Source organism: Megascapheus bottae, chromosome 10 (genome assembly GCF_031878675.1).
Source record: "Megascapheus bottae isolate mThoBot1 chromosome 10, mThoBot2.hap1, whole genome shotgun sequence".
NCBI classification, from domain to species: domain Eukaryota; kingdom Metazoa; phylum Chordata; class Mammalia; order Rodentia; family Geomyidae; genus Megascapheus; species Megascapheus bottae.
The window spans coordinates 22,225,547-22,297,635 of NC_143518.1; the positions used below are offsets into that span (position 1 = coordinate 22,225,547).

Here is a 72,089-nt window from a genome sequence, read left to right on the forward strand (position 1 = left end):
TAAAACGTATCTGTATCTTCACATACTTATTGCACCAATGGGATATATTCAGTTGGTATATCCAATGTAGAGTTGACCAAAATCCCTTCAATGCTTTGATTACACTATCCCAAGCTTCTAATAAATTAACAAACCAAAAGAGGCATGTCACATTAAAAGAGACCTACTTTTTTCAAAGCAAACATAGTGTTTATGAATCTTAAGGCTGCTAGCTTTTATGGTTGGTTTTCTTCAAGGTTCACCCAGGTACACTTTTGTGGCTCAATCCAGTCCTAACTAGAACACAAATAAAACTCTAAATGTCATGTCACAAAGTTCTTAGCTAATATCTTTTTTTTGGGGGGGGGGAGGGGAAGGTAGTCCTGGAGCTTGAACTCAAGAGCCTGAGCACTGTTATTGGGCTTTCTCTCAAAGCTACCGCTCTACTACTTGAGCCATAGCACCACTTCCAGTCTTTTCTGTTTATGTAGTACCAAGGAATCTAGTGCTTTCTAGGCAAACACTCTACCACTAGGCCATACTCCCACCCCCCCTGAATACCTTTTTATATCCTGGGGAAACAGAAAAGAATAAAATGACACTTTTTTTCAATTTCTTTGAAGGACAATTTTTTTTTTTTCAAAGTAGCTTTCCTTCCTGTGTTTCTCCTCAGCAGAATCTCCTGCTTCCATATTAGGAAAGAAGTTCCCAGTTTGAGAATGGTTCTTCTTTATTTGTGTGGCATACTAAAGGCAACCTGTCTGAAAAGACACTAAACCATAATTTAGTTCAATCAGAAGTTACTTAGGAGAGCAGAGCTGACTAATGTTCTATGTAAGTGGTAGAGTGCTAGCCTTGAGTAAGAAGAGTTCAGGGATAGCACCCAGGTCCAAGATGTTTTCCAAGGCATCTTTCCATCCTATGTTTCTCCTCAGCACAATCTCCTGCTTCCATAGGAAATTCTGTGTAGTCTCCCACCAGTGGCTCCTACAGCTCTGGGGTGAACATTATGCACAGTATTCTCAAGATAAGAATTACTCTGGATGCACAGAGTAGGCAGGTAGCCTTAAAACTGGAGTCAATGCCTCCTTTGGTTAACATTGTTTTGTGCTAAAATTTGTTGTCTTAAATTTAATACCCCCTTAAAAAAAATAAGCTCGTTCTTATATGCGAAACCTGGGACATAGATGCAAATGATGTTTTTGAAAGTGTAGCTGCCTAAAACTGCTAAGCCATGGCTAGCAGTAATGGTTCAACCACACTGCTAAAATAGAAGTTTCTGCCAGACAGAAGTACAGTACAGAATCAGAACCATATCTGGACTAACTTGGAGGAAAACAGCTCTGAGAACACGAGTGAGCAACTCAGGCCTGTCAACCCGTGACCCTGTAATTTATTACAGCTGCTTACATGTCAAAATCACCTTTCCAGAACTCAAAGCTACACTTGTGGTTTAGCAACCTAAACTTGAGTACTGTGAAGAGACAGAAGAATATTACTATATCATGAGCTCAGAATGCCAAATGAGACTAAATGATAAACGTAGACTTGGGGGGTACATCAAAATCTAAATGTTAATTTCAAGACTCAAAGGGCCTGAAATGTTTAAATGGCCTAAATCACAGGCTAAGCTTCCACCCAGCAGGATGTGTATGATCTGCTGCAGCACAGTTGCCTTTCGCACATGGCAAGAATAAGATTGCATATCCGCTGGACATAGCCACTTTCATGACCAACTGTCTAAATGCAGTGGTGGAAATTTACTTCAGAGGAGAAATGAGACTGGCACACACTATCAGAATTCCTGGCTCTTACTCCAGGTAGTATCAAAAGTTGCCTTTGTTAATTTGGAATTTCCCTACTTTAGGTAAACAATCAGGGAAGTGAGGCAAAACGAGGCAAAACAAAACAAAACCTCACCATAAAGGGAATATGCTTGAGTTATAACAGTATTTTCTATAGAAAATGTTTTGATTTATTTGGACATGACTGTAGCTCTGTAGCTTTTACTTACCCACAAAGTCATATTAGTTTTGTGTATAGCTAAGAACTGAAATAGGGGGAACTTGTTTTTCACTAATTCAGCCACTGATTGATTCTACTAGATGAGCCTCTCTCTCCTTTCCTTCCCTGAGTTAGTCAAACTACACTACCCAGTTGTTTAAAAGCCTGAACATCTTCCTTTTTGTCTGTTCCTCCAGTTCTATCTCCTCAACAGGGTGTACTATTTGGCTCAACAGAATGAAGATTTAGTTAACTGCCATTCTGAGGAAGGCTTTCCAATTTGACTAGGCCTGGGACAAAAAAAGACAAGAGTCTGTGAAAGTTTCCACAAAATCTACAGGTGTGGAGAAAGACTGAAAAGTTTACCTCAAAACACACACTAAAGCCAGTGCCAGCATTCACCTACCTAAATGCCACACCTCTGTTTGTCCTTTGGCATGGAATTGAAAAAGACTGACCATTGTTAGAAAGGGTGAGGAAGTCAGCTGATTCTGCAGAAACAGCTCATGCTCTAATGGTCATGGTCTTTGCTTTAAGCCTTACTTACTACAGAAACCCCCAGAAACCCCCAAAGCTACCCTGTCCTTTACCAACAGAACTTGCCTCTGGCCACCTCCAAGCCATCTCATGCCATTTGAAAATGATTGTGCTGTTTTTCTATCTTTGTAAAAATAAGTTTTGCTTATTTTGTGTTGAAAATCACAAGTGTGAGAGAGGCATCCTATCTTCCACCAGCACAGTGTCCATCCCAAACTGGTCAGTGCACTGCTTTATGGTGGCCAGGACATTCAGAAGCCGCTGGTCCACAGCATCCAGGTGTAAATCGGACAGCACAGGGGAGATGGGGTCATGGGCCAGGGCAGATTTTAAGGCAGACTTTAGCACTCCATTCTTAAGGTAGTTCAGTCTGTTCCAGGTAGAAACCCGAATGCTGAAAGAAAAAGGTTTAAGACAAGTTACATAAAAACAATCAAACTGATTTTAAAGTCTACGTGGCAGACAAAAGTTTAAAAAAATTATATAAAATATTTTAACTGGAAAAGCCATTTGCTTCAGAATTACCTCCACATGAGAAAGCCACATTATCATGTTTTGATTTTTATGGGTGATTATGCATACACACATCATACATTCATACATACACATAGATGTTCAATAAAGGAAAAACATGAACTAAGGAGTGACATTAAGATGCCTGTTACTCATAAACTGGTATGTTGCACTGAAACCCTCTGTGTAACAGCACAAGTAAAAAAAATAAAAAAACAAACGGTACACTAATCTGAATGTCCAACAATTGGAATAGTTAAACAAATCATGGCTTACTCATCTACTCATGAAAACCCTGCAGCCATTAAAAAGTTTTGAAAATTGAGTGTGACATGGAAAAGTTAGAGGAAATAAATCTTTTTAAATTTGTGGGATAACAAAATATGTCTGTGAAATCAGAATGAAGCACACTAAAGTGATAATAGGCATTATACTTGGATGTAAATGGGGAGTTTAATTTCCTCCTTCATGTTCCTAAATATATATTTCTACCATAAAAAAGAAGTATGTATGTATGTATGTATGTATGTATGTATGTATGTATGTATGTATGTATGCATGTATGTATGAATGTATTGTTCCAGTCTTGGGACTTGAATTCAGGGCCTGGATTCTGTCCCTGGAGATAAGCATCTTCCACTTTCTTACTTGGGCTAGCTTTGAACGTAATCCTCAGATCTCAGCCTCCTGAGTAGCTAGGATTACAGGTGTGAGCCACCAGTACTTGGATTTATGTAGTTTTTCATTATCTTCAAAGGAGATGCCATTTAAAAAGTATTTTGAGTATAATGCATTATGATCAATGTTGCCCCACCCTTTCTACATTCTCACCTACTACTCACCTATCCCTTTCCACTCATCCTCCTTTCCTTGCTCTTCTTAATTTTGGAGGATATACACTGAATTTTTCCCCACTTTGGTCGGTTGTGGGGCTTGAACTCTGGGCCTGAGTGCCGCTCCTGAGCTCTTCAGCTCAAAGTTACCACCCTACTCCTTGAGCCAAAGCCCCACTTCCTGTTTTCTAGTGGTTAATTGGAGATAAGAGTCTCTTGGTCTTTAGTGCCGGACTGGCTTAAATCCATGATCCTCAGATCTCAGCCTCCTTAATCCTTCTTAGAATTACAGGCATGAGCCACCACGTCCCACTTACATTCAATTCTTAACTATATCTCTCCCACTTCTCCTACAAGAAAAGTTCTTAATTTCCATATAGATAAAGCAAGAAATTACTAAGCAGGCACAAATTTCTGATTGCAAGTGGAAATCTATTCTTCAACTATTTAGAAAGGAAAAATGATGCTTGCATAAAACATAAAAAGGATGACCACGCATATTTCTTATTCTAAATTCTATAAATGGCCAAAGCATCAGAGTTTCCCTCATGTGGACTTAATCAACTTTACTGTCTCTCAGATCCAAATTCCCCAAAGATAATCTGGACGCCCTATTTCTTGTCTTTTTTATACATTTTCCCTTCCTTGAGTGTTTTACTTCATCCCCACTTTTTTTTTTTTTTTCCTGCCAGTGCTGGGCTTGAGCTCAGGGCCTGAGCACTGTCCTTGGACTTTCTCAAGGTTAGAGCTCTACCACTTGAGCCTCAGCACCACTTCCGGCTTTTTTCTATGTTCGTGGTACTGAGGAATCGAACCCGGGTCTTCAGGCATGCTAGGCAAGCACTCTACCATTAGGCCAAACTCCCCTCCCCCCACTTTTCTTTTATGCTCACTGTTGCATTAAAATTTAGTAATTTGGGGGTTGGGATTGTGGCATGTGCACACGTGCACGTGCATGCACATGTACACACCCATACCCACACCAAATTAGTAAATTTTGGCTGGCAGTGTGACCTAATTCTTAAAGTGCTGGCCTAGCATGCACAAAGACCCAGGTTCAATTCCTCAGTACCATATATGTAGAAAAAGCCAGAAATGGTGCTGTGGCTGTAGTGTTAGAGCTTTAGCCTTGAGAAAGCTCAAAGACAGTGCTCAGGCCCTGAGTTCTAGCCCCAGAACTGGCCAAAAATTCTTTTTTTTTTGGTGGTACTAATGATTGAACTCAGAACTTCTAATTTATTAGACAAGTGCTCTACCTCTTCAGCCATGTGTGGGTGGCTTATAAATGTTACTTTTGGCATAATTTTGTTCCTATTTAAAAAAAAAAAGGTTTGGTTTAGCTCAGTGGGAGAGTACTTGTCTAGCATATACAAGATCTTGCTTGAGTTTGATCCCTAGCCCTGCAAAATAGAAAAGAAAGGAAGTGAGGAAGGGATTAAAAAAGAAAGGAAAAGCAAAGCAAAGTAGACCAGTTCCTAAGAAAAGCAGGCAGTCTCACTTGCCATGGGAGTGCTTCTAGACTTGCTTTTCTATGTGGTCAAGCAGGTGAATCTCAATGATCCTTGATGTACATACTTTTTTGTTATACATACTTTTTTGTTTTCTACAGAACTTGCTAACTCTTATTTTTACAATCTACTATTTTTGTGTACACCTTCTGTATGTCATTTATGTCATCTTTGCCTACAATTAGAGAAACTGGTAGGCATAGCTTTTTCTAGTTCAAAGACAAATTACAAGTAACTGGTAGATCTAGGATTCCAACAGTTGCCTTTGCAATGACTGTTTCTGCAAAGGGGCAAGGCCCTTATATTTGTTCAGGAAGAGTTGCCATTTTCTGGCTAAGGTTGAATACTTATTAGAAGTCACATCTACTCTTCTACATACTTTTCTCCATCTTAGATTCAGGAATGCAAGACTCTCACTCAGTTCTAGATCTGTCTATGGACAGAAACAGAATATGTTCTGTCCAGTTTGAATGGATGTGTGCATCTACTATGTCATCCATAATGCATACTTTAAAATGGGATGAAAATCAATGACCTCAGTCAGGAGCTCCTGAGAGCCCAGTTTTTAATCTAATCTTCTTGATTTACTACTCAATTTCTTTGTTCTCAAGAGACATAAAACAATTTTAAATTCTTATTTAAAAAAATGGCTTGTCCATATAATGAATGATTGTTGTTCTTAAGGTACTATGTTATGTCTCATCACTTTTGCTGTCGTTGGTTATCTCATATTGTTACACTATCTCATTTTGTTACCTGATATATCGGATATATTTGTATTTAGTTATTTGAAATTGGATAGGGAATGGGGGAAAACAAGATGAGGGGTGGGGGTGGGGGGGAGGGAAATGGGGACCAAGACATGTGAAAGGGTATCAACGTATGGGAATTAATGTACCATCTATCTGGCAAATATCATGTAACCTTTCTATTAATTACAATAAAAATACATGAAAAAAATGGCTTGTAGTTTACACAATTTCAAACTGAGATATGTATTGGGAGCTGGTGGTTCATGCCTCTAATCTTATCTGTTCTGCAGATTGAGATCTGAAAAGGTCCTAAGTCAGTCAGAGCAGAAAAGTCCATGAGACTCATCTCTAGCCAGCAAAAAGCCAGAAGTGAAGCTGTGGCTCAGAGAGTAGAGTGCTTTCCTTGAGAAGAAAGGGACAATACCCAGGTTGAGTTCAAGTGCCAGTACTAGCACAATAAACAAAACAAATAAGGATATGCAAACCTAGGAGGTACATGATAGATGTGAGAGGACTTAAAATTTCAAAGAAACCAGACTGTAGCAACTAAGTATATAGGTTTTACTTAGATTTTGTGGGCAGTGGAGTAGGAAGAGTGAGGAAGTTAATTACATTCTGATATTAAACTGAACACAACTATGTATTATTAATCAGATTATGAACTTCATTCATACAAAATTAAAAATGAGTTCCAAGCTCTGAATTATTCTCCCTTTCCCTGACTCAGAGAGATTTCAGGATATCCAAGGGTTCTAGATTGGAAAAGTATGCAAAAGCACTGCTTAGGTGACAGGAGGAAGAAATATGATCAAGAAAACTTATGTACTGTCCCACAAGCCTGAAAAGGCAGTGTAGGCAGGTGTGTTTGCTGTGTACAACTTACATGCAACATTGATAGAGAGGGGCAAGAATGCTTCTTTCATCCAGAGAGGGGTTCCCAAAGCTGAAAATTAAATTAAAAATTAGTGAATGCGGTGGAAGTATCAGTTCTCATCTCATTATCAAAGAACAGCAAATTCTGTATGAAATTCAAATGTAATCCTAGATAATTTCATGCTCCAGCAGCTAAAATCATTTACATTAAAGACAAGCAGGGTATGACCAATTAGACATAGCATCACTAACGGCCTGTACTGAAGTATCTACAAAGAACTCATCTCCAAAGACTCTTTGGTTCCATTACATGCTTCAAGCCTCCTCACAAGCCCAGACGCATTGAAACCACTGACTGAAATCTCTGTGAGGCAAAAGAAACATTTCATCCTTACAGTGGTTTATCTCAGGTATTTGTCACAGTGACTGAAAGCTGACTAACACAATGCTCTAGAAAATATCCTTTTGTGTGTAGACACTGACAAAAGACAGGCCAGCTGGTCTTACCTTTTGGCATTATCAAGAAGGATTAGCATACTAGCGCCTTCATCATCTTGAAAGCTCTCATAGTGATGGCGGTCAGCATTGCCAATCAGGTAATCAAAGACTGCAGTATCAATAATGTCTAAGAGGCGTGGGCCTGAATCATACGGGGATGTTTTCTTCACAGCATCACAGTAGCTCTCATCATACTCCCACCTGGAGACAAGTAGCATCATAAGGGTTATTACTGAGTACCAATACTACACCTAGCTATTTAATTTCAATCTTAAAAGTCACCCCCAAACCTTGTGCTGAAGGACTAGTTGCTAGCCTGTGGTGCTACTGAAGGATAAGGGCTAGTGGAAGGAAGCTGAATCACAGAGGGATGACCAGGAGGGGACTTATAGGAACCCAAGCTCCACCTTTTCTATCTTTTTGCTTCCCAACCACAGAAAGTGAGCAGCTTTATACTAACAAAAGATTCCCTATCGGCCGGGAGTTTGGCCTAGTGGTTAAAGTGCTTGCCTAGCATGCATGAAGACCCGGGTTCGATTCCTCGGTACCACATACATAGAAAAAAGCTGGAAGTGGTGCTGAGGCTCAAGTGGTACAGCTCTAGCCTTGAGAAAGTCCAAGGACAGTGCTCAGGCCCTGGGCTCAAGCCCAGGACTGGCAGAAAAAAAAAAAAAGATTCCCTACCATAATGTTCTGCCCTTTCTACAGTTCCAAAAGCAGTGGAGCCAACCTAGCATGGGCTAAAAGATCTGAAATGTGAGCTAATAAAAGATTTCTTTTCAATTTACTTATCTTAGGTATTCGGTGGTTTAGAGGCCTTGAGTTGGGAACAGTTTAGGGAAGCAGGCTAAAGAAAGGCTGGAATGTGAGAAGCAGAAGTTAATGGATGATTCTTGGATAGCAAAGGCTATGCTGATTGAAATTTCAGATGAAAAGGAGTGCCTACTGGGGATTGGATTAGAGGCTAATCATAGTACATTCGACAAAGAACTTTTCTACTTTTTTTCCTATGCCCTGAGATTTGGCAGGAGAGCAAAATTTAAAAGTGCAAAATGGTTTATATGTTGGAGGAAATGCCAAGGTGGCAGAATGCTTGCTTTTTAACCAAATTTACTATGAGAAACAGGAGTACACAGAGCAGAAAGAGTTGCAGAGAAGAAACTCATGGTTTGACCAGAAAGTAAGGCCATATAAAGTTCAAGGTAACATGTTTATTAGCACCATCAAAAAGGAGTCAAGAACTTTGCACTGTATAACAGGAGAGATGTCAGGCTGAACATAGCCTAGGGAATTATTCAGCCATAGAGAAAGATACTCAGAAGCTGCAGCAGTCCAAGCAGCCTAGCTACTGCTTAAGATGGTGTCAGAAAGCTGCAAGCATCCATGTGATGATAGTTTTTTCAGGCATGTGGAATGTCAGAATTATGGTGTTATAGAGGTTTCCACTGAGATTTCAAAGGAAGGCCTGGGAGTTTCTGCAAAACTAAGAGTGAAGCCAAAGCTGCAATAGAGACTACAGGAAGTCAAGAGACGCCAGAATAATAGAGAGCCTACCTGCCAGGGAAGTTCTAAGTAGTAAGCTGAGCTAGCCCCAGAGGGTGGCCATATGTGCTGTCTAGCCATAGCAGCAAGGCCCCAGGGGTGAGCTGACCAAGGGCTCTGAGGCTCACATACCACTGTGTGCTCTGGATAGTGTCCAAGGAGCTTAAAGGATGTAACAATTGCCTCTCTAGAGTTCAGGCTTGCTTTGGTTCAATCCTTTCACTTTCCTGTTCCTCCCTTTTTGAAATGGGAATGTTTACCCTTGTACTACTTTTATTTTGGAAGTATGTAACATTTTTTTCTTATTTTTGGAGGGGCTTAAAGCTAAGAGTCTGCTTTGAGTCTGGGAGGAGACACTAAAACCCTGACTTTTCAGCAATATTGGCACAGTTAAAGACTTTGAGGACTCATGGAGATGGGCTGAATACACTTTACATTGTGAGACAGACAGTGCCTTTGGGAGCCAAGTAGAATGTTATAGTTTGGACTTTAAATGTCTCCTAAAGACAATGTGCTAGAGGCTTGATTGTCAGCTTGTGACATTATCGGAAGGTGATGGAACATTTATAAGAAGCTTATGTCATTGGTAGCATATCTGAAGTGGATAGCAGAACCTCAGCTCTTCCCTCCTTTCTCTCTGCTTCCCAGTCACCATGAAGCAAGCAGCCTCCTCTATTTTGTGCTTCTGCTAAGATGCACTGTACCATTACAGGCTCTAACCAATATGTCCAAGAGAGTATGAACTAAAATCTCTGGAATTATGAGCCATGACAGTAAGCTAACACAGGGGCACTAGTAAAAACAGAGAAGAAAATCCTTGCTTAATAGGGTTGCTTAAAAGGATTACCCCTGATTCTAGAATTTTATTTATTTATTTATTTATTTTTGTCATTCGTGGGACTTGAACCCTGGGCCTGCGTACTGTCCCTGAGCTCTTTAGCTCAAGGCTATCACCCTACCCCTTGAGCCACAGCGCCACTTCTGGTTTTCTAGTGATCATTAGAGATAAAGAGTCTCAAGGATTTTTTTAGTGCCTAGGCTGGCTTTGAACCATGATCCTCAGATCTCAGCCTCCTGAGTAGCTAGGATTGCAGGTGTGAGCTACTGTGCCCAGCTCAGAGTTGTTTTTATTTTTGGATAGAATATCTGGCTTCTATTTAGGATTGGCATCTGGCCTGGCCCTGGGAGAATTAAGTAGTGGCTCACAGGAAGGTTTACCTGGCCAATTTGCCTTCTCTGTAAGTCCTCCCCCAGGGGTGTCGATGTTTCTGCAGAGGCCACACATCTGGGAGCCAAAGTGTTACAGATCCCTCCATTGTGTCTCCATCGGCACATGCTGGCTCTGTTTCTCGGCAGTAATAGCACTTCCCATAGAAACAAGTATTGTTTCCTAAAGGATGGAAAGGACCCAAATACACTTAAAGAAAAAAAAAGAAGAAGAAAATGCCCAAATCTCCCCCAAACAGTGAAACAAAAGCAGCAATGTAAGCAGGCATTAAGAAAATGAAAATCCTGGGGCTGGGAGTTTGGCATAGTGGTAGAGTGCTTGCCTAGCATGCATGAAGACCCGGGTTCAATGCCTCAGTACCACATCCATAGAAAAACAGGAAGTGATGCTGTGGCTCAAGTGATAGCTCACTAGCCTTGAGGAAAATGCCCAAGGACAGTGCTCAGGCCCTAAGTTCAAGCCCCAGGACTGCCAAAAGAAAAGAAAATGAAAATCCTGAACTTTCTGTATTTCACACATTTATTTTTCTGTATAGGTAATAAAAGTAGATGGTGTAAAAAGAAATCCAAGAAGTACAAACAGGCACATATTAGGAAGTAAATCTCCCTGCTCATCTTTCTGTTAGAAATCAACTACCATCATAGTACCTTAGTAAACTCATCTTATTAAAGAAAAGTGGTATTGTCTTGTTTTTCAGCAGAAGTGAGGTTCTAGTTAAAGTGCCAAAGGGAAGAAGAAAAGGGACATGTGCTCACTTCAGTTATATATGCTGAGGAGAAGGGGAAGCAAATTAGTAAACAGACTGGGGATAATTGAAACCAACTTTCTTATAGATGGAGAAGCTGAACATACAGACAGAAAGGAAGATGGCCAGACTAAAACTTACCAAAAACTAGAATTGGAGATATGAGTTTTAATTGAATTTCTTAATGCACCCAGAGATACAGAAAAAGATACTTATGTGTATATATGCAGACATACAAATGCAAATATGTGAATATACACACATAAATACACACACATTTCCTATGTGTGTGATATTCAGTTATAGGCATACACACATTCAGTTTCTAAAGACCATATTAATACCTTTTTTTTTTTGGTAGGTCGTGGGGCCCAGACTGTGGGCCTAGGCACTGTCCCTAAACTCTTCAACCCAAGGCTACTGCCCTACCCCTTGAGCCACAGCTCCACTTCCTGCTTTTTAGTGACTAATTGGAGATAAGAGTCTGGTGTTCTTTAGTGCCCGGGCTGGCTTTGAAATGAGATCCTCAGATCTCAGCCTCCTAAGTAGCTAGGATTACAGGTGTAAGCCACCTTTTAAAGGACCTGAACTCTCTGAAGAAACAGCTAAGTCTAGGACCAGGGCAAGGAAGGTACTGATGTAACTGGACCACACTGACAGGCTAGCTGTAAGGGAATATACTAGACTAGAATAATAGGGTGTGGTTGGTGGAACTGGTTAAATACACATTTTGAGGCTGGTGAAACAAAAAGAATGAAGATGTTCTACAGTATAGAAAGACATCTAAGACATTAAATAAAAATAAGATGCAGATGTACATGTACCATATGTTGTATAACATATAAATATATACTCATATTTAATTTGAAAAAAGCCAAATTATTAACAGTTTATCACTAGGAAGAATGGATGCAAGAGATGCATGAAGAACTTGCCATTGCAGTCCTTTTAATACCTTAATTTTTTTTTTTTTTAGAAACTAAAGGCATGGCTCAGTGGTGACAGAGAGCCTGCCTTGAGTGAAAAAGATAAGAAATAGGGGCTGGGAGTTTGGCCTAGTGGTTAAAGTGCTTGCCTAGCATGCACGAAGACCCGGGTTCGATTCCTTGGTACCACATACATAGACAAAAGCCGGAAATGGTGCTGAGGTTCAAGTGGTGGAGTGCTAGCCTTGAGAAAGTCCAAGGACAGGGCTCAGGCCCTGAGCTCAAGCCCAGGACTGGCAAAAAAAAAAAAAAAAAAAAAAGATAAGAAATAATATAAGCCCCAATACTAGCACCAAATTTTTAAAAATTATTTTAATGAATTACTAGTTTAAAAATGAAAACAGACACAAATAAGCAGAGAAAACACAGCTTATATGAAACCTGTTATCTATGCCAAGCACCAGTGGCTCATGCTTATAATATTAAGTCTCAACTCAGAAGTTTGAGACTTGAGGATCTCAGTTCAAAGCCCACCTGAGTGAGAAAGTCCATGAGACTCTCCAATTAACGACCAAGAAAAAAAAAAAAGCTGAAAGTAGAATTGTGGCTTAAGTGTTAGAATACCAGTCTTGAGTTTGATAGCAGATCTTCCAGGACAAATGCAACTCTACAAGGGAGGGTTTAATTATCTTATAGAGTTGCCCAAAACTTGTTCAGGTCTAAGAAGACAGTTTTCAAACACACACACACACACACACACACACACACACACGTGTGTAAGAAAATAACTGAGCCAATGAATTGAAGATTAGGCAAAATCCTGAATCAACACTTAACAGTAAGACTAAACAGAAGAAAATAAAGTTATCATTTATTTTCACTACCAGTAAGTTCACACTTTCTACTTTAAAAGTACTGCAAGACAGTACACCGAGAAAAGCTTCCAATTTTCTGCTATCTACTTTTACATCCAATTCCCCCACTAACCTGAGATCAGGTTGCCTATTTGCTTTTACATTCCCTTGGTTCTTCAAGTCCTAAAAGACACAAACCAGCTTGCTCAATGACGCCTTATTTAACTTATTATCTCTTCCCTATCAAAAATCATCTACAATCTTCTTACCTACAGTTAGGAATGTGCTCAGCAGCTGCTCCGTGGCAACAGGCTTGATCTCTGTCCGAAGATTAACAAATCTGCCAACCACCAAGGGGGCACGGCGGAAGCCTAGAATCCTGGTTTGAAAGGTTGAAGAAGAAAAGTAAAAAATCTTTGGGGATGGGGATAAGCTTTATATAGTCTCAAAAATTATGGTGAATCATATTAGATGTGTAAAGGCATCTTGTTTTTAGTTTGATGCTCTACTGACTGAGCTATCCGGGCTCTTGCATCTTGTTTTTAGGAATAAACAAGTTTATGAGTCTCATGTAAAGATGTTTACAATTTGTTTTATAGGTCTAAAAGGCAAATCGTACTAAATATTGAATCTAGGGAATGGGGATATGGGATCATTATATTATCCTTTCTACCTCTATTAGGTAGAGGAAATCTTCCTAATAAAAATTTAAAATTTAAACAAAGCATTAGAAAAACTTGGGCTTAAATTTATGTTAAAACTAGATAAAACAGCACACTGACAAAACTATGTAAACTTGCTGGGCGCAGTGGGTCACACCTGTAATCCTACACAGGAGGCTGAGATCTGAGGATCAAGGTTCAAAGCCCAGCTCAGGCACAAAAGAACCTGAGACTCTCATCTCCAGTTAACCTCTAGAAAAGGGGAAGTGGGGCTTGGCTCAAGGGTAGGGAGGTAGCCTTGAGTTGAAGAGCTCAGTGACAGTGCCCAGGCTGAGTTCAAGCCCCATGACCCACAAAAAAACAAAAAACAAAAACAAAAACAAAAAACCTCATAGGGCAACTCACATATAAAGGTCTCTCTGATGGCTAAATAGTATTGTGCAGTTGAAAATAATCTTTTTTTTTCTTTGAGGTACTTACGACCTCAAACTTGCTAGGCCCTTGTAATGTTCTATCATTTAAGACGTACTCCAGTCCAAATTTTGGCTGGTGATTTTGGAAATGGAATCTCTACCTAAGCTGGCCTTGAACCACAATCTTCTAGATCTCAGAATCCTGAGTAGTTACGGTTCATGTATGAGCCATAGTACCAGTTGAAAACAACTTAAAAAAATTGCTTGGCTAAAAAATCTACTCCCTAAAGATGAAAAATGCAGAAATTGAAGCCCACAGAAAAGTCAATAGTGAAGAAAATAAAAATCACACACAAGGGCTGGGAATTTGGCCAAATGGTAAGAGTGCTTGCCTAGCATGCATGAAGACATATATAGAAAAAAGCTGGAAGTGGCTCAAGTGGTAAGTTTTAGCCTTGAGAAAGCCCAAGGACAGTGCTCAGGCCCTGAATTCAGTCCCCATGACTAGAAAACACACACACACACACACACACACACACACACACACACACACACACACACACACACTTCAGCAACCGAGAAATAGTTACTTACATTTTGTCATATGAATATGTTTTCCTCACATGCATATAATAAACATTCACTTCAATGTATTCATACACATACAACTGAGCTTATATAGTATGCAGTTTTGTATCCTGCTTTTTACTGATTATTGTATCATGAGCCTTTTGCAATGCCATTTAAAAGCCTTAAGACAACAAATAAGGGGCTGGAAGTTTGGTCTAGTGGTAAAGTACTTGCTTAGCATGCATGGGGACCCAGGTTCAATTCCTCAATAGCACATACACAGAAAAGGCCAGAAGTGGTTGTGGCTCAGGTGGTAGAGCTCTAGCCTTGAGAAAGTCCAAAGACAGTGCTTAGGCCCCAAATTCAAGCCCCAGGACTGGCAAGAAAAAAACCCAAAAATAAACCAAATAATCTGTTCAGGCCTGGTTCTATTCTAAACCTAATCTTAAAAAAGCCACAAAAGCAAGCAGATGAAAGGAATTATAAAAATAACATAAAAACAGAGAAATCTGAGGCAAAAGAAGGCAGCTAGGTCTGAGTGCAGTAGAGAAATACAAGTCAAAGCAGGAAAATGTCCAGAGTCATAGATGGACAAAAAAAGGTGGGAAATATTCTTTCTATACACTGTCAACTGCCAGACCAAAAAACAGCAGTCAGGTTAGTGATGAGAGGGCAGTTTCACAGTGGCATGGGAAGCTGGCTGGGTGGCAGTTAGCAAAGGAGGCCATAGTTATCTGGATTTGAGATAGGTCTTTTAAAATAAAAGACTCTCAAAGTACAAGTCATTATATTTAATTCCATTATATTCAGTTTGCCTTAAAAATGATTTAAAAAAATTTGGGGGGGGTTGGGGGGGTCATGGGGCTTGAACTCTGGTCTGGGCACTGCCCCTGAGCTCTTCAGCCCCAAGTCCTGGACTTGAACTCAGCCTGAGCACTATCCTTGGACTTTCTCAAGGATAGAGCTCTACCACTTGAATTTCAGCACCACTTCTAGCTGTTTTCTGTGTATGTGGTACTGAGGAATCCAACCCTGGTCTTCATGCATGCTAGGCAAGCACTCTACCACTAGGCCAAACTGGCCCCCAATAGAAGACTAATTTTTAAACAAACATTTTTTCTTTTAAAGCCTGTCAACATATTAATCAGGAGCTACTGGCACACACTGGTAAATCTAGTTAGTTGGGAACCTGAAGTTCGGAAGACTGTGGCTCAAGGAAAACTCAACAAACAGCTGGACACAGAGGCATGTATCTGTCATCCCAGCTATATGAAAGGCTAAAATCAGGAGGATCACTATTCAAGGCCAGCCTGGGCAGAAGAGTCTGCAAGAGTCCATCTTAATGGAAGAAATTGAGTATGCTGGTGGTACCCAGGAATCCAACCCAGGGCTTCGTGTATGCTAGGAAAGCATGCTCATTAGGCCACACTCCCAGCCCATCGAGAAATTATGGAGAGATTAAAGGAAACAAAGTGAACATAATTCGTTGGGATTACACATACCTGTCTAAATGAAAAGCTGCAACTTCTGCATTGTGTCTATCATAACCAGCATATGGCTCTCCTTCTACTATGTAGTCACGGCTATATCTGCAAAAAGAATGGGAAGCACAGGTACAGATATTAATTGCATCTATATGAAAGGTAGAAAATACACCTTATCAAGTCGGGATCTACTCTATATATACTTTCCTTTGTTAATCTCTAAACAATGTATAACACACACATTGCTCAAAGATGACATGAAGATAAGGCAGACAGAAAGTAGAATTCTTTATCAGCCTCTGCAATTACTCAATGGATAAAACATGCAAGAAGTTGTGGCTTCTTTGTTGTTGGTCATGGGTCTTGAACTCAGGGCCTATGCACTGTGTCTGTGCCTTTTGTCGCTCAAGGCTGGTGTTCTACCACTTTGAGCCACAGGGCCACTTCCAGTTCTCTGGGGTTACTGAAGATAAGAGTCTCACCGACTTTCCTGTGGCTATGAACCATGATCCCTAGATCTCTACCTCCCGAGTAGCTAGGATTATAGGCATGACCCACTGGTGCCCAGCACAAGAAGTTATTTTTACCCCCTAAAGGGTTTTCACGTACAACTATAAGCAAATTTTCTGAGAGGCAAGAATCATTTTCATATAGTTAACATAGTGCTAGTTCTTAATGTTTATTAGATAGAGTGTGGCCTAGTGAGGGCCTAGAGTGCTTGCCTAGTATGCACAAAGCCCTGGGTTCAATTACTTGATAACACATACACAGAAAAAAAGCCACAATGGTAGAGTGCTAGTCTTGAGAAAGCTCAAGGACAGTGCCTAGGCCCTGCGTTTAAGCCTCAGGACTGGCAAAAAAAAAAAAAAAAAAGAAAGAATATGTTTGCTTACTAGAATAGCTGTGTAAGGTTTACAATAGAAGTTAAAGTTTCTTAGGTACTGGCTCATACCCATCCTAGCTACTCAAGAGACTTGAGATCCAGAGGATCAGGATTTAAAGCCAGCTCAGTTTTTGTTAACGAGAGGGCAGAGGTACTTCCGAAAAAAGCTGCTGGAACAGTCAATCTTCTCTTTTTTCAAATTTACAATGATATGGTGGAAGGTGCCCTGGACTGCCAGTGATAATTGGGAAAGCTTTGAGCAAAACTATTCTCTTCTCTGGGTATCAGATTTTCAATGTGCAAAACTAGAGGCTGAACTAGGAGCTACATTCTAAGGTCCCTTTTACCTTAAATGCATTCTGATAATTTTACACCATATGCATAACCAAAGGATAAAAAAGCTGGCATATTTTCCTTCTACTATCATCTTTAAAGATGCTATGTCACGTTTATAACCCTGGTCTTCAGGAGGCTGACAAAGAAGTATTGAAGTTTAAAGTCAGACTGGACTACATAGAGAGTTCTAAGCCAATATGGGCTTTTTAGCAAAGGGGAGAGGAGGAAGAAATAAGAGGGGGGAAAGGAAATAATTTAAGCCTTTCTATTGTGAGGAAATTATTCACCTTTAAACTTGAGTATTCATTTCTGTAGTATTTATTCCTGCATCAAAAAGAAACCTACTAGGCTTTACAAGGGAACTATGAACTGTGAAGCAGAAATTAATTGAGATAGAGTGAAAACCAGAAGTTTCATCAAGAACGGTAGAAAATCCAAAGTTGAAACAGCTATGGAGAGATGGGCACCGGTAGCTAACGCCTGTAATCCTAGCTATTCAGGAGGCTGAGATCTAAGAATCACAGTATCACAGTACAAAGCCAGTTTGGGTAGAGAAATCCAAGGGACTCTTATCTTCAATTAACCAGCAAAAAGCCAGATGTGGAGGTGTGGCTCAAGCAACAGAATGTCAGCCTTGAGCAGAAAAAGCTAAGCAAATGCAGGAGTTACTGAATTCAAGCCCCAGTACACATTCTTTCTCCCTTTCCCCCTTCTTACCCCCCCATAAAAAAGGTAACCTTCAATTTAAGTTACCTTAAAATAAGAAGTCAAGTCTCCTATCTTCAAGGAAAAATGATGCAGCAATTCACATAAGACAGTCAAGTGTTACCATCTGATGGATACTAGGTTTTCAGTATGGCCAATAAGTTGCCTCTGAATTTAAGCAGTTTTGAAATACCACTGCAACAAAAGCTGATACTGTAACAAGTACTTGTCTCTTTATTACAGGTATAGTCAGTCATCCAGCTGGGAAATATTTTTTCAGAACTTCAGTAGAGTCACAGAACAGTAAGAGATAATGTGTAATATGTTCTATACAGTGAAATATTAAAGAGCTTACCAATGCAAGTAAAGGCTGCTCAGAGTGAAATATAACAATCTAAAGGAACTCAGGATTTGGGGAGGTAGGCTAGCAAAGAGGGAGAAAGTAAGAATCAAAAGAACTGCATCAGTCACAAGATCATTTTGCCTATGTAGAGATATGAAAGGTCAGAATTCTGGATCTCATTTTCTTCCCGTTAAATGAATACTTGGTCCCTGAGGTTCCTTTCAACATGTCCTAACATCACTCCTTCATTTCTACCCAGTCCTAGACCTCTGCTTTATGTTCTTTTCCCACTGTAACTTAGTTTTGCCTATGTAAAATCAATTTCCTCCTTGAAAGGACATAGTCATGTTAAAAAAAATCACTTCAATAATGTTGAGGGAGAATGTGTAAATAATAGTCTCTATATTCCTAAATATGTTATCTACCTGTACACAGCTTCTATCTGTGAGAAGGATGTGGACAACCAGGTTCCAGAAATGCTGAAATAACAGAGGCTATTAAAGACAGATACATGTCTTGACTTGGCAGTGAGGACTTGTATTCTCCTTTCAGCAGAGTGATCCATCTTAAGTCACTGACAGAACAGCAAAAATCATATAGTAACAGCCAATAAATCATTTCTATCATTCTTGTGAAGGACATCAGAGTCTGACAAAGGACATTTAACTTGCACTTACTGCAAGACTAAATAGCTGGGAGGTCTGAGGGGGTCAGAATAGCATTTTGTTGGGTATTTAGGGACTGCAGTCAATTCCTACACAAGTACTTAAACCTACACCTATCTTAGCCTGTGACAGAGCCCACCATAAACCAACAGAGGGCAGCATGTACAATGACCAAGGAGAGCACCACTTTCTGCAGGGACTCATATATCTGTTGATGGCTAAGGAGGTTGTGCGGGAACATGAAGGCATAGGCTATTTAGAAGACAATAGAGGAGAGTAGTGGTCCTGCACAGAGAGAAGGGCCAAGCTGTAAGGTCCTTGGTCACTAGGTTGTGGAGGGTAGGCTTTGCCCAGGAGATAACAGAAACGCTTGGATATATGGGCATTTTCAGAGAAGAGTGGAAATTTGTGTGTGTGTGTGGGGGGGGGGAATCTGGAAGAGAAGATTAAGAAAGCAGAGGTAGGAAGAAGTATGAGGTGAAGCAAGAAGTAACTAAGGTTTCTACACTTGTTTGTTGCAACATCCCCTACTCACCAGTGTAGTCTCTAGTCCCTCCCACTTATATCCTGTCTAAACACATTGGGCCTGTCTACAAAGCACCTGATCAAAACTGTTTTCCAATACATCGCATCTATCTCTAGTGTAGAAATAGTGCATGTGTAGAGGAACCTCTCTTGTTTAAACACAAAATGCTCAGATTTCTTTTCTTCCTATACAGATTTAATTGTTACTTTGTTTTTTTTTTTGCCAGTCCTGGGGTTTGAACTCAGGGCATGAGCACTGTCCTTGAGCTTTCCCAAGGCTAGCACTCTACCTTTCAGGCCACAGCACCACTTCCAGGCTTTTCTGTGTATGTGGTACCAAGGAATCAAACCTGGAACTTCAGGCATTCTAGGCAAGCATCTACCACTAGGCCAGGATCCCAGCCTGATTTTTAGTTTTTTCTTTCTCCTCACCTTTGCATATGCTGCTAATCTTTCAGGCTATAAGCTAAGAATCCAGCTTCCTAAATCAGCAGTTTTTGATGATAGGCGCTCTACATCATCACATGTACCAGTAGCAAATAAAGGAAGGTAGATGTGTGTAAACGGTTTAAAGCTGATATACTTGAGTTTAAACCCAAGCTCCATCAATTATTATTATGAGGCGACTTTGTCAAGTGAACTTACTTAAGCCTCAGTTTCTTGTTTTAGAAATAAGAATTGAATTGCCTCTGAGGTTAAACATATTAGCACACACAAATACTTGGTGTAATGTCTGGAAAAACGTGCATATTCACTACATTAGGAAATTAGACCTTTTTTCCCCCATCCTTCTTTTCTTCTTTTTTTTTTCCTTTGGACAAGGTTTGCCTATGTACCCCAAGCTAGGTTGGAACTCAGTCTGTTACCTAGGCAGCCCTCAAACTCACCATCTTCTTAGGCTCTATGAAGGTTGTAGCCACAGGTGGGAACTACCATGCCTTGCTCAATGAATTTTCTACTTCTTAAAGGTCTGAATTTATTTATTTACTTTCTTATTTTAACAAGTTCTCCCTTGGTGGTCTAAACTCTTGCTTCTCCTATCCCAGCCTCCCAAATTTTGGGATTTTGGACATGCACAATGCTTGGCTCTATTTAATTTTTCTCAATAAGGCAAAATTTACTTCTGCTGAAGGGTATGCCATCAGCCTCTATTGTTTTATTAACTTGCCCAATTTCCATGTTTTTCATACATCAGACTTCCCACTTCCAGGCAAATGCTGTTTCTTAGTAAGATACCTACCTGCCTTTTAATAGTTGGTAATAAAGGAAGCTCAATTTTGTATCTTGTCCTTGTATTTCTTCCCTGACTCCAACAAGAAATATGAAGGCATTATTTTTTCAAAAGTTCCAGTAGAACTTGGAACTTTTGAGCACTGGAGGCTCATGTTTATAATCTAGCTATTTAGGAGGCTGAGATTGGCAGACTATAGCTTGAAATCAGCCTGGGCAGAAAAGTCTCTGTGAGACTCATCTCCAGTTAGCTACTCAAAAATCAGATGTGGAGCTGTGGTTCAAAGTGTGGTAGAGTGCTAGCCTTAACCAAGTAGCCCAGGGACAGCACCCAGGCCATGAATTCAAGCCATACAACAACAACAACAACAAAAAGTTCCATTGTGGAATAAAAAAAATGTTTAGTACACAAACTTTGACAGTATACAAACTTTGCTGGTAGCTAACTCCTGGCAAAAGTATGACTTACATTTTACTCACAGAAAACTTAAAAATTATGTATGTATACATATATATGTATTATAGAATTACTCCACAAATTACTTTGTATATCTCTAAAGGGAGAAGTCCAATATAAAAAAACCACTTGGTGACTTAGGTACTAGAAAGTCCTAGATCTTTGCTTAAATAATGGTAAAGAAACAATGATATACCACTACATAACTATTAAAATGGCTACAATCCAAAACACTGACAACACTAAATCCTGGTGAGAATCATGTGTAAAAGTAACTCTTGTTATTTGCTGGTGGAAAGGCAAAACTACAACCTTTTTGGAAGACAGTTTGACAGTAATTAAAAAAACTGAATATATCCTTGCCATGTGATCAAGCAATAGTGTTTCTGTTATTTAAATGAGTTCAAAACTTATGGTCCACACAAAAGCTTGCATGGAATGTCATTTAAACTTCACAATTGCCAAAATATAGAAGCAAACAAGATACCTGACCCACAATAGGTTAAAAGAAAAATTAACTGCGGAACATTCATACAATGGAATATTATTCTATGATAAAAAGAAATGAACTATCAAGACGCATAAAGAAATGTAAGAACTTTAAATACATATTCCTAAGGCACAGAAGAAGTCAGTATGAAAAAGCTTTATACTATGATTTCAACTACATGACATCTGGGAAAAAGCAAAACTATGAAAAGAGCAGAAAGATCAGAGGAAAGGATGGATTTGTAAAACACTGAGGATTTGGGGGTACAGAAACTACTCTACATGCTGTTACAGTGATGAGTTTCTCTACCAGGTTTGACTTTTGTTTTTGTTGTTTGGGGGGGGGTGTCAATTGTGGGGGTTGAATTTAGGACCTCAGCACTGTCCCTAAGCATTTTTACTTAAGGCTAGTGCCCTATCACTTTTAGTCACAGCTCCACTTCTGCTTTTTAGGCAGATAATTGGAGATGAGTCTCTTGGATTTCCCTAGCTGGCTTTGAACTGAATTCTCAGATCTCAGCCTCCTGAGTAGCGAGGATTACAGGCATAAGCACCAGCACCCAGCTTCAGTTTGTATTTTTAACACTTGACACATAGTACATACTTGATATATGAGAAATCAAGGATAGCTCAAATTTTCAAAAAGTTTGATCTCAAAGGAACCAAAACAAGTTCCCATTAAAGAATCAGAAAAGACCTTAGAGACACTGCAATTTTCCTCTTCCATTTTTCTGCAAAGGAGATGAAGGTCCATATTTAAATTTTAAGTAAAATGAATTAACCAACTAGCACAATAGCTTTTAAGATGAAGACTTACCGCTTAGGTTTGAAGACAACTTTCTGTCCTCCTTCAAGTATCAATAAAGCTTTTAATTGTGTCCCTTTATAACCCACATCAGCTTTAATGATTTTCTTGGTGGCCATGGCATGCATGATTGCCCCCAGTTCTGGTGTCTCTTCAGGGTACACTTCCCGGGGGACCACCCACTGGGCTGCTATCTCCCACGGAGACTGCAAAGTATGGTCCAGCTTGGGTGCCAGCTCTACCCGCAAGCCAGTCATCATTCTGTGAAAAGCCCTCTGGTCCTCCCGGTTGGCAGCTGATGTATCTAAGTTGTCAATCAGGAAAACTTTGGTGAAGATAAAGATGACAAGAAGTATTGCTAACAGCACAATTCGCTGCTTTAGCTTCATGATGACCTTTTTTCCTTCTCTCCTGACCCACTGTCTTGTTTGCTTATCAAGGAGAGCAGATGGTGATAGTTAGCAAGGCAATTCCATTATTGCACATTTCTTCACTGAAGCGCCTCCACAATTCCTGTAAGCCCAAGTACAAAGCAAAATTTGATCAGAAGTCTTGTCCTTCTATCCCTAGTCAATAATCCTTTGTCACATACACTTTTAGAAGATCCAATAACTTAAAATAAATTATTCTGGAAAGAACCTAAGAACTGAGTACACTGAAAGTATTAAAGCAAATATTCTATTTTAATTTGGAGGTAGAGCCATCTAGAAGCAATTTCATTGGTTATACACGCCTAATAATTGCCAAAATGATTAGGAAAAATACACAAAAGCTAATCCATTCAACAATGCATACCATTTAAAATCCACAACTTCTGAATATCCCAGAACATCAGAATTTTTATTATTTATTTATTGTCAATCATGGGGCTTGAACTCTGGGCCAGGGCGCTGTCCCTGAGCTCTTCAGCTCAAGCTACTGACCTACCCCTTGTGCCACAGTGCCACTTCCAGTTTTCCAGTGGTCAATTGGAGATAAGAGTCTCACATTCTGTAGTGTCCAGGCTGGCTTTGAACCTCGATCCTCAGATCTCAGCCTCCAGAGTAGCTAGAATTATAGACGTGAGCCACCACACCCAGCCAAATATAAGTTTTATAACACCTTGTAAGATAGGAACTAAACATACACATATAGACTACACACACAAATGAACAAAACAGCCAACTGTGAGTAGCTCATGCCTGTAATCCTAGCTACTCAGAAGGCTGAGAACTGAGGATCAGGATTCAAAGCTAGTCCAGGCAGGAAAGTCCATGACATTCTTAGCTCCAATTTACCACAAAAAAGCCAGAAGTAGAGCTGTGCTTCACCTCAAAGAATGGTAGGGAGCTTTATGCACAATAGCTCAGGGACAGCATCCAGGTTCTGAGTGTAAGCCTTATAACCAGCAAAAACAAACAAGCAAACACACAACAAAGAACTGTCTAGTGGAGAGTATTAACTTTTTTCTTTTTTTTAAATGCATCATCTGCAATCAACACACCTTGGTCTAATGTCAGCAGTGGCAATTTACAATGACAGAGAAGGTCTGTGCCCCACTGGCCTGCAGAGGACGGACAGACATACATCTCTGGAGCAAACACTTTCTCTAAATCTACTTACTCAACAATCTGGGGCAGGTCAGATGTGGTCAATGGATTTAAGCACAACATTGTTATGTATCTCTACTTAACCACTCCTTCATAAGTTACTTTTCAAAATTAAAATCACTGTAAAATATGGATCATCAAATCTGGATAAATTAAGTAAAGGAAACACATATCCCTGTATCATCTGGCTAATGAGTACAATGTAGAAAGAAAACAAAATCTGCTTCTATAGCAACACTACTAAGCCTAGACTGGGCATATAACAAAGACGTTACTACCACAGAGCTAAAGGACTTCTTAAAGGGTGGCTGACCCCATTGGGAGCAATTTTTTTGTCCCCCAGTCATAGGGCTTAAACTCTGGGCCTGGGCTCTGTCCCTGAACTCTGCAGCTCAAGGCTAGTACCACTTTGAGCCATAGTGCCAGTTCCAGTCTTCGGGTGGTTAACTAGAGATAGGAGTTTCATAGACTTTGGTGCCCAGGCTGACCTTGAATTGAGATCCTTAGATTTCAGCCTCCTAAGTTGCTAGGATTCCTGGCAAGAGCCACCAGCACACAGCTACTTTGAACAATTTTTAAGCTGGAAGATTCCACATGCAAAATGTTTATGAGTGTTAAAAATATAAAACTCAGTCTCATTTACATGCTGAAAGATGGCTTCTTTCTACTCACTCCATAGTGCCACTTAAAACACAGTCAGCTGTACTATATACCTACAGACAGCACAGCACAGCATTAGGACAAGAAAAAGATGACAAGAAGATAACAAGGTGTTGCTTTGCTTTTCAATTCATTTATCAACTCAAACCATTAACTGAAGAAATAAAACCAATATAAAAGAGCCACTTCCCATCTAAACTTGAGATTGCTCCCTTTATAATAGCTGGAAACAACCGAAGAACAACAGAGAGAGTATCTTGCTTTGAGCCTGCTGATATTGTTTATTTGCAGTGATTGGAAACCAAAAGTAAGAGTCAAATATAGATTCTAATTATCCCTAGCCACCTGTTTTATTTCCTCATCATCTTCCAGGAAATACACATTAGTTGAAACAAAGGCAATCTAAAATGTAATTGTGACGGTTTCAAATTTGGTGTACAACTCAGTAATGTATTTTTTTTTTTTTTTTTTGCCAGTCCTGGGCTTGTGCTCAGGGTCTGAGCATTGTTCTTGGGCTTTCTCAAGGCTAGAGCTCTATCACTTGAGCCACAGCACCACTCCTGGCTTTTTTCTGTCTATGTGGTACTGAGAAATCGAACCTGGGTTTTTGTGCATGCTAGGGAAGCACTTTAACCACTAGGCCAAACTCCCAGCCCTCAGTAACATACGTTCTAAGGCACTCTAAGCTACACAACTGTTTTCAATTATCTGTTTAACAGTACACAGCTCAGGCTTCAGTGATAAAAGGTAACACAGAAATTAAACTGCACAAGCAATTGCCTCCTCAGCACCTCTATAGGCAGATATCTATAGATGGATACAATGTGGATCTGGCACAGGGAGATCACCTAAAGAGGCTTTCTCTTTCTACAAAACATCTGTCCACTGCATAATCTTCTCATGGTGCTGCATATTACATGCACAATAAAGAAAATCTGAGCCAGACGAGGTGGCTCACACCTGTAATCCTAGGTAGTCAAGGAGGCTGAGATCTGAGGATTGTGGTTCAAAGCCAGTCCGGACAATAAAGTCCATGAAACTCTTATTTTCAATTAACCACCAGAAAACCAGAAGTGGCGCTGTGGAAGGGGTAAGCTGAAGGGCTCAAGGATAATGCCCAGGCCCAGAGTTCAAGCTGCACAACTGACAACATAAATAACAACAAAATGAGAGAGAGAGAGAGAGAGAGAGAGAGAGAGAGAGAGAGAGAGAGAGAGAGAGAGAGAGAGAGAGAGAGAGAACAAAATCTGCCATCATGTTATATCCATACCTTACTTCCATACAAATTAGGGCTATGTTTTGTTTGTGGTACTGGGGATGGAACCCAAAGCCTTGTGTGTGCTACGAAAGTCACAAGTGTTCTATCACTTAACTATATCCTAGCTGTTTTGTTGTTGTTGCTGTTTTTTTTTTTTTTTAATTTGGGGGGGGTTAAATCACCAATGCAATAGGAAGTTTTAGCAGTTCCAAAATTAAGAGAACATGAAATGATCCAAAAACTCATTTTGAGTGCTTTTAAATTTTGAAATCTCATTACCTTTTGAAAAGGCCTCAAGCAGTTCAGGCTGCAAATTATTCATCCACTCAGCTAGAATAGAAATTTAAATTAAGGAACATTTTACTATTTATCGCTGAAGATTTATAGTGAAGACAGGTTAAAAAGAGGCTGAATTTTGAAAAAGAGGCTGAATTTTCACGACTTGTCATCGATGAGGTACCACATCCAAATATAAAAAGTAAAATTGCAATTTGGTATTATCTTTACCACGTCCTGCCTTTTCCACAGCCATCAACTTAGCTTTGCATTATTTAGCTCCTCCTTTTGGGACTATGCAAAGAAGACTTCTGGGCCTCCATACTCAATGCAGCCTAGTTAATACAGTCACACTAATTTTTTTCTAATCCCTCAAACACCTAAGGATTCTAAAAGTTCCTCAGCAAAGCCTTGCCTTAATAGCTTGGTATCACTCTAACTATCCCTCTTCTCAGTTTTACCAAATGCACCAACTGAACATGCCCTGGTTTTGTCCTTGCCAATCCTCATTCCCTAATACCCTTAAAATCTGCTCTATTAGCCTTTTGTCCTGTCTTAGTTTAACCCTAATCCTTCCTTTAAGATTCATCACCACAACTGTTTCTGTTCCCATTTCATATTCTATGGTAACTTTTCACTCCTCTCAACCAAAAATTAACTACATTCTGCTTTGTATAATACCTTCTTGTATATAACTCCTAATTTTTCTTTCAGGATCTGAGCTCCTTAGTGAATCTTGGCTCCCTCATGTTCAAAGAGCATGCCCAAGACAGGGTTTCCAGGCCATATCATCATTTCTTATTTTAGACAAACAACATACTATATACTCTGTAAATCAGATTTTTAACATTCTTTATTTCAAATACTAAGAAAATAAAAGCAAGATTACCAGGTATGCTGCAAACTATTCATGAAAACCTCCCTAGTACCCCAAGGAGTGTGTCTGCTATATTTCTTACCTTCAGCGCCTTCTATAAATGCTTCACACAGTGCAACATTGTCCAGTTATATTACAGTCATTTATTTTTAATGTTTCTGTTAGGTGGAACACAGCCTAACACAAAGAAAAGTACACTCAAGGTAATAACATCTCTAAAAATGTTAACCATAAAAAGGCAGCACAAATGGAACATTTATAAATAGTCTTCATGCTAAAAGCTGGTGTAAACTCCCAGAATAATGTTTTAGAAAGCAGACTTTTATGAAGAATTTTCCTACTGAACCTTACTTTCATTCTCAGCTCCGTTGCTGTGCAGGGCTTCTTCAACAGGTTTATTTTCTTTCCTTCAAATCACTCACTCACCACCACCGCTACCATCATCATCATGATCACCACGACAGTACCACCACTCTATGTGTGTGGTAAACTGACACACTTATGACTGTAAAGCACTGTCTGGGTATATATGTCGATTACATAGAAAAAAGAGATATTAGCAAAAAGTCTACTTTAAGAATTTGGCTGTTAGAAAAACATACAGACAAGTATGATAAAATTAACATGTCTTAGCTAATGAGAATATATATTCCCAACACTGACTAACTTATGGGAAGTTGTTATAAGTTACCAATGAGTCCTTTGAAACTCATTCTGATTGACAATTTCATACTAGTAATTCTGAGGTTACAGAGAGCAACCCAAGTTATATTTACAACAATGAAAAGCAAAACTTTCAAAAGTAAACAAAAGTTTCACTCCCCTCTCCTGGAGCTTAACCTCAGGGTCTGAGCACTGTCCTTGGGCTTTCTAAAGGTCAGAGCTCTATCACTTGAGCCACAGCACCACTTTAGGCTTTTTCTGTGTATGTGGTACAGAGGAATTGAACTCAGGTCTCCATGCATACTAAGCAAGCACTCTACCATTAGGCCAAACTCCTGGCCCCAATTTTCACTTTTTATGTTTTCTATTTAGTGGTTAAATCCATTTCTTACCACATAAATGGGGTGTAGCATGTCTTATGACTTTAAAGTGCCACAAGGCAAATTTATGCTCAGTTACACATATTTCATGTAGACAAAGGAGTTTTGTGGCAAATGGTGGAGATTATTAATAATTAGTATGTAATCATATTTGATCATACAACCTCTTTGATTTCTATCCTCAGTAGGAGCTACAAGAGCCCCTTCTTTTTTTGGTACCAATTTATTTGGTAATTGTTGGTTTCAGCACAACTGAAGGCTTGGAAAGTGCAAAAAGGGAAGATCTTAATTTAAGACTTCTTTGTTTTTATTATCTACAAAGATAGATATCAATAATTCCTTTCATCTAAAGGTGAAGTATGTTTCTCCTCCATTTTCAATCTTTTGGCATCTAGCCACTAGGATTAGTGGGCTACACTTACTAAGTGAGTGACCTCCAGAGAGAGGATCAGCCAGCACTTGGCTATTATGGCCACTTTAGCTAAAGTACCAGGCAGAGAAGTGAAACTACGAAGGACATTCAAATACCAGCTGAATTCCCAAACCTGCACCATATGGACAAACCAACTACCTGAGTCCAGGTGACATGAGTAATTACAAGAAAAAACAAAGTATTATATTTAGAACACTAAATTTATGCAGAGCAATCCAAGTTATCCTCGCCTATTCACACAACTATGTATGCAGTTTATGATTGCTAATCTTTATACTTTAGCCGAAGCATAAACATTAACAAATATCACAATCTTTTGTTTTTTTGGGGGGAGCAGGGTGTAGAATGATACACACTTTCATCCTGAGCTAAGTATGATCTATACTGAGTCTTTGTCTTTTTAACTGGTAGTAACTAAGTGTAATATATTACTATTGAACTCTAAGGAGTTTATATCCTTTGTCCCTTAGAAATAAATGCAGTCTCTCCTGGTGGTTAATGGCAGTGTTTAGAAGTAAAATCAAAAGAATTCAGAAATCTTTCCACTTAGCATTGTATAATTCCTTTTAGAAAGCCAAAACTTTCAATACCAAATGGTATAAACTGTTTATTACCTTAATAAATGCCAAGTTCCCTAAAAAATGAGCCCAAACTTGCTGCTTGCCACAAGATAGTCTCACTTTTGTCTCTAAATGCCAATTTTTAACTAAAACAAATACTAAATAACATAAATAAGCATCAATAGGTATTACTTTCTCTGTTAAGTCTCCACTTAAGAAACAGCTTCTTAATTCATTTTACTCTAAATATAAGCTCTGTAATGGGGGATAAGAGGAACATGCTCAGCATTTAGAATCCTGGGCCTAAACACTTGTTTTACTGTATTATGTAGGACTAGGAAAAGAAACTCAAGTCTCAATTTCCACATATGAAAAAACTAGACCATTTCTACCTAATACAATTTTTAAAAATGAATAAAATTACCATGACTATTATGCTAAAATTAATGCCTAGAATATCTATAGGATTGTTTGTTACTGCTATGTTAAAAACCGAAAGGTGACTTCCGAAGAATGACAAAGAAAATAACTCTCATTGGAGTCAACATCCTGTAACTTTGTATATTCTCAATTACAAAACTAAAGACTGAATACACATATTCCATTACTAATAAGTGGAATAGTAACTAGTAGTCTTATATCCCTTATATCCTTCCCCAAATTTAAGAAGATGAGATTGTAAGCATCTTCAGAAGGAATACAATCTGAGGCAGAATACTGGGAGTCTATATAGTCAATTTAACCTGTTCTTTTCTCTATAGGCTCAGTTCTATCATATTCAATGTACTTGAGACAGATGGAAGCATGGAGTTAATGTACTTCACACACACACACACACATCTGAAGTAAAATTGCCTTTCACACAATCTTGTTATTTAAAAAACTACTTATGTGTTTTAAAGATGACAGTTTTGCATATAGTAAAGCTCTCAAAATAAACCTTGAAAGTAACAAAGCTATAGATATGAAAAACTGCATTTCTACATAGTCCTACTTGGTCTCTGTGCTAGATTTTTTCCTTAGTGTTTTCAATGCCATTAAAAATTTTATTGGGCCAGGAGCATGGCCTAGTGGTAGCATGCTTGCCTAGCATGCATGAAGCCCTGGGTTCAATTCCCTGGAACCACATACTCAGAAAGAGCCGGAAGTGGTGCTGTGGCTCAAGTGGCAGAGCACTAGCCTTGAGCAAAAAGTGTCCAAGGTCAGTGCCTAGGCCCTGAGTTCAAGCCCCAAGTCTGGAAAAGAAGAAATTTTATTTACCTGGCTGGAAATGTAGCTTAATGGTAGAGTCCTTGTCTATCATGCATGAAGTACTGGGTTTGATTCCTTAGTACCACATAAACAAAAAGCCAGAAGTGGTGCTATGGCTCAAGTGGTAGAGTGCTAGCCTAGAACAAAAGCTTAGGGTTAGTGCCTAAGCCCTAGAACAAAAGCAAAAAACAAAAAAGTATTTCTGTAAAATAAGAATCCTTTATATAAAATTCTTTAATAGTTCCTTGTGAAAGAAGTCAACTAAAAATCATAACTAGGCATTAATAAAACATTAAGGTAGTCTTTCCTCCTGGATAGAAGAACAAAAATGAATTAGGCAGCCAAGCGCTGGTGGCTCATGCCTGTAATCATAGCTACTCAGGAGGCTGGCATCTGAGGATTGCGGTTCAAAGCTAGCTTGGGCAAGAAGACTCGTCCAGTTAACTACCAGAAAACCCGAAGCGGCACTGTGGCTCAAGTGGTAGAACGATAGCCTTGAGCTAAAGAGCTCAGGGACAATGCCCAGGCCCAGAGTTCAAGCCCCAGGGCCACAAAAAAAAAAAATAAAAATTTAGGAAACCAATACTGTTCCACTGTTCCTTCGATTCTTTAATCCCTGCAACATGTTCCACTTAAACATTAATTTGGGACAAGAAAAGAAAAAGGAAAAACTAGTAAATACATTGCTAGCAAGCCTTGTTCCTTTTTTTCTTTTGGTGGATGTGGGACTTGAACTTTGGGCCTGGCCCCTGTCCCTGAGCTCTTCAGCTCAAGGCTATGGCCTTACTCCTAGAGCCATAGCAACACTTCCTATTTTCTAGTAGTTAAATGGAGATAAGAGTCTCATGCTGGGGCTTACTTTGAACTTCGATCTCAGTCTCCTCAGTCTCCGGAGTAGCTAGGATTACAGGCGTGAGCCACCACTCCTGTTTTTTGACAGTCCTGAGGCTTGAACTAAAGGCCTGGGCTCTGTCCTTGGACACTTTTTGCTCAAGGCTAATGCTCTGCCACTTGAGCCACAACACCACTTCCGGCTTTTTCTGAGTATGTGGTACTAGGGAATCAAACCCAGGGCTTCCTGCATGCTAGGTGAGCACTCTACCATCAGGCTACGCTTCCAGCACCAATATATAAGCTGTGTGTGACAACAGTACCTCAAAAAAATAAAGTTCTTTCTTTGTTGTCTAGGCTGACCTTGAACCTGGACTGAAGCAATCTGTCTGACTACAGGTGTACCACCAGCCCAGATATATAGCACCTCAGTCTTTTAACCATATGTTCTAAGGGTGATGCCAAGTTGACAGACCATATAAAATAACATTCAGAAATAATGCAACCTCAAAAAGGTCTAGATATGTAGGTGGCTGCAGCAATAATCTTTTTGTTTATATGATCTGCTTCTCTCTTCTCTTATTTCTCTGTCTCTGTCTCTCTCTCTGCTCTAGATGACTTTTTTCTCTACTATGAATTCTTTAAGGACAAGGAATATGCTTTATTCTCTTTGTACTTCCAAGAACCTAACACAGTACAGGGCAAATGAGAGATAATCTATAAGTATTTCTTGAATAACAGAAGTAACAAACAGGAGAGAAGCTTCATGATTATAAACATTTCTTATAAACTGGTAATTCTTTGGTTTAAAGACAGCCTCTTTTTTTATATATGAGAAAATAAGTCCTGAAATATAGAACTCAGAAAGAGAACAGTGAAAAATACAGAAATGTCAAACACATTTACCAAATTTATACATTCAATTTTAAATTGCTGAAGCTATTGCTTCTATATACCCTATTCTTGTTGCTAATTTGGTTTCTGATGCTGGCTGAGATTGGAGTAAAATAATTTGGAAATGCTAACAGGAAGAATGGAGAAAGTTCAAAATGATGTTGCTCAAGAGTGATACAAGGCAGGGCTGAAACCAGATCTTCAGGTATTAATGACAATAGTTTCTAAAACAAAAATCAAAATTATTACTCCCATATTATTTTTTATAGGAAGAACATGAATGTATCTGTGAAGGTGCAAGTTGACTAAACCAAGGATAAAAAAAGCAAGAAATAGATAAAGTTCATGTACTAATTCTGAAAAAAGCGTTCACAGAAAATCTTTTAGCCTATTTATTTTACACTCCATTTCAGGGAGTGAGTCATTTGGGATTCTACTCCACAGAAGGCCAGAGGTACACATCTTCCCCAGCCCTGAAAGAAGCAAGCTACTGAAAAACCATATCCAGCCTGGCATTGATGGCTCATGGCTGTAATCCTAGATACTCAGGAGGCTGAGATCAAGATTCAAAGTCAGCCCTGGCAGTAAAGGCTGAGACTCTTATCTCCAATTAACTAACAGAATACTGGAAGTGGAGCTATGGCCCAAAGTGCTAGCCTTGAGGCAAAACAGCTCAGGGACAGCACTCAGGTAGAGTTCAAATTCAACCACCAACAAAAAACAAAAACAAAAAACACATACAATAACGCGAAAAAGCAGAAAGGGGAAGTGGGGGGAAACAACCTACATTTTTCAATCACCCTGAAGCCTCCTACTGAATTAGTCAGGAAGAGACCTTAGGAATCATTTGGAGATAATAAAAAATGTAAATTATTGTTTAAATGGAAATAACATATGATACATTGTAAGAAATTTTCTACAAAAAGCATAGCTACAATAAGACTTTTTATAAGTAACTTATTTCCCAATATAAGATAAAGGAAACATGGCTGCACATATAGAGCAGAGTCAACAGATGAAAGCATGGAATAATGAACTTGACTGCCACACCCTGTCCATGGTTCTTTTCATAATTTCATACTTTGACCTCTTTTTACAATGTACCGAAATTAGCATCTTCTCCTCTAAAAGGCTTACAAGAGTACAGGTCCCAAACACACACCAGTCTCTACTTCTTACTTCACCCTGAGAAAACAAATACACCCCAAGATTTTTTTTTTTGCCAGTCCTGGGACTTGAATTCAGGGCCTGAGCACTGTCCTTGGAACACTTTTTGCTCAAGTCTAGCACTCTGCCACTTGAGCCATTGTACCACTTACAGCTTGTTCTGTGTATGGGGTTCCTGGAAATCAAACCTGGGGCTTCCCGCATGCTAGACAAGCATGCTACCACGAGGACATGGTTCAGGCCCACACTAAGAATCTTTACATCCAAAGATAGGCATTTCTTCCTTCTGTTTTTGGTAAGAAGCACCAAATCAGAAGGTTTTTGCATTATATCTTTAGGTAAAGTTGGTTAAAGCTGGTAAAAACAAAAACCAAAACCATCAGCTGGGCGCAGTGGCTCACACCTGTAATCCTAGCTACTAAGGAGGCTGAGATCTGAGGACTGCAGTTCAAAGACAGCTGAGGCACTAAAATCCATGAGAGACTCTTATCTCCAATTAACCACCAGAAAACTGGCAGGGACGCTGTGGCTCAAGATGTAGGGCAGCCTTGAGCTGAACAGCTCAGGGACAGAACCCAGGCCCATGGTTCAAGCCCCATAACCGACCACCTCCCCACGCCCCCCCCCCCAAAAAAAAGTAAGGAGTTTTTTTCTGAATCTTAAACCCAAAATAAGGAAGTCCTAAGTCACAAAGTGGCAGCTAAATGAAGGGAAAGAGAAGTGTACAGTTGTAGAAAGAGTTGCTGCTGGAGAAACACCTCATGGAGGGATAACCCCCCCCTCTCTCATTCTCAAGAAAGTGTTACGAGAATTGTTAGAGTCAATGCTGCAGGATCATTACCAAGAACTCTAAGTTCCACTAAAGCAAAAGCATTAACTGCAACCCAGTTGTTAAGCTAGCCAGAACCATTGGCTGGAGGAGTTTGTTCAGCTGCCTCTGACTTGGCTAAAATACCATACAATCATGTACTTACTCTCAAGGCAGCACCAGCAGATAGCACCTTTATAAAAACCCACCTAGGGGCCGGGAGTTTGGCCTAGCATGCACGAAGACCCGGGTTCGATTCCTGGGTACCACATACGTAGCAAAAAGCCGGAAGTGGTGCTGAGGCTCAAGTGGTAGAGTGGTAGCTTTGAGAAAGTCCAAGGACAGGGCTCAGGCCCTGAGCCCAAGCCCAGGACTGGCAAAAAAAAAAAAAAAAAAAAAACACCACACCTCAACAGCATATGTACAATAGGAATCAAATACATTTTCTTGGCTTCTTTTTACCAAAAGAGAACTAAAGATTTAGCATTAGCATATTTGTTTTCCTTATTCTTTTTCTATTTATGCATTCCACCAACAAATATCTCCTGCATATATACCATGTACTAGACACTGTTGGGCCCTAAATATTATAACAAACTGTAGAGGCTCATTATAACTGTGCTTCCTACTCCAATCCACAAAATCACTTGGCATTCAATCTCAGAATGACCTGATATCTAGGTTTAGAAAACTCTTTCCTTTTCATTGTTTGTAACAGCAAGCATATAAACAGACACTTTCTGTTTCTATTATGAAATTGCAGCAATCAATAAGAGACAACCAATCACCGCAGTTAGCTAGTTCAGTTATCGGTTTAAGAACTGACATATCTGATCATTGAAATAGTAACAAAGTATAGAAAACTTATGTCTGTCTTGAAAAAAATAAGCTGTGTTAGAATCTATACATGAAAATAAAAGGTCACGACTTATGCTGTTATTAGCACAAAGTAATTCTATAACATAATGATGAAATGTGTTAAGTTTTCATTCTTGTAGCAAAACACAGCTAGTCTCTTACTAGTTGTAAGGAAACAAACTGACCCCATATCTGAGGTGTGAATGCTCAAATCCCACCCCCCTCTTTTGACAATGTCCCTCAATTTTTTCATTCAAGGCTAGTGCTCTACCACTTGGCTTTTTTTTTTTTTTTTTGGTGGGTCATGGGGCATGGACTCTGGGCCTGGGCACTGTCCTTTAGCTCTTCAGCTGAAGGCTACTGCTCTACCCCTGAAGCTGCAGCCCCACTTCTCATTTTCTAGTGACTAACTGGAGATGAGAATCTCACATTCTTTAGTGCCCAGGCTGGCTTTGAACCACGATCCTCAGATTTCAGCCTCCTGAGTACCTAGGATTACAGGCATGAGCCACCACGCCCAGCTATCACTTGGCTTGCTGATGGTTAACTGGAGATGAGTCTAATAGACTTTTCTGCCTGGGCTGGCTTTCAACCAGGATCCTCATATTTCTTGAGTATCCTTTCCCCTATCCATTTATTTGATTTTTTTTTTTTCTTTGCTGGTCCTGGGGCTTCAACTCAAGGCCTGGGCATTGTCCTTGAGCTTTCTCAAGGCTATAGCTCTACTTGAGCCATAGGGCCACTTCTGGCTTTTTCTATGTATGTGGTACCAAGGAATCTAATTCAGGGCTTCATGCATGCTAGGCAACACTCTACCACTAGACCACACTCTCCTTTCCCTTCTCCCCATCCAATTTTATCACAGTACTTTACTGTGGGTGAAACTGGGATTCTGAACTGTCTTTTCACTCCCCTTTGACAAAGCAGTTAGATGGAAGGACATCTTGTTGACTCCACTGTATGGCCTGGGGACCCAAAGTCCAAGATCTTCAACAGTTTTTACCTAAGTTGTTAATTTAATGCAATAATTTCAAATCTAACCATAGACTGGTTAGCATCTTCAGCCAATGAATCTCAGTTTCTCAAGAACTGCCTGGATGATAAATACTACATGTGAAAGTACTCTCATTTTAGCTCAAAGGTTCTGTATAAACCCAAGAAAATGTTGGAAATATGAAACACTAAAATCACTAGCCTGATTTAAAAATCAAAAAAGCAAAAACAGCAGGGCATGTGGCTCACACCTGTAACCCTAGCTACTCAGGAGGCTGAGATCTGAGGATTGTGGTTCAAAGCCAGACCAGGCACTACTTCCAATTAATCATTAGAAAATGGGAAGTGGGGTTGTGACTAAAGGGCAGAGCTCAGAGTTCAAGCCCCATGACCCACAAACAAACAAATCAGCCCAGTGCAAGTCAAGCATGAACTTACAACACAAGAACAATAAGCATGGTTAATAAGCAGTAATCTTAACTATACCCGATTAGATGATCTTACAAAGTTCTATATTTTATTCATTTATTTATTTTTACCTTGGGCTTGAGCTCAAGGTCTGAGCACTGTCCTTGGACTTTAAGGTTAGAGCTCTACCACTTGAGCCTCAGCACCACTTCCAGCCTTTTTCTATGTATGCGGTACTGAGGAATCGAACCTGGGTCCTCGTGCATGCTAGGCAAGCACTCTACCACTAGGCCAAACTCCCGGCCCCAAAGTCCTATATTTTAATAGCTAAAAGATCTTACGCTTCTTTTTTCCAAGGGAGAAATAAACCTCTAGAGGAAAACTGGCTGCGTGAAGCTGTCCCTACTTGGTCCTACCTCCATATGGCAGTATCAAGCACTTCTCCTTTTCTCAGATTATGAAGTCGTTTACTCATCCCAATGATGATAAATCCTGTAAAATGCCTAATTGTATAATGACTACCGATGCTCCGTTCCCACCACTTCTCTCCAATAATCTCTCTTTCTCCTGGCAGGTAGGTTAGCAGAAACGTGATTAAAATAAATATCTTATGCACTCCCACAATCAAGGACATGGCTTGACAACTGTTCACATCCATCATTAACGGCAACATTCGGGTTCCCTTAACCGAGGGGGAAATCATCACACCCGGAAATGAAATCTCCAGCACAACGCACTCGGGACTACCCAGCCTTTCCTTAAGTTGCGCCCCACCGTGAGCGCAGGCCCGGCCCCCGACGAGACCGCGGGGCCCCGTCTCCACTGCCCCTTCCCCTGGCCTCGGGCCTGCAGGTCACTCGCGCCCCTCTGCCACGAGGCGGGTCCGCGAGGACTCCACAAGCGCGGGATCCTCCCGGGCCGCTGCCACCGGCACTGGGCAGGACCCCAGGGCGGCCCCTCGGCCGGCTGCCCCGGGGGACCGAGCTCCCGCCCCGGAGCCGGTCACCAGAAGGACTCCGGGTCCCCCCGAGACGGCCTCACGTAAGGCCCGCGCCCACGGAGGCCGAGGCCCCGACACCTCAGCCCGCAGGGCCCGGCAGCACCGGCCACTCTCCCTCCAGGCAGCCGCGGTCCCCGAGCTCAGCCAGGACCCGCGGTAGAAACCGGGCCGGCCCCTCGAGGAGGCGCCCCGCCCGCCGGGCGCCACACACCTCGCCCCGACAGTACTTTCCCGCCCGTCGAGCCCCGAGCGGGGGTCGCGTGCCCTTCCCCGCCCCACGCCGCTCACCTGTCGGGCCCTAAGCGCGCTCCATGGTCGCCCGCACGGAGCGGTACGGCGCGGCCTTGGCCGCCCCCGCCGCCTCCGGGGAGGGGCAGCCCCACGCTGCTCTCACCGCCCCCAGCCGCCGCCGCCGCCACCACCGCCGCCGCTACTGCGGCTCCCGCCCACCCCCGACCCGGCCATTCCCCCGCCACCTCTCCCCGCGCTGCGCCGGCGGACCCACACCCAACCTCCGCTTCCGCCGCCCCCGACCGTTGGTACAGTCCTAGCGTAACGCCTTTCCTGCGACCAATCGAAAGGCGCACAGGGGAGGCTCCGCCCCCTCCCGGTGGGCGTGGCCTATGGGACCTGTCCTGGACCGTCCCCCTTAACCCTTTCAGACGCGTGGGCGCGGGGCGCAGGCTCTGCCCCACTGGTCTTCCTGCTTTCCTTCGGCAGGCCGGCCACTAGACAGCGGGAATGGACACTCTCAGTCCCTTGTCAGTTTGCTTTGCCTTCTTTTAGGGCGTTCTGCCTAATGTGTCTTCCCCAAACTAAGAGGCCAGCCTTTCTACACTGAGCGCAAATCATTCTTGGGCCAGGGTAGAGCACCTGCTACAAATTTTCAAAATCATTAAAAAAAAAATCTAGTTTTACGTTTGTCCCTTGAAATGAACTGTAAGCTCCATGAAGACTAGTCAGTCCAGTCCTAGTCTCTATTGCCTTGCATCCGGATAAAAGTTGTGACATATTCTCCTTCCCTTGAGTTGTTTGTTCTCTACTGACTCCACACAGAGCCACTCTCTACATTCACTCATTCCCCATATCCATTAGTATTATCATGTATATGTGATAACATTTGTGTGGAGGGTGGGAACTGAGCTGGTACTTCACTCAGGCATGCAAACATTGGGTTTGATATTCCTTCCCACAACCCCTAAGGCCATATAGCTCAAAGCGTACAGGAAAGATTTCTTCCTTACTGGCTATTTAATATTGGGTATGCCACTTAATGGATCTCAGTTAGGCTTACTTTATCTCTTTGTACTGGTCATGGGGCTTAAACCAGGGCAATGTCTCTGAACTTTTTGCTCAAGGCTAGCACTCTATCACTTAAGCCATAGCTCTACTTCCAGCTTTTTCTATGATTAATTGGAGATAAGAGTCACAGACTTTCTTGCCTCAGCTTCCTTTGAGGTAGCTAGGATTAAAGATGTGAGCTATTGGGAGTTAATTTTAGTACCTACTCCACAGGGCCTTGTGAGAATTAAGAAATGCATAAGGAAAATATTTGCAAATTACTGTGTGAAGTTGTTATTCATGTGTGTATTCAACACTTTCTATCAGGAGATCCTGGAGATATAATTGAGCTTGACACCCACCTCACACAATCTGGCTAGGCAGCAGTATTCATCACTGCAGGAAGCATTAATCATTGTAAGGGCTATATAGTCTAATGCAGAAGGTGCTGTATCAGCCTTTTACTCCACATAGTTGAAAATACTTCAGGGTCGCTATCTGACCCTGGAATAATACATAATTCTTAGGAAAATGAACTGCATGGCAATAAGAATTTGCCTTATTTTGTTTCATTCATTCTTTTTTTTTTTTTTTTTTTTTTTGCCAGTCATGGGGCTTGAGCTCAGGGCCTGAGCACTGTCCTTGGACTTTTCTCAAGGCTAGACCTCTACCACTTGAGCCACAACATCACTTCCACCTTTTTGCTATGTATGTGGTACAGAGGAATTGAACCCAGGTCTTTGTGCATGCTAGACAAGCACTTTACCACTAGGCCAAACTCCCGACCCTGCCTTATTTCTTTACACAGCAATAAACATCTATCAGCAGTCAGAGAATCTCCCTCAACTGTGTTTGCTGCATCTGGAGATTACAAAGCAGCAGGGAAAGCAACAGTTCCTTTAAGACACCTTTCCCCACAAAGCATCCTGAACTCTGACAAGGGCAGTGTGGGTAGGTGCTGTACTGCCAGCTTACACTTCATCAGCTCCTGGACAGATGGTCAGCTCTGTATTTAAGGATTTTCAAAGGAGAATGACACATGGCAACCCAGTTCAGATAGGTAATTTCATGCCCATCCATCTCATATGTGGTAGGACAGGCACATATCCTTCTCTTCTGTCTGCAGAGGTAGAGCATGAGCTCTTGGTTTGGGCCTCTGTGGCTATGTTTTCACTCCCCAGATTACATTACCTAGGATATTTGTGACTGTATACAGCACTAACTCTATGCCTCACACCCTGTGATGTCAGCTTTTGCCCCATTTCAGGGAGGGAGTTGCTGGACTAGCACATAGGAAGCAGCTGCAAGAAAGAGCAGTCACTTGAATTATGCAGCATAGACTCTGTCATCACTGAAAGAATTGGAGCCATGAAGACAGTGAGGGCTGCTGATGTCAGGGAGGTAGGACTAAAGTAAGCAAAACATGGGTGGGAGAAGGGAGGAACAATATGAACCAAAGCTAAGCAGTACTGTGTGAACCTGTGAAAGCTATCCTGAGCAGAGGATACATGGCAGAAGAGTTCCTGTTGATTTTTGCTTATTCATTTGTACAGCATTCATCTAATGAGTATCTGCCATATGTCTGGCATTAAGCTAGATCCAGGCCACGGAGAGATGAGGAAGGTCTAGTCACCATCCTTGAGAAACTTGTAGGCTGGGTGGAGCTCCCTCTAGGAGGATTAGAACCCTTTGTCAAGACTCCTGTGACACTCATGTCTGATCTCTTTGCTATTTTTCCATTCTCATATTCTCTCTCTCTCCCTCTCCCTCCCCCTCTCCCTCTCTGTCTTTCTCTTCTCTCCCTCTTTCTTTTCTCAGTCGTGGGTGGGTCCTGAACTCTGGGCCTGCGTGCTGTTCCTGATCAGGCTCTTCAGCTCAAGGCTAGCTCTCTACCACGTGAGTCACAGCACGACTTCTGGTGTTGGGGCCTAGCCTCCATCCCTGAAGCCTGATTCTGGCTCAGCTGCAATTAAAGGGCTTTGTCCAGGCATTCGGTCTTTTGCATACCTCTCTTAAGGCATTTCTGTGTACGTGACTCGATTGAACCCCCCGCAGTTTCGCGGGTCTCGCAGCAGCTCAAGTCTCGCGAGCTTTCCTGCACCTGTCCTGCCCACTACCTGAAAGCCCCACCCAGACCCTTAGTGGTAGCACAGGGGCCCTCTTCCTATTGGCTAGCTTCCCAGTGCCCACCTTCTCCTACCCTAACAGTATATAACTAATTGTCGGACGCAATAAAGGAGGAGAGCATCAGAGAGCATCAGAGATCAGCAGAGATCAGCAGAGAGATCTGATGCGCTTTCATGGTTAACACTGCTTCTGACTCAGCGTGGTTTTTTCTTCCCCGGTGATTGGGGGAGGGCTGGGTCTTCGACACTTACCATCTCGCTCGGCTCCCGGGGGACTACAGGCTGGCCCTGTGTGTCCCTCCCCGTTCCTGTGTTGCTGCCCCAGAGAGGAGCAACATTCTGGTTTTCTGGTGGTTAATTAGAGATAATAGTTTCATGGACTTTCATGCCCAGGCTGGCTTTGAACCACCATTCTCAGACCTCAGCCTCCTGAGTAGCTAGGATTACAGATGTAAGCCACCAGCACCCGGCTCCATTGTCTTTTATATATCTCTTACAACATCTGACTTTATTCCATGGAGTGCCTTCTCCACACTGTGTTGCAGCACTGAGTTAAACCATAGCAAGAACTGGGTAGTCCTTCTCTAGCCAAGGTCAGTGGACAGTGATAGCAGAGGCATTGTGGTAATTAGCTGGAGTGTGGAACTGTCCCAGAGGCTTGTCCATGGCCTTCAGAATTCAGTAAGAACTCTAACTGATATTTAAAGTCCATGTGGGTCTCTTCAGGCCCATTTTCTGTTTCTTTTTGTCTTGTTCCCTTTCGGGCTTGCTTGCTCCCTGCCTCACCCTCACTTACAGGAAGGTGAAACATTTCTCATTGTCAGTCACTCATGAAGCCCTTCATGGCCTTTCCAACCTGAAAGTCAATACTTCACTCATACCTCTCTGATGGCATGGTTCATATTGCTCTGTCTGATACCATTCCCATGGGTTATAAAGCCTTCAATACCAAGGAAGGGGTTGTGTTGAATCTGTCTCTTCTGGAGGGTCAGCATTGTATATGACATGGCACATTGCAAAGAAAAGTTGAGGAGAGTGGGTCCTGCGGAGGTGGGGAAGAGCCCTGGAGGCCAATTGCTTGTTCTATTCATCATTGTAAGATTTCTGAACACCAAGTTTAAGTTTCTGCCACTGTATCAAGCAGCCCTGAGGTCTAAGGAGAACACTGTCTGGAAATGCCTGCATGTATAATTTCTTCAGATTCCCACTGATAGATCCTGAGAAACATGTAGATTTTATACTTCAAGCAAATTGAAGGGAGCCTTAGGAAAGCTCATACTGTTCCAAGATTCTAGGAGCCTGGGGAAGTGACAGGGAAGGTCAGTGTGAAAAGGAGCAGGCCTATCACAGTCCCTTCATTCCCTTCCAGGGGCATGTGCTCAGTCTCTGTTGTTTGCAGGCAAGATCATTCTCTGTATGGAGCTCTCTGTGCAGACTTCATTTTCTCCTCAGTGGAGCAACTGCCTTTCTTTCATTCTTCCACTAGCTCTGAAGGGTTCCTCCAAGTCCTTTCTTGATGGTATCTCCATCAATGCCATCTGAAGAGAACCACTCATGTCACAGGTATCTCATGTTCATGAAGCTGGCCATACCCAACTTCTCAGCTGGGACATTCAGGCCATGTGCACTGAAAGTGGTAGAAATCTTTCAACTAGTTGCCCACCTTCGACTTCAGTGGTTTTTTTTTTTTAAGGCCTACTTTACTGAGACATTATGTACATACATACATAAAATTCCTTGATAGAATATATATATATTTCAATGCCTTTTACTATATTTACAGAGTTGAGCAACCATTATCATAATCTAAACTGTAGAACATTTTGTCACCACAAAAAAAACAATAGAAGCTATCTTTTCTTTTGTTCTGAAAAGAAACTTGTCTACTTGATTCTCATAAGACACCTGGAACCACAGTAAAGCATGTATTGTCATCAGCATCTCTGCTTTCTGGATTAAATGCACCTACCTTTGTGCCAAGGTCACCACTGAACCCATAAGCTTCTCAGGGATGGGAACTAGGACTTCCTCATCTCTGCATTGCCCAGACCTAGCTCAGTACTCAGCACTTCTTTGTGCACATTAAAATTAAAAAAGAAGCTGGGCGCGGTGGCTCACACCCGTAATCCAACTGGTATTTCCTCCACTGCAATTGCAAAGAGGGAAGATATGTTCCTGTTTCTCTTGTCTCTCCTCTTCTGCAAGTTCTCACATTCGCTTTCTCTCCCTCTCCCTCTCCCTCTCCTTTTCCACTTTCGTCTCTGTCTCTAGTGGTACTGGAGTTTGAACATAGGTCCTCAGGTTTTCTAGCAGGCATTCTACCACTTTAGACCCCTTGTTTCATTTAGTTATTTTCTTCAGATGCAGTCTCAAACTTTTGCTTCAGGCAAGCATCATACTGCAATCCTCCTACTTAGGCCTTCTTTGTATCTAGAATCACAGGCATATATGACTATACCCAGTTGCTTCTTTGCTGAGCTAGGATCTCATTGGCTTTTTGCCAAGGCTCACCTAAAACTCTAATCACCTGATCTTTGGCTCATGTGCAGCTGGGGTTAGAGGTATCCATCACCACCACACCTGGCCTTGGTTCTTGTTTAATGTGACTACCACTCATGCAAACCAGAAAGTCCAGTTGTCTTAGTCCCCATCTTGCTTTCCCAATCTGTGATGGGTACCAAGTTTTGAAAACTGTGGCTCCTAAGAACTCCTCATATCCATTTATTCCTTCCATCCTTTCTTCCCTCTGGATTATACCAATAGTTAGTTTTGTGTGTCAACTTGACTGGGCCACTGGGTAGCCAGGAGACATCGGCTTAAGCACTGTCTCTGGTGGATTTATGAAAATATTTCCAGAAGAGTTTAGCATTTGAATTTGTAGATTGAGTAAAGCAGATGGCCCTCTCCCATGTAGCGGGTTCCATCTACAGTACTGAGAGACTGACTAGAACAAAAGGAAGGTTGAATTTGTTGGCTGCTAGCCATTTGAGCAGAAATCACCTTTTCCTTAGCATTCCTTGCTTATAGGCCTTCACATCTAACCTGAAATCTACACCATCAGCTCTCCAGCTCTCAGGTCTTCCAACTACATTTGCTTTTCTGGACTCTGTTTATAAATAGGACATAATAAGACTTCTCAGCCTCTATAATTGCATGACCCAATACCCTGTAATAAATCTCTTTCACATACTTATATCTATGTATGTGTATGTGTGTGTACATGCACGTACACACATGCATACATTCATATATTTATGTGTGTCTAGGGATGGAGAGATATCATATTATTTCTACTTCTCTAAAGAACTCTGATTAATGTAGGTCTAGTGGCATAGTCTGAATGTTTGAACCATCTCCCCAAATTCATATGTTGACCCTTAAATTCCTAGTAGGATGAGAATTAGAGGAAGGGTCTTTGGAAAGTAATTTAGTCATAAGTATAGAACTTCCATGAAAGGGACTAGTGATTTTAGAAGGGACACAAAGAGAACTGGGCAAAGGAACTGAGGCAAGATGGCAGATTAAAAGTGCTATATAACACAGAAGAAAATACATTCTAAAGAAAGGAAAGAGCAGAAAGAAAGGAAGAACATTGGAAATCACAAAAGCCATAGCAGCTTGATAGAAAAGCAAAGAGGAACTGAAGCAACAGAGAAAAGCAGCAAAAAGCTCCAAGTTCATCTCAGCTTCCGGGAGAAGAGTTGCTGAACGTACTGTCATAAGGTAAGACAGATGGTAATGGTGACAGGGTGACAATTTTTTTTTGCCAGTCCTGGACTTGAACTCAGGGCCTGGGTACTATCCTTGGACATTTTTTGCTCAAGGTAGTGTTCTGCCACTTGAGCCACAGCACCACTTCTGGCTTTTTCTATGTATGTGGTACCGAGGAATCAAACCCCGGTCTTCAAGCATGCTAGGCAAGCACTCTACCATAGGCCAAACTCCTGGCCCCAAGGTGGCAATTTTAGCTGCAGAATAAGTCCACATTTCCCACAAGACTTAAACCCAGTGTGGGGATTTGTGGGACGCAAATTGCTCCTGTGTGGAAGGCTCAGTGAAGAAAGATACCTTGTCACTTCCAAGTCTCATCTTCTGTGATGTGGGTAGAAACAAAGCACCAAGCCTTTGACTTACTTACAGGGCCTGCCTTCTATGTATGCCCTGCCTCTTGGCTGCATGCATTGATTGCTAGGAAGGTCACAGCCCTTCACCCAAACCTTTGAATCACATGCTACCAATAACTCCCTTCTACACACAAACACACACACACGCACACACAGATGTAGATTGAAAGCACCAAGACCTCCCCCTCAGAGCGACATAATTGGCATTTGCTTGCTGATAGTCAGAACTGAGGGCCCAGGGTCCAGATCCATTGAATGACACAGCTTCTACAGTTTCTTCCTCTTCACAGGGGGATGGACTGCTAGACTGGGTCTGGATTAGATCAGCATTAAGGCCATGAGGCAAAGTAAGTAGATCTCTCAATTTCTCCCTCAGCTAGTATAGAACGCAGGGCTCTGTTTTACCCCCTAGTCTCTGATGTATTCAGCGTTCAGCCCAAGCATAGATAGTTGTTGCACTTGGTAACACAATTGAGGTATATGTGGAGAAAGTGGAAACCTGACCACCCCACAGGCTGTAGCCAATAGTGAAGCCAATAGTGGCTCCTAGTATGCAAAGAAGGGAAGTTTCTATAGTAAAGGGTTCCCAGAAGTAGACAGTTGACCTTTCTATAAAAGACTCCAGACAGTTCACCTTGAGAATCAAGCCTGATACCATGAATATGTGGACAAATGCCTGGCTATTGAAACCCTTTCAATAGAAATACCACTTCAATCCAGCCACTATGCTGTTATGCTTTAACATTATTATTATTACACTTAAAAATGTAAATGGTTAAAACTTTCAAACAATGACTTGAGATAAAAAAAAAAAAAACCTCTCAGGGCCAGGAGTATAGCCTAGTGACAGAGTGCTCACCTAGCATGGCACAAAGCCCTGGATTCGATTCCCCAGTGCCACATATACTGAAAAAAAAATCCAGAAGTGGTGCTTGGTTCAAGTGATAGAGTGGTAGCCTTGAGAAAGCCCAAGGACAGTGCTCTGAGTTCAAGCCCCAGGACTGGAAAACAACAACAGCAAAAACCTCTCATGCAGAAACACAAGTAATATGAAAAAAGAAAGCAACATGTCTCCTCCAAAGTCAACAATTCCATAGAAAAGGACTCAAAGGATAGTGAAGGGTACAAAATTTCAAATGAAAAATGCAAAAAAATAATAAAAATGAACATTGACATTAAAGAGGAAATGAACAAGCACCTGAGTGAATTAAAAAAGTATTCAAATATCAGCTGACCTCAAAGAGAATTAAAGAGAATTCAAACAGCTGACTAAGACAACGGAGGATATGAAAAAGGAATTAAATAAGGATATAGAAATCTGAAAAAAAAATCAGGTTGAAGTTCTGAAGCAACAGCTCAATAACCCAAATAAAATCTCAATTGAAAGACTAACAAAATGGAACAAGATGAAAATAAAGTGTCATTACTGGCCAACAGTCTTCAGCAACTCATCAAAAAATTATTCACTATGATCAAACACAGGGATTATGCACTATGATTCATCACAGGGATGCAAAGCTGGTTCAATATATGCAAGTCAATTACTATAATTCATCACATCAACAGGAGCAAGGACAAGAATCAGATGATTGTCTCAATAGATGCAGAAAAGCCATTTGAAAAGATCCAACACCCCTTTGTGCTAAAAGCTCTGGAGAAACTAGGAATCCATGGAACATTCCTCAGTATAATAAAGGCTGTGTATGACAAACCCACAGCTAGCATTATGCTTCATGGCGAAAAGCTAAAGCCATTTCCTCTAAAATCAGGAACGAGACAAGGATGCCCACTCTCTCCACTCCTCTTTAACATAGTATTAGAATTCATAGCCAGAGCAATAAGGCAAGAAGCATAAAGGGGATCCAAATAGGGAAAGAGGAAGTGAAACTTTCCCTCTTTGCAGATGACATGATTCTGTATTTAAAGAACCCTACAGACTCCACTCCCAAGTTGCTTGAGCTGATTGGAAACTTTGGCAAAGTAGCAGGATATAAAATTAACCCTCAAATATCAACTGCCTTCCTTGTGTGCCAACAGCGAGAGGAGTGAAGAAGCAATCAGGAAAGCAACTCCTTTTGCAATACCCTCAAAGAAAATAAAGTACTAAGGAATTAACTAAGAATGTAAAGGACCTTTATGATGAAAACTTTAAAACCCTGAAAAAGGAAATTAAAGCAGAACTGAGGAAATGGAAAAACCTCCCATGCTCCTGGATTGGAAGAATGAACATTGTGATAGCCAAGGACTATCTACCAATTCAGTGCAATACTCATCAATATTCCAATGTCGTTCTTTAGGGAAATAGAAGAAGCAATCCAAAATTTCATGTGGAATAATAAAAGACCCCATATAGAAAAAACATCGCAGGAGGAATATCAATACCAAACTTTAGACTCTATTACAGAGCTATAATAACCAAAACAGCTTGGTACTGGCACAAGAACAGGCCTGAAGACCAATGGAATAGAACTGAAGACCCAGAAATCAATCCACCTAATGACCTATGGCCACCTAATCTTTGATAAGGGAACCAAAAAACAGAATGGAAGAAAGACAGCCTCTTCAACAAGTGGTGCTGGCAGAACTGGTTAAGCACCTGCAGAAAACTAAAGTTGGATCCTTCTATGTCACCCTGCACAAGAATTAATTCCAAATGGATCAAAGATCTTGAGGTAAAAGCAGATATCCTGGAAACTTTACAAAAAGGAATAGGTCTCCTTGACACAGGTTGAAACTTTCTTTTTTTTTTTTTTTGCCAGTCCTGGGCTTGAGCTCAGGGCCTGAACACTGTCCTTGGACTTTCTCAAGGTTAGAGCTCTACCACTTGAGCTTCAGCACCACTTCCAGCTTTTTTTTCTATGTATGTGGTACCGAGGAATTGAACCCGGGTCTTCGTGCATGCTAGGCAAGCACTCTACCACTAGGCCAAACTCCCAGCCCCTGAAACTTTCTTAATAAAGACCCAGAAACACAACAAATTAAAGAAAGCTTGGACAAATGGAACTGCATTAAACTGCAGAGTCTTTGTATGGCAAAACATACATAAGGACATAGCTAAATAGTCCACAGAGTGGGAGAAGATCTTCACTAACCATACAACAAAGGCCTCATATCTAAAATATATCTACAGCTAAAAAAATTGAATCATTCCAAAACAAATCTTCAAAGAAACAACCATCTCATTAAAAGAGGGGCCAAAGACTTAAAGAGAGACTTCTTTGAAGAAGAAATAAGAATGGCCTATAGACACATAAAGAAATGCTCGACATCTCTAGCCATACAAGAAATGCAAATCAGAGGCTAGAGTCTGGCCTAGTGGTAGAGTGCTTGCCTAGCATGCACGAAGACCCAGGTTCAATTCCTTGGCACCACACACATAGAAAAAAAGCTGGAAGTGGTGCTGAGGCTTAAGTGGTAGAGTGCTAGCCTTGAGAAAGTCCAAGGACAGTGCTCAGTCCCTGAGCTCAAGCCCAGGACTGGCAAAAAAAAAAAAAAAGTATATAAAAAAAAAGAAATGCAAATCAAAACAACTTTAAGATTCCACCTCAGTCCAGTTAGAATGGCCATGATCAAGAAATCTAATAACAACAGATGCTGGAGGGGATGTGGCCAGGAGGGATCACTACTACACTGTTGGTGGAATGTGTAAACTTGTTCCAACACTATGGAAAGCAGTATGGCAGTGCCTCAAAAGACTAAACATAGAGCTCCCCTATGACCCAGCAATTCCAGTATTTGGCATTTACCCAATCATCCAGAAACAAGGACATACTAAATCCACTAGCACAACGATGTTCATTGCAGCACTATTTACCATAGCAAAGATATGGAACCAACCCAGATGCCCCTCAACAAGATGTGGTATTTATATACAATGGAATTCTATGCTACCATCAGAACAACTGACATTGCCCCATTTGTAAGGAAATGAAAAGACTTTGAAAAAATCATATTAAGCCAGACCCAAAGGAACATAGGCTCAATGGTTCCCCTCATTTGTAATAATTATTACACATTTAGGACTCTCCTAGCAGAGGATTACAATAGTTCAAAACCTAGGCACATAATGTCATATAGGATGAGACTTAATGAAAGTATCTCTAGGATATGGAAACAAGAGCTTTATTTTGTGTGATTGTTGTTCTTAATGTACTATATTATTTCTCTTCTCTTTTTTTGACCTTTGGTTAATCTCATATTGTTACTGTATCTGACTTTGTTACCCGGTGTATTATATATACGTTTATTTGAAATAGGAAAGGGAAAGGGGGAAAACAAGATGATTGGTAGGTGGTGGGGGAGGTAAATGGGGAAAAAAAGCATGAAAAGGGTTATCAATGTGTGAGAAGTAATGCACCTACTACCTGGAGAATGTAACTGTAACCCCTCTATACATTACCCTGACAATAAAAAAATAAAATAAAAATAAACCACAAAAATAAAAAAAAGAAAATGAAATGTCAGGAAATCAAAGATAAAGTTGTAAAAATAAAGGCAAAGAAAAATACTTTAAAATACAAATGGAGCATGCAAGATGTCTGGGATACTTTCAAAAGAGCAAACCTATGAATAATAAGTATAAAAAAAGAAGACACTGAGCACCAGTGGTTTATGCTTATAATCCTAGTACTCTAGAGGCTGAGATCCGAGGATTGAAGTTTGAAGCCAGCCCAGGCAAGAAAGTCTGTGAGATTCGTATCTCCAAGAAGCCACCTGAAAAATGGAAGTAAAGCTGTGATTCAAAGTAGTAGAGTGCTAGCCTTGAGCAAAAAAGCTCAGAGATAACACCCAGGCCCTGTGTTCAAGCATCATGACAGACAGACAGACAGACAGAAGAGGAGGAAGAGGAGGAGGAGGAAGTACAAGCTAAAGGAATAGAAAACATAGTCAACAAAATAATAGCAGAAAACTTATCCAACCTTGAGAAGAGAAAGTAATCTAGTCTAGAAGCTTTCATAACACCCAGGTGGCAAGACAAGAGAATAAATATTCTCAGAAATATTATAGTTGTAACAGTAATGGTACAAAGAATATTGAAAGCAGCAAAAGAGAGGCAGTAACTTACAAGGGTAAATACATCAAAATAACAGCACAATTTTTTGCTTTTCTCTAAAAGCAGGAATTTTTATTGTTCTAAAATTATTGTCAAACTAGATTAAGATATTCAGAAAAGCTATTTTTGTGTATGTGTGGGGAGGGGTCATGGGATTGAACTTGGCCTGGGCGCTGTCCCTGAGCGCTTTAGCTCAAGGCTACCACCCTATCCTTGAGCAAAGCCCCACGTCCCCTTTTCTAGAGGTTAACTGGAGACAAGAGTCTCAAGTCCTTGTGCCTGGGCTGGCTTTGAACCTTGATCCTCAGGTCTTAGCCTCCTAGGTAGCTAGGATTACAGGGGTGAGCCACCATGCCTGGGCAGAAATGCTATTTTTTTGATAATTAAATGAAAACTAAAGGAATTCATGACCACTAAATGAACATTGTGTAATTTACTTAGAGATGTGCTTACAGACAAGTAGGATAAATGCCATCAGGAAAATATGGGAAAGAATAAATCCCACTAGATGAGTACATTATCAAATGAGGATTAGAAAACATCACAAGACAAAAAGTTCAGGAAATGCTATATACTTTTCAATATTAACACAGACAAAGAATGACAAGTTAGACTGAAAAGTAAGGCTCAACTTGTTGCTTACAGTAAGTATACCTGGATGACAGACATTATCAATCAAAACATTACCTCAGAGTAAAAGGATGGAAAAAGATTTTCCAAGTAAATGGACCAGAAAAACAGACAGAAATGGCTGTACTCATAACTAATAAGAGAGGCTTAGGTTGGAGACATTGGTCAGGTGGTAGAGTGCCAGCCATGAGCAAAAAACAAGTGTTACCAAAGAAATTTCCAGAATTAATAGACATAGCAGAGCAAATTAACTTAATAAATGTCTTCAGGTGTTGTGTATTGTAGTTGCACAATACGCATTCTTCTTAGCAGCCAAATTCTTCTTCTGCCGAAGTAGAAAATATTTTAGAGTATAAAGGAACTCTTAGCAATTATACGAAAATTGAAATAGCCTCCTGTTTTCTAGCAGGTTACAATAAAATAGAACTAGAAGTCAACACAAAAGAAACTACAGAACATGTTCAAACAAATGGAGCCCGAACAATATATTGTTGAATTACCAGGGGGTCAATGAAGAAAAAGGAAGAAATCTGAAAGTAAACTATTATTTAATGAAAATTTAAACACAATTATCTAGAACCTCCAGGTATGATACAGCAAAGGCCTTGCAAAGAGGAAATCTTAGAGAGAAGTGCTTATATAAAAATGAGTGATAGCTCAAATAAATAGCCTAATGGTACACTTTAAGCTCCCCAGACAAACAAGAACATGTGGTAACTGCTTTATATGCACATTGGGAAGGGGTGGAGAATGAACTGCTTCCTACTTGAGTCCACTAGGTGTGTTTAGTAATTATCTACAATTAATCTGGAGGTTAAGTAGTAGAGTACCAGATTGTATGAAGGAGCCAATTGAGACCAGGAGCCCCTGAGTTCAAGCCTCAAACCAGCACAAACCAACCCACAATCAAAAACTACACTGAGGTTCTATTTCATCCCTGTCAGAATGACCGTGAAGAAAAGAACAAACAATAAATACTGATGAGGATGGTAGTATGATAGTTATGGAAGTCAAGATAGAAGTTCATCAAGAAACAGAAGTAAATCTACCTTATAGTCGTGCTATATCACTCGGGCATATATCCAGAGGAGTATAACCCAACATACAAGAGAGACAGCTGTATATCTATTGCAGCACTGTCCACATGGCTACATTGTAGAATCAGCTTTTGTGCAATAACTGAGGAGGAAAATGTGATATGAAAGCATTATGAAACATTAGTTATCCAAGGATGAAATAATGAAATATCAGTTTCAAGAATATGGGGTGAGGCTGGACACAGTGGCTCACGCCTGTAATCATAGCTACTCAGGAGGCTGAGATCTGAGGATTGAAGTTGAAAGCCAGCCCAGGCACTAAAAAGTCGGAGAAATTCTTGTCTCCATTTAATCACTAGAGAATGGGAGATGGGGCTATGGCTCCAGCGGTAGGGTGGAAGCCTTGACTTGAAGAGCTCAGGGACAGTGTCCAGGCCCAGAGTTCAAGCCCCATGACCAACAAACAAACAAACAAAATAAAGAAAAGAAAAAAAGAAAGAAAATGGGTTAGACTAGAGCTGTTCATGTTGAACAATACAAGCCAAGCTCATAATTGCCATATTGCATATTTTCATTCATATTTGTGATCTAGGCATAAGACAATGATAATAATGATAATGGGAGAAGATACTGGGGAATAAAGAGGATTAAGTATGTTACATAAATAAGGAGAGTAAAACTAAACTCACTATATACTGCTTTAAAAGTATATAGGAGAATGAGGGGACTGAGGGAATAACTGGAGGTGGTTTTTTTAAAGTACACTATATGCACTTATGGAGTTACCACAATAAATCCCCTTAAACTATTAAAGTATGCTCATAAAACTTTAAACAAGGAACCCCTAGGGGACTTGAAAAAGATGATCTCTCTTTCCTCTTTGCCAGGGAAGAACCCACCAAGCCAAGAAGTGGGCACTTCCCAGATACCTGTATCTGCTGGTGTCTTTGCTTTGTAATCCTCTGGCCCCTGCCCCAGCCTCCTGAACCGTGTGTTGTGGGGAGCCCGGGACCTGGAGACGCCTGTCCCCCTTTCATTGTGGGGCCGCCTGCGGTGCTGGTGGCTGCGTGACTCAGGGATATCCGCTGCATGAAGGCGGGCATCCATTTTGGGGAGTGCTGCCATTGTTAGCGGAAGCCTGGTCTCTGCGTGGCCGGATGCATGAAGGGTGCATGACTGGAGCGTGTGAAGCCGTGATTGGACGGCCTGAGCGAGCTGGCATGAGGTGATTGGCCCACTGCCTGTATATAGCCTCAGGAGAGGAGGAAGGGGGAGGAGAGGCCTCAGAGAGAAGAAGAGAGAGAAGAATAAAGGATCCTGCTTTAGCTGTAACCTGTGTGCCGTGCGTTCCTTCTTGCTGGAGGAGAAGTGCGCGCAATGGTGTGTACATTATTTAATCCATATATCTTACAGCTAACAAATAACCTATTATAGGGACAAAATGGAGAACTCGTTTTGTTGGACAAGTCTATACGCCAAAATTATCATGCACATTACCTCATTCTCAGCTCACTGTAATCCTAAAAGGTCTTTTCACTGGTTAATGATTTATAGGCTCTGAACTCTGTTCTGTGAAAATGACATTGGACCTTTGAAATATGGTCATCTCTGAATAAATGCAAGAACTAAGTTCCAGAACCTCCTGCCCGGCCACAGATACCACAGTGTATAACCAAGTTCATCCTATAAAATTAGTTCATGACCTATGCACATCCATCATCCTGCATACTGGAGTCATTTCTAGATTACATGTAATACCTAGTGCAGAATGATCACTGTGTAGATAACTTATCGTACTATATTGTTTAGGGAATAATGACTAAAGAGATGTCTGGGTCAGCTGGGTCTTATTTTCCTTTGCAGCTAGCACCAAGGTAAGCCTTAACAGGAGGGGCGCCAAAGATGAACCACAGAGGATCAGGCTTTCCTTCATTCAGGTATGCTCCTCTCAAATGACTCAAAGTCAGTATTGCTAGTGACTAGCCCTGTCGTGCCCAGCAGCCAGTTATTCTCCCACTCCACGTTCCTGGCGAGACACCACTCCCTCGTGACTTTCCGTAGCATCCAGGAAGGTGGATTTTGAACATGTCTAGTGATTTCCAGCAAGATTCACTTATCTTGATACCACCCTGACTTCTTTACCACTCAGTGATGTATAACTGTAGTCTTCCAACATCTCAGTCCTGAAGGAAGGGGAGGTCTGGATCTTCTCCTGTGTGGCGAATTCACTCACCATGTACGTCTATTCTATTTCTTTTATTTCTCATTCTCCATGTCTTTGGAGCTGGATAGTTCACACTGTAGTTCTAACTACTGAGAAAACTAAGATTTGAGGATGTTGATTCAAAGCCAGCGCAGGAGAGAAAGCCCATAAGAATCCTATCTCCAATTAAACTATCAAAAAGGCTGGAAGTAGAGTTGTGGCGCAATTGGTACAGTGCTAACCTGAGCACAAAAACTCAGGGGCAGTATCCAGGCTCTGAGTGTAAGCCCTAGATCCTGGGTTCAAGTCCCAAGACCCCCCCCTCACTTATACATACACATAATCCTTTGAGATCTAGTCACAGGTATGGGTTTACATTTTTGTGTGTGTGAGAGGGTAAGTTGTTATTGAAGCAAGGGCCTCTTACGTGGTAGGTAGGGCTAAACATTCTAGCACTTGAGCTATACCTTCAGCCTTTTCATTTTTCTTCTGTCTTTGAGACAGTCTCACTATTACCTTTGGGGCTGGCCTTGAACTTGAGACCCTCCTGCCTCTACCTGCCAGATTACTAGGAAAATTGGCATCACCACTACATTTGGCTCAGATTTTTGTTTCATTGTCTTGTTTTAAAGTGCATTTATTTACTTACTGTGCCTTATAGAAAATTTACATTTATTAACATCACTATTTTTTTTTTACTGTTTTAATGGGGTTTGGGAAGGAAGCAAAAGTACACAAAGGTATTCTGCTATCATTTCCCAGTCATTTTCTGCATATTCTATTTTTTTCTTTATTGACAGGGATTCTCTATGTAACTCTGACTAGTTTGGAACAGGTACGTGGGACAGTACTCAGGAATTTCTTTCTTTTTTTTTTTTTTTGCCAATCCTGGGCCTTGAACTCAGGGCCTGAGCACTGTCCTTGGGCTTTCCCAAGGCTAGAGCTCTATCACTTGAGCCTCAGCACCATTTCTGGCTTTTTCTATGTATATGTGGTACCGAGGAATCGAACCCTGGTCTTCGTGCATGCTAGGCAAGCACTCTACCACTAGGCCAAACTCCTGGCCCCCGGTATTTCTTTTTTTGAAGTTGACTTTTTTGTTTTGCTTTGCCTTGTAGTGCTAGAAATTGAACTCAGGCCTTGCACATGCTAGTGAAGTGCTCTACTTCTGAGCCACATCCCCAGTCCTAAAATCAACCTTTGATTTCCAACTTAATACATATTAAAAAAACTTCCCACATTATTACATATTCGAGTGTGTGTGTGTGTTTTGAGACAGGGCCTCAATACATAGCCCAGATTGGCCTCAAACACGAGATGCTCCTGTTTGAGCCCCACCAAGTGCTGGGATTGCTCAGCTCATTACAACATTTAAAAACATTACTACAACATTTTAAAGGTCTCTGTTATTTTGTACTGAGGATGCCCTGTAATTTATACAGCATTGGACATTTAGGTTGTTTGCATTTGCTTGCTATTGAGGATTTTTTCATATGATTTTATTGTAATTATTAGAAGGGTTACACCATAGTCACCAGATAGAATATTGAGGATTTTTATAAAGGCTGTGGATACCTGCATCACAGAGAAGTTAGAGCCCTACCAGGACCTCGCGGGCAGGACATAGAGGCAGCCTGCCACACACAACACAGTTACACTTCCAAGGGCTACTCAAACATTCATGAGCAACTGGAATTCTCTTCTGTGATGATAATCCATGCCAAGTCTGAGCTTCTTGCCTGCGTTCCTCCAGCTGTGTGCTGACCAACACCACAGCCAAGAAAAGGCAAAATTCACTACCTTTAACTGGCCTGTACTTCTTCCTCCTCTCCTTTCTTTCTAACATTTTTTTCCTCGCTTTGTCTTTTCCAAGAGGAAATTTTTTGCCAACTTTCCCTTGCATACAGTTAAGCAATATGCTAATAACTGATTTATGTCTTTGAAATCAGCTTTAATACTGTCACCCACAATAACTCTATGTCCCCTATTGGAGCTAAGTCTGTGTGGGAATTGAGGGTCCCATTCTAACATCAGGTACATGCTGTGTCAGTCTTCAACCCATCTGCCTCCAGCACACACCATGAAAGAAGGCCATATTTGACACCTCGGCTTATAAAACCCATGGAAGAATGATGTCATGACACAAAAATTAATATAAGGTGCTCAGTGGCAATATAGGTACTGGAGAAACTTACACAGAAAATGAAAGCAATCTTTACCCTGTTTTACACACAAATACAGACAGGCAATTCACAAGTAAATGCAGGTTTTCAACAGTCAGTAGTTTGTGGTAAAAAAAAAAAAAAAAAACCTTAAAAAAACATGGCTGAGAAGTCAAACAGTTCATACAGTACCTCTCCTTGTCCCTTGTAGAAGTCAGAAGAGGTAGATCACACAACTCTGGCCCTTGGGGCTGACACCGGCAGCGGTGGTGGCTGCCTAGGACAGACAGGGCTCCTTTTATGAACAGTAGTGAAGACTGGGCCTATTCACAGGACCTGGGCAGCTACTGCCTGCCAACCTTGCTGGGGGAGGGCCCTGACTATTGCCGACCTCCAGAGGGCATGTAGGAGAGGCTCCTGCCGGGGGAAGCCTGCTGAGCTGGCAGCTTTGAAAGTGACTGCTCCATGCAGTTGCTCTTGAGCAACCTGCAGCTCACATTCGTGGGACAGCAAGGGTCCACCGCTGTCCACACAGGATCCCAGGCCTACGCACAGGACCTAGGTAGAATCATGTCATGCCACCTATGCTAATAACAGTTGGGTTGTATGCACGTTTTCTTTATTTAAAAAATTGAATTTGCAGTGGCTGGGAGCGTGGCCTAGTGGTAAGAATGCTTGCCAAGTATGCATGAAGCCCTAGATTTGATTCCTCAGTACTACATACACAGAAAAAAGCCAGAAGTGGTGCTGTGGCTCAAGTGGTAGAGCGCTAGCCTTGAGGAAAGCCAAAGAACAGTGCTCAGGCCTTGAGTCCAAGCCCTAGGACTGACCAAAAAAAAAAAACAAAAAACAAAAAAACAAACTGAATTTGTATATATGTAATAAATTAACTTTTTAGTGTGCTACACATGGACTTTTATACACATAGAGGTTTTTATTACTACCATTGCAAGCAAAAAGATTTCTCCGAGAAATCCCTTTATGACCAGACCTTGACAATACCCTTAAACCCTAACAACTACAGATCTACTCCCTGTTCCTTTGTTTTTTATTGTTTTCCAGAAGTTATATATAATATGGTGTATGACATGTGGAGCCTGGGTTTTCACTCAGCATAACTCATCTGAGACTCCTTCCTGCTGTTGTTTGTGGTTGTGTATATCAGTCTTCTTTTATGCTTCTATTTTTACCTGAGGGGCTAGGAAGGGTATCTCCCTAACTATATCCCAAGGGCTAAACCTATGCCTACTTCTGGGGCCACCTGTGTGACAAGAGGGATAAGTGACAATATCCTGCCCCTCTTTTAAAATTTTAAACCCTAGTTTGGCTATCATGCTTTTTTTTTTTTTTTTTTGCCAGTCCTGGGCTTGGACTCAGGGCCTGAGCACTGTCCTTGGACTTTCTCAAGGCTAGAACTCTACCACTTGAGCCTCAGAACCACTTCCGGCTTTTTGCTATGTATATGGTACGGAGGAATCGAACCCAGGTCTTCATGTATGCTAGGCAAGCACTCTACCACTAGGCCAAACTCCCGGCTCCCTATCATGCTTTTTTGATGTATGATTTATTCCCCCCCCCCCCCAGTTTTTCAAGTAGATTCAGGTCTTCTTGATGCATATAAATTCCACTGAATGTGTAAGACTTTACTTGCTTTCTAGGTAGCTTCTGCCATGATGAAAGGTGTGTTGCCATTCAGAATTCAAGATGGAGTCCTTGTATTATAGTAAACTCTTTTAGCAAGACTTTGTTCACCACTGACTTTTTTTCTTTTTTTCCTGTACTAGTACTAGGGCTTGAACTTGGGATCTGAGTGCTTTCCCTTAGCTTTCTTTTTTTTTCTTGCCAGTCCTAGGCTTGAACTCAGGACCTGAACACTGTCCTTGGCCTTTTCCAAGACTTGAGCCTCAGTACCACTTCTGGCTTTTTTTCATGTATGTGGTTCTGAGGAATCAAATCCAGGTCTTCGTGCATGCTAGGCAAGCACTCTATCACTAGGCCAAACTCTGGCCCTCCCTTAGCTTTCTTTTTTCTTTCTTTCTTTCTTTCTTTCTTTCTTTCTTTCTTTCTTTCTTTCTCTCTCTGTCTCTGTCTCTCTCTCTGTCTCTCTGTCTCTCTCTCTCTCTCTCTCTCTCTCTCTCTCTGTCTGTCTGTCTCTCTCTCTCTTTCTCTCTCTCTCTCTCTCTCTGTCTGTCTGTCTGTCTCTCTCTCTCTTTCTCTCTCTCTCTCTCTCTCTCTCTCTCTCTCTCTCTCTCTCTCTCTCTTTCTTTCTTTCTTTCTTTCTTTCAGGCAGGTGGGTACACTAACTCTTGAGCTGCCACAGCTCTAACTTTTAGTAATTAACTGGAGATGTTCAAAGTTTCTAGTAGTCTTTGACAGCTAAGTTTGAAATACACTTCCAGTCTTCAAAGGGATGTTATTATTCTGTACTGAGATCTCTTCTTCAGAAATTTTCTTTCTGTCGTAGAATTAAATCAAGTACTTAAGAGAAATTTTGGGTGACCTGTTGTATCTGCTATTGTAACTAAGTCTTCTGGAAGTAAAAACTGGATGAATTCTATAATGCATCCTGACCCTAATTCATTACACCATGTAGATACTTTACTAGTGGCTGGATGAGTGCTTTGGATAGTAGTATAGGTCCATGAGAATTTTGTTTCCATTTGAAGGGCTGTCCTACTCCATCCCACAGTTCACCCATCTTCTTTCTTGGAGAACTGATCTCAGTAAAATTGTAGTGTCAGGTCCCAAAGCAATGGCTTGTGGCCAACCTGGCTGCTTTCTCAGCAGCCATTCCCATGTAATGTAGGCTTCCAAATGGGCAATGTACAACTGCCACTTCCTTTCTTCTCGGGGCAAGTTGTTCCCTTATTTGTTTAAAATAGCACTTTAATGGGGCCTATCATAATGACCCATCTAGGAATCCCAATGGTCTTTAGAGACTTGTTTACCATTTTTGTAGTTTGGTGGTGGTGGGTAGAGCTTATTTCAGTGTTTGGAGGCAGACAATATCCTCAGAAGGTACCTGTAGGTGGAGCTATTGCCTTCCCGGTGAAAAGATTATTTGCAGGCTGAGTTTACATTGTAAATCTTGTCCTAGGAGCTAGATGAAGCAGCGAGTCATATATAAAAGGCTTTGGGTTTATTTCTGCTTTCCCAGTTTGCATTCCAGAGGCTGGAGAATGGGCTGTCACTTGGCCTATTCCATTACCCTCTCCACAGCAAAGGTGGTGTTGCTCAATGACATACCTTTAGAAATCTGAACTGAATAACTGGCTGTAGTATCCACTAAGAAGTCAATTGATTGTTTCCTCGTGGTCAATTGTACTTGGGACTCCTGTGGAGTCCTTTTTTTGTTGTTGGTAGTGGTACTTGAACTCAGGTCCTGGGTGCTGTCCCTGAGCCATTCAGCTCAGGGCTACTGCTCTACCACTTGAGCCACAGAATTATTTCCTGCTTTTTTCTGAGTAGTTTATTGGAAATAAGACTCTCATGACTCTGCCTGGGCTGGCTTGGAATTGCAATCGCCAGATATTAGCCTCCTGAACAGCTAGGACTACAGGCGTGAGTCCCCAGAGCTTGGATCAATTATTTTATTTTATTTTTGTCTTTAGGATCCCTTTTCTTTGGGGCTACATAAAAGACACAAATTCATTTTGATTTCTGTTCTGAATGTTAATTAGCTTTGAAGGATTCATGCCAACGGCTTTCTTTACTCATTCCAATTTCCTTTTGATATTAAGACTACTCTGTCCAATCAAAGTCATGGTAACCATATGTAGGTTCTCAGGTCAGAGTCTGTGTATTTCCTGTGCACCTGATAAATCATTTTAAAATTCAGAATGGTCCTCATTAGTCTTTTGTTGTAAGACTTGAATCTTATTTTGGCTCCACTGCTGGGGTTCTCCTGCAGAGTGCTTCGATGTTGAACCCCTGTTAATGACTTATCTTAGCATTCTCTGTATGTGTGTGAGGGTCCCCTGGTATGGCTTCATTAGATAAGGGGACAGAGGATCTGGCTAGGATTCTCATTGTAGAGGCCCTCTACCCCATTGTCTGCCTTATCCAAGACAGTGCTCATCAGCCATAAACAAGATAGTCAACAAAATGTATATATATATTTCCAAGTAGGGTGGTAAGTGGAAAGCAATTCAGTAACTATCTGAGGATCTTCATTCTACACCATGGCTATCCTTGCTCACCAGAGGCTTTGACTTTCTCTGTACCATCAATTTAGTTCATGACTGTCCAGACTCTATGGTATATAAGTGTGTGCATACATGAATTGCATCCCATTTATCTGCTCTCTGATAGAATGACCCTGTTGGATGGTATAATTTAAAGCTCCATTCAAAACTGAGATCTTAAGGGCTACCTACAAATTCAATGCAATACCCATCAATATCCCAATGTCATTCTTTAAAGAAATATAAGAGGCAATCCAAAATTTCATGTGGAACAATAAAAGACCTTGTATAGCAAAAACACTTCTTAGCAGAAAGAACAGTGCAGGAGGAATTTCAATACCAAACTTTAGACTCTATTACAGAGCTATAATTATCAAAACAGCTTGGTACTGGCACAAGAACAGGCCTGAACACCAATGGAATAGAACTGAAGACACAGATATTGAACCACAGACCTATGGCCACCTAATCTTTGACAAGGGAGCCAAAAAAATAGAATGGAAGAAAGACAGCCTCTTCAACAAGTGGTGCTGGCAGAACTGGTTAAGTACCTGCAGAAAACTAAAGTTGGATCCTTCTTTGTCACCCTGCACTAGAATTAACTCCAAATGGATCAAAGATCTTGAGGTAAAAGCAGATATCCTGGAAACTTTACAAAAAGGAATAGGTCTCTTTGACACAGGTTGAAACTTTCTTAATAAAGACCCAGAAACACAACAAATTAAAGAAAGTTTGGACAAATGGAACTGCATTAAACTGCAGAGTCTTTGTATGGCAAAACATACATAAGGACATAGCTAAATAGCTCACAGAGTGGGAGAAGATCTCCACTAACCATACAACAAAGGCCTCATATCTAAAATATATCTACAGCTAAAAAAATTGAATCGTTCCAAAACAAATCTTCAAAGAAACAACCATCCCATTAAAAGAGGGGCCAAAGACTTAAAGAGAGTCTTCTCTGAAGAAGAAACAAAAATGGCCTATAGACACATGAAGAAATGCTCAACATCTCTGGTCATAAAAGAAATGCAAATCAAAACAACTCTAAGATTCCACCTCACTCCAGTTAGAATGGCCAGGATCAAGAAAACTAAGAACAACAGATGCTGGAGGGGATGTGGCCAGGAGGGATCACTGCTACACTGTTGCTGGGAGTGCAAACCACTATGGAAAGCAGTATGGCAGTGCCTCAAAAGACTAAACATAGAGCTCCCCTACTAAGCAATTTACCCAATTGTCCAGAAACAAGGACATACTAAATCCACTAGCACAACGATGTTCACTGCAGCTCTATTTACCATAGCAAAGATATGGAACCAAACCAGATGTCCCTCAGTTGATGAGTGGATCAACAAGATGTGGTATTTGTACACAATGGAATTCTATGCTGCTGTCAGAAAGAACGACATTGATCCATTTGTTAGGAAATGGAAAGACTTAGAAAAAAATCATATTAAGTGAAGTAAGCCAGACTCAAAGGAACATAGGATCAATGGTTTCCCTCATTTGTCATAATCAGTAGAAACCTTGGTCTCCCCTAGCAGAGATTTGCAATAGGGCAAAACCTTGAAACATAAAGCCCTATAGTATGACGCTAAATGAAAGGACCTCTAGGATATAGAAACAAAGGCCATATAATGAGTGATTGTTGTCCTTAAGGTACTATGTTATCTCTCATCTCTTTTCCTGTCCCTTGGTTATCTCATATTGTTACAGTATCTTACTTTGTTATCTGATATATTGGATATATTTGTATTTGGTTATTTGAAATTGGATAGGGAAGGGGGGAAAACAAGATGAGGGGTGGGGGTCGGGAGGAGGGAAATGGGGACCAAGACATGAGAAAGGGTATCAATGTATGTGAATTAATGCACCTCCTATCTGGCAAATATAATGTAACCCTTCTATTAATTACAATAAAAGTATATGAAAAAACCTCAAATCTTCTCACTTCCTAAAATATACAGAGGCAATAAAATCTCACCTCGTTCTTTGTCATAGGTAGACTACTTTGCAAGTTCTATCCCAAAGGGCTTTCAGATGGATTAGACAGGGCACTCCATTCAATAAACAACACACAGACATGAAGCACCCAAACAGACCAAAGGCAATTCCCCCAGACCAAGGCCAACAAATGGCAACCTTCCACCCTCATGATGAACACAACAGGCAACAGATAAATCTCCTCCATTCCCTCATCCTGCTTAGCACAAGGGATGCCACAAAAATGCTCCGTTGGGCCAGAAGGTCCCCAAGAAGGCCTTGAAATCAAATCATCTCTATGTATATGCCAGAAGCCCCACCAAATCTTGCCCAACATGTCACAACTTCTTTCAGATCCTTTTTCCTCTGCCTCAAAGTTTTTCTAGAAGCAGGGATTCTGCCGCTGTGACCCACTGGGGAGAACATGGGAGCTTCTCAGACCTAAACCTGGCTCCAGCAGTTGCTTTATGGCCCTCTACTCTCCTGTCTTCCAGCAGGCCAGGACCTCAGATATGCTGTCTGAAAAATTTGGGGGTGAGACTTCCCACAATCCTTTGTTCCCTCTAGTTGTTCAGGAGTTCAGGACCCTGCCTGGGTTCATGCTGGGCTCCGAGTTTGATACCTAAGTTCCTTGAACTCAATGTCAATTTTCAAATATTGAGATTAGGGTTTTAGAGCAAAGGAAATAAAGATTTTTTAATTTTTCCAGGCAAAATAAGTACTGTACATGCTGTAATGTTAAGAAAAAATACAGTCCTAACATGTAAAAACTGCCAAGGTTTGGAAAACATCACGAAGATCCCAGGGCCCCTACTTTCCCAGTTTCTCAGTTTCTTTCCCTCTTTCCCCCCTCTTTTTCTTTCTCCCTTCAGCCCTCTTCTTGCCTCCAGTCCTCCCTCTTTTCCTTGTTCTTTCTTTGCCTATACTGAGGCTTGAACTAAGGCCCTCACACTCTCATTCAGCGTTTTTGTTCACAGCTAATACTCTATCACTTGAGCCAAGCCTCCAGTTCTATTTTCTTTTCCTTTTTGTGGATTATTTGAGGATCTGTCTTCCCAAGATGACGCTGAATTGTGATTCTCAAATCTTAGCCTCCTAGGTAGCTGGGGTTCTAGGCAGAAGCCACTGGCACTTGGCTTCTCTTTTTCAAAGGTCATCAACTCGCTAGTTTCAAGGCAAGGAAGATGAGTTTTGCATATTGAAGTAAGTATGCAAATAGAATTAATTTGTCCAGTTTTCCTTCTACCTGGCTTTTGACAGTCCTGGGGCTTGAACTCAGAGCCTAAGCAATGTCTTTGGGCTTTCTTAAGGCTAGAGCTCTACCACTTGAGCCACAGCACCATTTCTGGCTTTTTCTACATATGTGGTACCGAGGAATCGAACCCAAGTCTTCATGAATGCTAGGCCACTAGGCCAAACACCCGGTCCCCTACCTGGCTCTTATACTCACATATTATGTTTAGGAAAGCCATTGCACAGTTGTGTGTGACTGTAGACTGTTTATCCTTGTGTTGTCAAATACTTCATTGGATAACTACGCCTTTGAACTGCTATCCACACCAACTCACTGTTTCTGGACATTTGAGTTATTTCTAGTTTGTGTTATTATGAACCTTGTTACACATGTCACTTGATGCATATACATTCACATTTCCCTTATACAAGTTGAGGGACCTTCAACTTTATTTAGACCACTTGTACTCACTCATACTACTTGTAATTCTGTCCACCCATGAGAGTGATCTTGAAATCACAATTTAATTCATAAATGAAACACACAAATACAAGCAGCCTAGCTAAATAGGTTGGATTCAGGGCTTGACAAGCACTCTCAAGCATTTTAAGATCTCATATTAGCCTTCCTGAAACAATATGTAATTCTGATTTCAATGGAAATACTGACTGGGAAATGATAGATGTTTAGTTCATTTCCATTAGCAACTACAGCATCATAGCTCATTCTAGATATTGAAGACACACTGTCACACATGTTTCAGATGTCACTAAGTAGAGCTGCCTTATGGGCTTGTCCAGCAGATAGTCATCTGAGGGTTAATTTCTCATCCCAGCCTCAGGAGTGAGGATCAGGAATGCCTGCAGAGAAGGCATGGTTTCTGGGCCTGGGTGCATGTACATCTTATAGCATGCACGTACAAACACAGTAATTTATGAAGAAGGATCAGAACATCCACCCCTCTCATTCTCTCCAAATACTGGCTCTTAATGAGAGCATTTTCTCTTCCGTTCCTAGAGAGTGTAGCATCCGGATGAATACAGAAGGGCTGCTCCCAAGCAGTTTTAAGTTCAAGTCCCAGCTCTGCCAAAGCACAAGTGTGTGGGCCTGGCCACATGACAAATCTCTCTCAGGCTCTGTTTTCTCATCCCTAAAGTGGTCTCCTACTGACAGTGACTATTGCACAGGATTCATGCGAACAGTACAGGTGGCAGTGTCTGGAAGGCATCTCTGTGATGTTGACTGTTACAGTGGTTTATGTGGAATAGGCTTTACTTGTTTAGAGTTGTTGGATAATGACACAAGTAGCATAAACAGTGCCCTCTTAGTGATGGGCCCTCTGAACATGTGGCCTGAGTAATTGGAAATGCTTATCTGTTAGCAACAATAAAGCATATTCCCTTTGAAATGCATGCTGACTGAGGCTGGAAGTTAGTTGGCTTGCCACTTTGTTCCCAGCACCCCAAACAGTACTTGGTGCATATTGGGAGCCCAATAAATGTTGAATGAACAAGTATGCAGAAGAGGCATTAGATTGTCACTGCTCCTGAATTTGGAGTCATGAAGACCTGTCAGTGAGTGACAGGAATGTGGCAGAGAGCTAAATAAATGAGCAGTGGAGCTGTCCAGAGAAAGGTGGGAAAAACAGGGACACAAGGGAAAAAGTGGGAAGAAAGGATGCAGCAGCTAAGAAGACTAAGATACACATCTGCCAGGCCGCCAGAGCCAGGCAATGTCTCCAGGGCAAGCTTATATCTGAAGCCCATTCCTCCCTCAAGTCCTGGATCACTCCAATGGAGGCCTCTTGCTCTGCTAATTTTTCTGAAGTCTGCCTTGCCTATCAAAAGTCAGGTTCTATCAGCCAAACCCAAGGTGAGACTGAATGTCCTCTTATGGGAAAATGGGGAAGGTCTGTTTCCCCACAGCTGGGATTTAGCAGGAAGGAAGAACATGTATGCAAACCCACTGGCGACAAGGACTCTTTATGGAGGCCACCAGATGTGAGCTGTAGGTGATTTTCCACAGAAAGCCATCTAAAGCCAGATGCCAGTAGCTCACGCCTGTAATCCTGTGAAGCCAGCCCAGACACAAAAAGTCCGTGATACTCTTATCTCCAATTAACCACCCAAAACCCCCAAAGCTGGTGTTGTGGCTCAAGTGGTAGAGCGTTGAAGTGTCAGGTAAAGCATCCAGGCCCAGAGTTCAAGTTCCACAACCGACAAAAAAATAAAAGAAAAAAAGAAAACCATCAAGAGAAAAGTTGCCTCATTAACTGAAGCACCAATCTCTCTAAAGATTTGGAGAATTTGAAAATTTTTAAATGCCAGGCATTGTAAGTAGGATAGTGATTAGAACATGAACTATGACAGAGATCTATCTTGAAGGCAGAATAGAAACCAACACTGTCCCAAGCATGTTCACTGATTTTCTTTCAAATACTGACTCTACACCTACTTTGAAGTAGACATTGTGCTAGGGACTTGGCCAATGGAAACAGACAAATGGGCCTCGCTCATTTTATGGTACAGTGGAAATCAGCCAGCCTCTAAACACAAAAGCATACACACGTAAATGTTACCATTCTGAGTTAAAGATATATTATCAAAGACCTCCATTACTGTGCATGTGTGTGTGTGTTGGAACTGAGTTTGGCTTAAAGCCAGGTCTTCACAGTGTTGCTTAGCTTTTTCCACTCAAGGCTAGAGCTCCACACTTGGGCTACCTCTCCACTTCTAGCTTCTTGGTGGCGAATTAGAGATGGGTTTCAGTTTTCTGCCAAGATGGGCTTTGAATCAGGATCCTCAGACCTCAACCTTCGGATTAGCTAGGATTACAGATATGAACCACTAGCACACAGCTTGATGGTGTGTTCCATTCTGTTGATTAAACCAGAACCCAGCTTGTCTTCCTACATACTTGAGTGGCTGTGAATTGAGGCACAGCTATTTAACTTTGCTGAATCTCTCTTTTCTCACCTGTCCCATCCATGGTGGTTTCTACTTACTAAAGCTTTACCACAGGGTCAGTGAAATTAGATGTTTAAGATGGACCTGATTTTGATTAGTAATCAGAAAACAATAACTCTCTGGCTCTCCCTTGATTCTTCCCTCAAGTCCAGACTATAGAACTTGGGCCCTTCCTTGACAGATGGGGGGCTCCAGAAAAACTAGAAATTCAAGCGTCTAGAAAACTCAATTTAGTGCTCCACAACCTATGCTGAGCAGCAGCTCCCTCTGGCCCCACTTCAGGATTCTTTCTTGACTGTCTGCCTATGAGCCTTTACTTGGAATGCAGGTGTTCAAGCACTGGGCATAATCCACATTATTAAAGGAGCATTTTGTGGTTGGTACATTGTTGTCCTCCGGGGCCTGAGGGTAAGTGAGAAACAGTCAGACTTCCCCATAGCCTGTCAAAATCCATTTTGCAGTTTGAGTGTATTTCTTGTTGCTCTCTTTTTCCATCTCCATTGCCATCATACCTCTCTCCTGCTCCTCTCCTTCGGATAAGCCCAGATGGCGGGTGAGCCATAATACAATTACAGCACCGAAATAAGTGTGCCTGATCCAGACATAGTGCCAGAGACAAGAACAGCAGGCCCTGATGGGACCAGGTCCTTTCTTGGGGCACCTGTGCTGTGACTAGGGACACAGCTGGGTTGGCCAGGGAAGACATAGAGGTTACTCAATTGGCTTAGTTCAAAGGGGCAAAAGACCCAGTATGGTCTTTTCCCTTTCTCCATGTTGCACTTCCACATATGACCACATGGGGTCAGTGTCCTTTCAGGCTTGATGGAGGCATTGGAAAGAATGGATGACACAGCTCTGAAACCTTTCCACAGGTTGGATTAGGTGTTCAAAAATTTAGCTGGAGTTGGAAGCAACATAGCCCTTTATGCTACTGGGACCAAAGGAAGAAGGTTAGCGAGAAAAGTAGCACATGATTTGCTCAGCCACGTTGTTTTTCTGACAGGAGCACAGCTGCCCTGCCTAGCTTGGCACTTTACTCTGTGGCTTATTAGAGAACAATAAAAGTTCACGTGGACTGGGCATGAAGAAAGATCTGCTACCAAATGGAAGCATGAATTATGCAACTGTATATTCCTAACGAAAATCTGGAATCCCAGTCCTTTATCACCCACTCCTTCATGACTACAGAGACATTTACAGGTACTGGTGGTAATCATGGTCTCAGACCAGGCCCTCTGACTCACCCTGCAAAAGGAGAGCAAATGGGGCCAGAAGTTTGGCCTAGAGGTAGAGTGCTTGCCTAGCATGCACCAAGCCCCAGGTTCAATTCTTTGGTACCACATACATAGAAAAGCTGGAAGTGGTGTTGTGGCTCAAGTGGCAGAGCACTAGCGTTGAGGAAAAAGCCCAAGGAAAGTGCTCAGGCCATAAGTTCAAGCCCCAGGACTGGCAAAAAAAAATTGCATGCAGATGCTGACACAATGATCAGACATCCTGCCAACCAGGACTACAGTTGGAGACCCTGTAAGTCCAACCCAATAAATGAATGTCTCACTTCTGGCTCTGAGGAAATCCATGAATTTTTCAGCTTCAGGCTGTTAATGGCTCCCAGGGCTGAGGCAGGAGACCTCGGGGGACAGTGGGTCAGGGATCTCAGAAAATCCCTAGATCCTAGGTTAGTTGCTGTCCTAAACTAAGAGACTCCACCTCTCAGCATAGATTTAGGTCTTGTACCATTTGAAGCACATACAATTTGGAGCTCTCTTTAAGAAAATTAACATAAAATTACAAGTAAAAAGGTGTAAAAGAAAACATTCATTTAGAATTAAAAAATAGAGTACATCAAATTACAAACATGGTGTGTGTGCGTGCGTGCGTGCGTGCGTGTGTGTGTGTGTGTGTGTGTGTGTGTGTGTGTGTGTGTGTATGCTGGTCCTAGAACTTGAACACAGGGCCTGGAATGCCGTCCCTGAACTTTTTTACTCAAGACTAGCCCTCTACCACTTGAGGCACATCTCCATTTCTGGATTTTTGGTGGTTAATTGGAGATAGTCTTACAGACTTTCCTGCGTGGGCTGGCTTCAAACTGTGCTACTCAGATCTCAGCTTTCTGAGCAGCTGGGAATATAGGCACATGCCACCTGTGCCCAGAAAATTATAAACTTTAAAGGTGGATAAATAACACAAACAGCACAAGTTCCATAGTAATAATATTTTAAATTATCCAATACATATCTATAATGTTTTGATATGGTTTTGGTTATGTACTCTCATGATGAATTAGTTGACAGGCTAATAATTTTGTAATTTCATTTTCAGTCTCTCTTCTAGCATCCCTAATCAAAGCTTGTATAATATTGTGCCAAATTCTGTTGTTTATGCCTGTAATACCAGCTCTTCAGTAGGCTGAGATTTGGAGGAGAGAACTCAAGTACAGAGGCATCCTCAGGCCTGATTTTGTTTAACGAAGTTGACCACAATCATCTAAGTAAACATTCCTTCACCTCAATTTTCTATTAACCAGAGAGTCAAGATGTCTACTGTTCTTCCCTCCCCTGATCACCTGTCGGGTGATGAGTGGGAAAAGACTGCATTGTTAATTATTGGTAGCCAATATATCACACTTGTCTAATTTTATCCATTTAAAACCAATTGCTAATGGCTTCCCTCCTCTGGGGACTTGATGACACCCCTAGTCTAGTGTTTCTATTAGAGAATCTCTTCTAGTCATTTTCAGGAAAAATAGATGTGTTCCAGAATCCTGAATCTTAAGAAACATCAATTGGGAAAAGATGAGAAATATTACAATTCTCCTGGGAGCACTGAAACTTCACAACCAGCACAGAAACTCCTGTGGTTTGAAGGCCTCTGCTGACATTGCGTCCAAGTCTGGAGCAGGAAAACCCTGACAAGCCCAAGTTGAAAGGTAAAGTCAACATTTTGGGGAACAAGGACAGAAGCTCATAGGACTGACATGGTCATGATTATATATACTAACCCTTGTGTATAGCTGTTACAATATTACGATTGTCCATGTGACCCGCCTGGAGAAATGAATTGCAAATAAATAAATAAAATACATAGTAACAGTTGTTCTTTGGTTTTCCTTTTTGTGGCTTATACCCAGAGCCTTGCTCATGAAGGCACGTGCTCAATCACTGAGCTACACACCAGCACTTAGTGAGAGGTTTATACACATGGCTCATGGTATAAGTTCAAATCATGGCATATACTTTGTATAATTTCTTTCTCCAGTCATGCGGACTGAATTAGGGCCTGAGAACTATCTTTCGGCTTTTCTCAGTACCACTTGAGCCATAGTACCACTTCCAGCTTTTCTATGTAAGCAATACCAAGGAATTGAACCCAGGTCTTTGTGCATGCTAGCCAAGCACTCTACCACTAGGCTAAAGTCCCGGCCTACTTTGTATAAGTTTTATAAGTAAAGTTTTAATAAAAATGTTTGGAAAGCAAAAACCAAATTCCTAAATTGAGCATTTCAAACAATGGTTCGGTGTCATGCTGTCCCATTCTCTTTGCTGAAAAAGCTAAGTGTTATATCATCCAAATACATCCCAAAAATGTTTGTGGAGTTTTCCAGTGTTCCAGTGGGCATCAGCGCTTTGTAAACATCACTAATCTTCATGGTGTTTATAGACCAAACAAACTTAAGATATGCATAATAAGGAGTGATGCTTAATGAAGAATGCTGGGAGTGTTTTGAGACTAACTTATAATTGGAAGAATTTCTGAGAATTCCCAGCAGTTCTGATTTCTTATCCTAAAGGTAAATATCAGAAGTTTGGAAGCATGATTCTAGCCTCTATGAGGATACAGTTCTGAATTATTCCACTGAGAGAATCAAGTTTTCTGTGATGAGGAAGCCAGCTGGGGAACTTGCCAGGTTCATTCAATGTCTCTGGAAAGATGATGTTTCTCCCTGAGTACAAATATAAATATATTTGTATTTTCATTAGGGAGCTGAGAAGCAGGGGGATCATAATGGTGGTCCAATGACCTAGGCATAAAGGGGGCATGAAGAACAGCCATGATCGATGGCCACCTTGTCATTTTCCCTATCCAGGAAGCCCAGGGCTCACCTCCTCCCAGGGAAGCCAGTTTCCTTTGTCTTTCTCAGGTCAGGGCCTTAGGCAGTAGAATGTGTTCCTTTTTCCTGGCTTCCCATTGGGGGAAGAATGTTGGGCCAGATTAAAATCTCTGATGTAAGTTCTGGATCTTTCCACTACGAGATTTAACATACCAAATCCTGCAGTTTCTATACAAGACTATTTCAACGGGGTGTAAAGCCAGCATGAAACGCTAAAGAAATCTTGGTCAAACAAATAAATAACTAATTGAAGAAAGGAGTGACTGGGAAGGTTCTTGTGAAGGAACTGGAGCCTGACCTGAGTCAGGTATCATCTCTGGTTTTCACAAAAGATGCATTGAGCCAGGCGCTGGTGGCTCACGCACAGAATCCTAGCTCCTCAAGAAGCTGACATCTGAGGATCACTCTTTAAAGTCGCCTGGGCAGAAGAGTCCCTGTGATACTCTTATCTCCAATTAACAACTCATAAACTGGAAGTGGTGCTGTGGCTCAAATGGTAGAGTGCTAGCCTTGAGCACAAGGAGACTTAGGAATAGAGTCCAGATCCTGAGTTCAAATCCCACAACTGACAAAAAAAAATCAAAACAACAACAAAAAGATGGTCTGATGGGTTTTATATCAGTATTGTCTCTCTCTCCTCCTTCTACAAGCTCATCTGAAAAGTTGTATTAGGAGACATATAAGCAGGCAGTTTTTACCCTGTCGTCCTAGCTACTCAAGAAGCAGGGATCTGAAGTTCATGTTTCAGAAAAAACATGAACGTAGGGACTTTGACCTCTTATTAACCAGTAAAAGCCAGAAGTAGACACTTGGATCAAGTTGGTAGGGTTATAACTCTGAGCAAAGAAAGACAAATGAAAACAAGAGGACCTGAGTTCAAACCCTGACACCAAATTAAAGAAAAAAAGAAAGAAAGAAAGTACAAAAGAAACAAAGTTGGTTTGGGTGTAGTGATATGAACGTGTACTTTCAGATTGGGAATTGGAGATAGGAAAACTGAGGTTCAAGTTCAAGGCCAGCCTGGCCAACATGTAACAGGACCTAATCTGAAAAGCAAACTAAAACCAAAATAAAGAGTTCAAGTAGTAGAGCTCTTGCTGTAGTAAGCATAAGGCCTCAGTACTACTAAATAGATAAATTTAAATAAATAAATGAGATATAAATTCCCAAGGATGAAACAAGAGATGTTTAAAAGGTAGAGTAGAGGGAATGGAAGCTGGCCAGAATCTCATCATGAGAGAATGAAGGACAGACAAGGGAGGGCAGGAACAGCAGGAAGAGACAGAACCCACCCGTCCCCCTACCATTCCACGTAGGGGACAGTTTACTAGCTGGAGAAACAGATCAGACAGATCTGGTTTCCAGGCCACAGGGGAGGGTGGAAAAAGGCATGCACCGAAATCAAAGTAACTTATGCAGGGTCGACCTGTGGCCCAGGGCCCCAGTGGCTCTCCTCTGTTTGGTTCTGACTAGTACCTTCCGGGAGAAGGTTGAGGATTCTCTGTAAAAACGGACCAGTTCAGGGAAAAGACGTACAGTACAGTGTTGTCTCCCTTAATTAATAGCATAAGCCTTGAGCCTTGTCACACTGGAGAAACCCAGCAGGATTCCTGTCCTGTCTCTATACTCAGAGCAGCTCTACTCAATCCCAGCCAGCCTTAGGGACACTAGACTGGGAGAAAATTAGTAAAGAAATAAGCAAATTACTACCTTGAGTCATTCACATTACT

General features: G+C 41.3%; 1 protein-coding gene across 3 annotated transcripts; it reads right to left on the minus strand.

The window, feature by feature from the left end:
- Positions 1-1,281: 1,281 nt before the first annotated feature.
- Fam20b (FAM20B glycosaminoglycan xylosylkinase) lies at positions 1,282-37,834 on the minus strand. 3 transcript variants are annotated; one of them, XM_090340349.1, is made up of 8 exons: positions 37,778-37,834; positions 22,372-22,872; positions 15,940-16,026; positions 13,062-13,171; positions 10,258-10,429; positions 7,507-7,698; positions 7,010-7,069; positions 1,282-2,914 (listed from the first exon to the last, which is right to left on the minus strand). In XM_090340349.1, exons 2-8 carry the CDS (start codon positions 22,746-22,748, stop codon positions 2,683-2,685), a joined length of 1,230 nt encoding a protein of 409 aa, XP_090196475.1. In that variant the 5' UTR covers positions 22,749-22,872; positions 37,778-37,834; the 3' UTR covers positions 1,282-2,682. The 3 variants fall into 3 exon arrangements, with proteins under 3 accessions (XP_090196475.1, XP_090196473.1, XP_090196474.1); XM_090340347.1 differs by lacking the exon at positions 37,778-37,834 and adding an exon at positions 37,554-37,697; XM_090340348.1 differs by lacking the exon at positions 37,778-37,834 and adding an exon at positions 26,146-26,196.
- Between the last annotated feature and the right edge of the window lie 34,255 nt (positions 37,835-72,089).

Bases quoted from the DNA above. Each gene is read 5' to 3' on its own strand.
- Fam20b (XM_090340349.1), bottom strand. From the start codon at position 22,748: ATGAAGCTAAAGCAGCGAATTGTGCTGTTAGCAATACTTCTTGTCATC. The intron at 13,172-15,939 runs GTATGTGTAATC...CTTTCAAACCAG, and splicing joins GCAGCTTTTCATTTAGACAG to GATTCTAGGCTTCCGCCGTG. The intron at 7,699-10,257 runs GTAAACCTTCCT...ACTTGTCTCCAG, and splicing joins AGAGAAGGCAAATTGGCCAG to GTGGGAGTATGATGAGAGCT.